This window comes from Haliotis rubra, unplaced genomic scaffold (genome assembly GCF_003918875.1).
Source record: "Haliotis rubra isolate DU_JTF1 unplaced genomic scaffold, ASM391887v1 Scf44, whole genome shotgun sequence".
In the NCBI taxonomy this organism is placed as follows: domain Eukaryota; kingdom Metazoa; phylum Mollusca; class Gastropoda; order Lepetellida; family Haliotidae; genus Haliotis; species Haliotis rubra.
Genome location: NW_025767124.1, coordinates 2,212,398 through 2,275,208, shown reverse-complemented (window position 1 = coordinate 2,275,208; position 62,811 = coordinate 2,212,398). Strand labels below are relative to the sequence as shown.

General features: G+C 40.0%; 3 protein-coding genes across 3 annotated transcripts; 1 reads left to right on the top strand and 2 right to left on the bottom strand.

The window, feature by feature from the left end:
* Positions 1-9,884: 9,884 nt before the first annotated feature.
* Positions 9,885-24,422, bottom strand: LOC124289400 (RNA exonuclease 5-like). Its single transcript, XM_046726022.1, has 13 exons — positions 24,258-24,422; positions 23,471-23,634; positions 20,807-20,933; positions 20,340-20,436; positions 18,446-18,636; positions 17,764-17,774; positions 17,408-17,527; positions 16,937-17,075; positions 16,253-16,353; positions 14,823-14,911; positions 14,231-14,419; positions 12,405-12,721; positions 9,885-10,330 (listed from the first exon to the last, which is right to left on the bottom strand). Exons 1-13 carry the CDS (start codon positions 24,420-24,422, stop codon positions 10,190-10,192), a joined length of 1,851 nt encoding a protein of 616 aa, XP_046581978.1. The 3' UTR covers positions 9,885-10,189.
* A 1,448-nt stretch (positions 24,423-25,870) lies between these two features.
* On the top strand, positions 25,871-42,768 carry LOC124289399 (ERI1 exoribonuclease 2-like). The gene is given in 10 exon segments (XM_046726020.1): positions 25,871-26,023; positions 26,752-26,837; positions 27,026-27,106; positions 28,502-28,629; positions 38,559-38,634; positions 38,935-39,035; positions 39,881-39,962; positions 41,051-41,139; positions 41,451-41,961; positions 41,964-42,768. Coding segments are annotated over 10 exon segments (1,686 nt in total). The 5' UTR covers positions 25,871-25,997; the 3' UTR covers positions 42,470-42,768.
* A 2,929-nt stretch (positions 42,769-45,697) lies between these two features.
* On the bottom strand, positions 45,698-54,553 carry LOC124289368 (prostasin-like). Its single transcript, XM_046725987.1, has 7 exons — positions 54,446-54,553; positions 50,773-51,180; positions 48,960-49,048; positions 48,093-48,385; positions 47,530-47,675; positions 46,868-46,922; positions 45,698-46,200 (listed from the first exon to the last, which is right to left on the bottom strand). Exons 2-7 carry the CDS (start codon positions 50,773-50,775, stop codon positions 46,055-46,057), a joined length of 732 nt encoding a protein of 243 aa, XP_046581943.1. The 5' UTR covers positions 50,776-51,180; positions 54,446-54,553; the 3' UTR covers positions 45,698-46,054.
* Positions 54,554-62,811: the final 8,258 nt, after the last annotated feature.

The window sequence follows — 62,811 nt, the reverse complement described above, 5'->3', positions numbered from 1 at the left end:
TGGAGTAAAAATTATATTCAGTTGGTTCATGGTTATCAACAGGATTTTCAGATTAAGTATAATTAAGATTAAAAATATATTAAGTCCAACTTTGTTCTAACCCATCATGATTTGAAAGTCTCTTGGAGTATTGCTGTAAAGTGTTGCACAGAGAAGTAGGTGAAGGTCATACAAGTACTAACTTTGGGAAGGAATGCAAGACAAATCCAAAGCTGTTTATGATCCAAAAATATTTATACAAGAGGGAAAATCCATCAGGAATGTTGTCTTGTTAGACAACAAATTATGTTGAGCTCTCTTGATAAATGATTTCACTTTATGGTAACCCTGTGTTAATGACTGGTCCCTCATTAGTTGTTACATTTTTGTAATGACTGGTCCCTTGTATAGTCAATAAATGACTGGTCCCTTGTATCATCGGTTCCCTGTGCTTCACAGGTCCCACATGTTGTTCCTTTACACGTTTAACACGATTAGAACACGAATAGCACCGTTATGATGGAAAAACAAAATAAACAGCGTACATGCACTCAATCACTGATCCTTGTCAGGCAGCATGAATGAACCCCACCTTGCTATTTACCTTGTACATTTTAACTTTGTATGGTCATATATTGGTGATTCTATTTATTGTTAATGCCTGTTTTATTCACAATATTTATCATCCTGTAAATAGTATTTAAAATCTATTGTACAGCGATTATTGTTTGAGAGATTATGTTTGATGATATTGAAGATTTTATCTTGAAACATTGGTTACAATAAGAGAACATACTGTCAAGACGATACGACATCTACTAAGGCAGCAATGGTTTACTGGTAAACCCATCAGGGTGAGGTTATGCACCAAAACTGGCTTCATTTTAAGAACTGGTTAACTGTGATATTCTCAGATTCCATAAGGTGTGATCCAGTAGCATTGTAGGTACAAATACAAAGGACCCTGCAAATAGCACTTGCTGCAGTCAGTATGCCCTTGGCCAATACATAGCTACATGGGTAAATGATAAAATATTTTGTTTCTTAAATAATTTAGTTTTCTTGATATGTGATGAATGTCTTAAATACTTCAGTACCATTGGTATGCTGGTTTTCTTGACATGTGATAAATGTCTTGAATACTATAGTGCCATTGGTTATCACTGGTTTTGTTACATATGGTTGTATGATATTTTAGGTTGAAAATTAGTTGATGTATTTATGTATTATTTTCAAAATTGAGCCTACCCAACTTCTTTGACAAGTTCTTTGTCAAGTGTCTTTGGTATTAATTGACAGTTGTAATGAACAAGAATATCAATAACAACAACTTACTGTAACCTTCAGCTTGCACGTGAAATTTTCAAAATGCTGGAATGTGAAACTGTCAGGTGAATCTGTTTTCATTTTACAGTTAACCGGTTCTGCTTTTTGAGAAAACCGTTGCAGCCTTAACCATGTTAACATCTAATCTTGCATGTCATTTATTCCACATGTGTTTGTCTAAAGTGGATGACATTTGCTGCTTATATGTATGAGCATTGTGATCCTTCGTCGTCATGTGATGTGTACAGTTCATGATTTGTTGCAAGTGCTTACGTTAGTATGTATTACTGCTACTAGATGTCATTTTTGTGTAAGGCTTGTAAACATTAATCGCTAGACTATCAGCCATCCTGTCCCGACAAACGCATTGAAAAGTGTTGTATCTCATTTTTATTATGATATATACCTTCAACCCTTTTCGAAATTTGATCAAAAGTTGTTTATACATTTGTAAACAAAGTTATAACATATGCCATCGTATCCCAATTATGTACATCGCAGCTCATGATGTCAGTCCCTGGATTGTTGTCCAGACTTGATTATTTACTAACCGCTGGAAATTTGATGAGGGATTGTTTAAACAACAAAGAAAGTTGTAAACAAGCTGTGAAATTCAAAGTTCTCACCTTATTAAAATTAAAAACATATTCATGAATAAAATGAAAGTAATGTTTTAGAGGGAGACAGATAGATGAAAACCGAAAGTTGAATAATACTGGCTTAGTATCTTCTGAGTATTATTGGGGCGATGGAGTAGCCTAGTGGTTAAAGCGTTCGCTTATCATGCCAAAGACCGGGTTTGATTCCCCACATGGGTACAATGTGTGAAGCCCATTTCTGGTGTCCCCCGCTGTGATATTGCTGGAATATTTCTAAAAAGCAGCGTAGAACCATACTCACTCACTCTGAGTATTATTCCATTGTACAACATTATTGTCAGTGTTGGCTGGAAGTTACACCAATGGGAAACTAATGCCTTTGTTTACCTAGATGTTGTAGAAACCGTACTCATAAAGAATCAACATAAAGGTTATAATCAAGTGACATCAATGGTTCAAGGGTTTTTCCCTTCGTACAGTGGTCAGCTGCTCAAAGTAGATACATGCATGGAAACAACAGGAAGTTGCATTTACTGGTCAGTGCTTGTTGTTATGACAACAATATCTCAAGAGATGTATTGTTTGCAGTTAGGATTAAACATATTTTATATTCTTTACCTAAAGTTTTGTGGACCTCGAGATGGGGAGATAGCTTGTTTTGTGAGGACGAGGAATTTATGAGAGTTGCAGGAGGTATCCTGTTATCTAGTCAAACCTGCTTCCTCTTCACCAGAAAAGACAGTTACCAGTGTTAAAACATTAAAAACACCAACACTTTCCTATGTCTTTAATATTTAATATCACTTTAAATACATGATTGATTAGACTGCAAGGTTACAACAAATTATTTGTATATTGGGGTTTTGACTGCAATTTTTCTGAATATTTACGGTTGTTGAGGCTTAAAAAAAACAGTGCTAAAAGATAATCTGCCAATTTTCTAAGAAACCAAAACATCCATCATGTACAACACCTTTATCTAATGAGGCAATATCAACTGTTTACGGGGATGTGGCCATTGTTTATATTCTTGTCTGTGAAATGTCAATATTCTAACATTTGCTTGTCATGTAATACTCTCCTTGATTTGTTTGTAACAAGCTCGTAAATGAGGAAATGTAGACTTTTTATCCTTATCGATATGTCATCTGGGTTTATATAACTACTGTGCAAGTATGTATCGAGATCACTTGACACAGGTTTCACAATAACCATCTGGTCCCTTAGCGTGCCTTTAGTCAAATGATACACACTCGAATATCAAATGCTTGGTCCCAAACTGACCTTATAATCTATCTAATGACCATGTAATCAGTTTTCTCTTGCCATAAATTCATTGTTCCAGTTTGCAGCCCAGGAAATATAGTGTGGTTTACTTCTGAGAGTAAACAGGAAGGGAAACCTGTGAACCAATCAGATTCACAGATAGGACTGCTGTTCTGTTGATGCTCGGGGAAGGCATTAGAAATAGGCTCTTCTGGACTGGCAAAGGAAACAGGAAAAAAAACTGAAATTGGGGCATTAAACCTATGTTCATTGATATCAACTGAATGGCATTATTGTTTGATTTGTTTCAAGAAGAGTGTATAAAACTTAACAATCATAAGCTCCTATAAACATTTTTACTTATTCTTTATCTTGAACTAAAATGTGAGGAAATCTAACAAATTGGTTTGGCCTTACAAATGCTTAAGTCAGGAATGATAAATATAACAAATGGATCTGAATGTATTTCCTAAGATTTAAGATTTTCTTCTTGCCAGAGTCAAAATGAGACGGAATCAGATCTTCTGGTAATTTTTTCTGTGAGCTTTGAAAGGTCATAATATTAAGGCATTCACTCTCCATGCCATTAGGCTGGGGTGTGATTCCCATCTGTGCATGTAACATAACCCAAGCCCTTATACATTTCTTACTATGGCTCTGATAGGTAAAGTAGAATGGATTTGAGGAACCATCTCTAATCCTGATCTGGACTTGATGGCCAAATGACAGCTGTCATTATCACACAATCGTTATGTCTAATCTGAGTGAAAATGCTTTCAGACATTGTACTGTATTATGTCTTTCTTTGTGTGCCACATACATATTAGAGAACTGAAGATGTGTTATCTCCCTTGGGTGGGTACTTGCATCCTTATGTGGACTAGTACATATAAGCCTCATCCATGCTCAAGTTCTCAAGTACCTATCAGAGCCTACGTCACAGCTGGTTTGTTTTACTGCTTTATTGTGGATACAATGAATTTTGTGTAGCTGTTTTATTGCTAATGCAATATGGTAATGCTGCAATATGCTTAATCAGCAATTCTCAGCGGCAAGTTTGCCAAGTGATGCTAATAATTAGCTGTTTGTAATCCCTCCATTTCCTCTCCAGCACTGTGTTAGTGTGTATGTGTAACATTTCATGTGTGTGTGTGTGTGCACTTTTGTCAGCCTGGGTAACTTTCCTAGCGAGACTTGTTTGCTTCACTGTTTTATTTACAAAGCTTCATGTGAGATGTATCATATCCAATATCCATTGCTAGTGCCTGAAAATAATCTGCAGAATTTCTAGTGGTGATATGAACTAAAGGAAAAGTCTATTAAAGCTGCATATTGTTTTATGACTACTGGTATGAATTCACAGTATTTAGGGGCAGTGGGGTAGTTTAATGATTAAGGCGTTTACTCGTCACATGCTGAAGACCGGGTTCAATTCCCACATGGGTACAATGGGTGAAGCCCATTTCTGGTGTCCCCCATGGTGATATTGCTGGAATATTGCTAAAAGCGGCTTAAAACTAAACTCACTCAAAGTATTTAACTTTAAGATTGGTATTTCTTAAAATCTCAATGATTTGTAAAAGATCTGTCAGAATGAAAGAGTAAGGAGTTACAGTCTATGTCAGCAGATGCTCGTCAATTAACTACCAAATTCACCTTTACCATAATCATCATGTAGAGGGCATATAACAAATACCTTACTTGGTGAAAACTCACACAAAGGTTACTTTATAGTAATTAACTTTTACATATTTTATCCACTTCTCAATTAAACGATCCTCTGTAGGATTTCAATATGCTTTTATGCTACATTTTGAGCAAATCAGTAAAAATGTGTCGGCTAATTTTGCTCAATTTCAAATGTGCAGCAACATTCCACAGAGAATTCAAGTCCAACAAAACCGACATCGCACAAGTTGCTATCCTGTATAAACATGAAGCTGTATCTCTGACAATATTCTTGGCTGCACTGCTTATGGGTAAACTGCATGTCTCGATCTATGGATAGCTCTGTATGGGTTAATACGGTATCAGTGTTTTTCATATCATTAATGGAATACATGCAATTATTTCAAGGCTTTTAAGACCTATAGATGTGCCACAAACTGCTTGACAGGTTGATGAATGAAGAAAAATGATAAAATGCTCATTGACAAATATTGTCACGAAAACCACCTGTTAATCCATATTGAAGATGTATTAAAAATAAGCATATGGTATGTATAGTAAAATTATGTTAATTATTTGATATTCTTCTGATTAACAATATTAGAAATAATAAAGGGAAATAAACATTTTTGCTGTAATAATGGCCCATGGGTGTTTAGAAAATTGACGAAAGTGGGTACTTTTTAAAACTCAACATAACAATACTTTCACCATGAAGTGAAATTGAGGTTACTATTTTTTTAAATGCCTGGTCACAAGTTTGACTGTGTTTATTCCATTTTTAAAAATGAAACTTTTATAAATCAAATTTCTAGCATCAAAGAATTTTTTTGTTCTTATAAACGATAGTGGACTTTTAAGAAAATAAACTCTTTGGGATAAAAAGGTTTGGTGGTGAAATTTATAAGTCATGTCCCTAGAATGTAAAAAAACCCAGATATATTATTTTCTATCCCTCAAATGTACATATATATCTTAATGATCTTAAAAGAAATGGAATTATGACATACATTTGCCAACATTCTCCATCTTTAACAAGATACAGCTCCCCTCATCGCAAAAGTGTTATTAACTACTATATTTTGCCCAAATAGGCGCCTGCTTCCTGACCAACTTCAAAATCAGTTTTACTCCAAATAACTGCCTCTTCCTTAGACCCAAAATGTAGTTGACCGCCGTTATTTTCCTATTTATGTAACAGATTTGTTTCAGCAGATAACAGAAGCATAGACGGGTTATATTATTGCCTTGTAACTGTAATGGAATTGTTTGTTCTTTTGACATTTATCTTCGAAAGAATTTAACTTATTGTTTATGTTTTGAACAAGTACCCCTTTTGTCAATTTTCGAATTTTCTTGCTCTTGGCATTATGGCAAATACGCTAATTCAACACATAGGATTTTTAACATTTATCTTTACGAATTCTTAAAAAGGTAAACAGAAATTTCATCTATTTCAAAATCCATTGTCCTGCTGTGATACATGGCAAGCAATAAGAAATATTTTACAGACTTTTGCTCGTTTATATAGCGTTTAGATACTATCATGTTTAATATGTTTCCAAGATCTTTATCATCCTAAGAATTCTATATCCAAGACAAAGATGTGTATTGACAACATTATATTGGATGTGTGTATATGTTGACTATGACGATTTGTGCATGCTTGTTTCTTTAAGACTTCCGTTATTAAATCAAACCAAAGGTTAGTTGTTTATTTCACAATTCAATCCTCTTGATTTAAAGAGATTGTTTCCGACATCCTAATATATGCATGTTCTTTCCTTCTATTGTTTGTTTTATAGTTTTATACTAAATTTGTTATGCTTGACGTTATCATTCATATGTTTACACTTTTGTTTTCTCGAAACATTCTTGTGTTATTATTTAACATTGCTGTCTCCTTGGCAATATATGGGGTACGACTACTCATGTATGCATGCATTACAGGTTGTCACTCTGGCATTATGTGTTTTGAATATACATCTCAACTTTTATAAATAATTTATTTAGATATACATTTGACATGAGAATCTTGAGAATCTGTTTTCTGTATCATGGAATGATAAAAATATTCCCCCAAAAAGTGGAATATTGTACTTTAATATCTGTTCCTTACATTCCATTACCTGTAGTTTAAATGGGTGTAATATTTCACCGGATGATCAGTGTAATACTATGGACATGGTACAAGATTGATCTCACAAAATTTTGCTTTTATACAAAATTGTGTAAATATAGAGGGTAACATGAAAATGGTATGAAAATGAATTATAAAATGATTTCTTTTAATGTGTTAAAGTATGTATTATTTTTAGACTTATATAAACTCAAACCATTTGACCTATTCTTTCCTAGCAGTACTGGAAAATGTCTCTTCAGTATTAGAGTTCATACTTCATGTGATAGTAGTTTGTATCACAGCCATACTATATACAGTCAACTCTCGTTAATCTGACACTTGTGGTTGCAGAGAAATATGTCGGATTAACGAAAATATGAAAATGTCGGATTAATGTATTTGTGTGAAAATATCAACGTTTACCATTAGATTAAATTTACCATTACATGCGCTATGCCAGGGTGGTATCCTGTAACCATGGGTGACTGGTCAGAGGCGTCAAGGGACAAGCAGTTTCACAACATGTTCAACCTCCAGCTCATTTCTACCTGTTTTTGTCAGTCTGTGATGTGAATGGATTGTCTTGTGTGTTAGCTGCACATGTTCAGTAGTGTTAAGTGAGAGGGGCACCTGCCATCACTCCTCCCCAGCCTGAAACAATGAGGCTAGTTGCACTCTGTAGCAGATAGCTTTAAGTTGACATTTGTTGATTTTCTCAAAAGCCATGTGGCTATCATGGGACAAGAGTACATATGTAGAATTAAAACCGAACTGTATTCAGTAAATACAATTTGTGATTTAAGTGTATAGTGAAAAGTATTCTGTCATACATATGTATGAATGTAATGGTGGCTGAATGCCCTGTGGTTGTCTAACTTGAAAAGTGTCCTTCGCTTTCAATACATGTAGGGTAATATGAGTCATGTGTATTGTTCTAGCAGTAAGATACGACTCAGTTATGGAAAGCAGGACATTGGCTGCTGTAGCACTGAAACCATAGACAAATTGAGCAGTTCTGAACTATAAGTCATATGCTGTATAACTGAACGTCTTCTATATGGTAATGAGGTTTACTTATATGGTTTTTTGAGAAAATCTGTAATACAGTGCTGACCCTGTTCGTTACACGAGCTGACAATTACAGCTGATTAGAGATGAGTAACTTCAACCATATCCATTTGTCTTCTTGGTAAGAAGTAGTGTTGGGAATTGGTTAAAATCGCATAATTGATGATTGTTTCATTACAGCCGATCAATCATCGAAAAAATTGGTTAGCATCATTTTTCAAGTGTTTCAAACATTAAACCAGTAGTTCCAAAATCATTTGTGTTCGATTTTGAGAAAATGTGATCGATTGCTTGGTCGTTTGGTCACTGTGACCAATCTTCGATTATTTCAATTAATCGGAACACCACTAGTAAGAAGGTAGTTATTTTATATCAGAATTTAACCTGCTTATGGCAACTGTCCTCAAAATGTGAATGTGCCTGTTACTGTAGTGTGAGGACAGAGGTGGACAGTAAAGAAATCCTTGGAATAGAACAGTTTATTCTCTGCTTCAAAGGTTTGGACTATTCCAGTCAGGTAGTGGTGTTACTTATGGCACTGGTTGGGGAGGAGTATGTAAGAGAGGGCATATGCTGCCTTTCATAACAAGAGCACCTGTTACCATGCTCACAGGGCACATGCAACCTTGCTCACTTTCACCTGTAGCTTATACACACAATAAAATGTTTCCACTCTCACGATTCTGCTGTTTTCTTTACTTGAAGTTCAAATGGTATTTGTCACTCATTAGGGGTTTAATTTATGCTGTTGTTGATAGTTTTCGATTATTTATTTGTTTACACACATTATCTTTCAGTGATCACATGATTCTTAAGAAACTGTGGAGTGGGGGCATTGAATGTCACAGATTGCCATGTTGTCCAAGGTACAGTAATTTGCTGTGCAGAGTTATGCCCCTTGGGCATGCAAATTTCCAATGGTTCTGGGTTTGAATCCTGAGACACCCTGACTGATTCTTGGTTTGTCAGGACTAAAAACAACCTCTCTACTTCCACTGAAGTCTAAGATATGCATCACCTCAGGGTTTCCTCCAATATGAGGCTGACATGCACCACTGAAAATCAGTTCACATTAAACCAAACTCACTCACAAAAGAAGAAAAAACCCCGTAGTTCTTTGGTGTTTTTGCAAATTTCACATCTTTAAAGGATGACTAGTAGGTTAGGAACATTAATTTCTTGGAGTCTTGAAAATAAATTCAACCATGACTTGGAACGAGCTTGTAGTGGACATGAAATGTAACAGACAAAACCAACCTTGTGAAAAATATTGTTAATGCAAACAAGTGTTCCAGAATTGTTTGTGTTCGATTATGAGAAGACATGATCCATTTCTTGGTAAAGTCGGCTAAGGATGACATAAGTTGTTGCTAACAATTAATCACTGTTTTCCTGAGTTCAGGATTGATTATATACAGATCGCTCAAATCACAATAACAACTTGTGACTAAAACATTGTTCATAGGCATTTTGAAAATATATGTGTAGAAATGAGAGTAACGGTTTCTACAAAATTCAAGGTAAGTGTCTGAATAAATCATGGCAGAACAACAAAATAGAAATTGAGAGACTGCATTCCATGTTTTAGATTCATTCTTCTATATATGCAACTGTGACATCATCTTGTGCATCATGTGGCGTAATATAACAGTGTTAATGGGGGCCCTCAGGTGCCCTATTGTATGTGCACATACAGAAGTATAAACATAGATAATGGTTTTCATCATGAAATAATTTTAACCTCATGCTGCATTTTCTGTGCAAAATCCGTTTAGGTTATATTTTAGCATGTCTATCTCCAAATAAGTTTCCTTTTAGATACATAAAGAGATAGAAATTACAAGAAAAACAAAATAAACAATGTATTTGCTTTATTTTCTGTACATGGAGCTGTGAAGATGTCATGATTGAAGACAGCAACATGAACCAGCACTGGTTGACCTGGGACCGGTTCCACAAAGTTCTAAGATAATGTTAGTTAAAGTATAGGAGTCATAGTCACCTTAGTGCTAAGATCCCTTTGTGGAATGGGCCCTGGTTATTGAATGGTCACCGCTGACCGATCACTCCTTGTGACATCCACTCGCTGGTCAACAATAATTTTCAAACAGAAGCAATAACATGATCCTGAGAGTAGTTTGAGGGATACGCTGCATAAGTGTCACATGATATTCAGAAGCACTCCTGCATTGTGAATCCCCTTCTTACTTGGTTGCCCTGACAACACCACACACACCAAGGACTTTGGTCGAACGTTCTTTGCAATCCTCTTCACTCTTTTGTCTATTCTCTTCATATATCTGAAAACATGAGTTTCAATCTGATGAAAACGAGCAACACTTAGTGTATTAGTAAATGGAGGTGACATGAGTAGCATCATTCAATTTGTATAAGGGGTGGTGGGGTAGCCTAGTGGTTAAGGCGTTTGCTCATCACGCTGATGACCCAGGTTCGATTCTTCACATGGGCACAATATGTGAAGCCCATTTCTGGTATCCCCTGCTGTGATATTGCTGTTGTATTGATTGCTGATTGGTGCTTGCCTGTACTAGTCTGGACTAGTGCCAGGCTTATAGTGCATGCCAGACAATGGAGATATGTACCATGCTGCAGCTTAACATAGACACCACACTCGGATAGCAGATAATCGCTCAGTCAATTCATCTAGTTAATGTCAGCAATTATCTTTGGGTTCAGGAGACTAATCGATATTCATTAAAAATGAAACATGAAATTGAACTTTAGAAAGTATGTTTCTTATTGAAATGTTTGTTAAATCAAGACATAGACAACTGATGCCGATTCCTGACTGGTAAAACTGCAGTGAAAACAACATACTCCTGTGTCTGATGTAAATATCCTCGATCCTCTTGATTATACTATTAGTCAGTGCCTGTTTCGTTTGCACAATATTATGACACTGAGGTTTATGTGGTGGCGCGTGGTCCTGTGCTCAAAGCTCAGGTCACAAATCAGTGAAGTTAAGCAGTGTCGAGCTCGGAGAGTCCTTGGATGGGTGGCCGTGTTTGGCAGCTTGACTCTGAGATTTTCTAGGACTTGAGTCCTGCCCCACAACGAAGCACATGTGACACATGTGGTCTCACCTTAGGCTAATGAGTTTGTTCAAAATTGTCTCTGTTCACCCAGCAGGAAAATGGGTACCCGGTGGAAAAAAGTCATATGACTATAACCTTCTAGCGCCTAACAAGCAGCTTGGGTTATCCGGGGTAATAATGTGCTGTGCCTTGATTGTTAGCGCGCTATGAGAGCATACCTAGTGTGGAGTTTGGCGCTATATAAATGGACACATTATTATTATTATTATTATTATTTATGGTAGGGTTTACGATAACTGATTATCGACCTCTGATCTACATATTGTGAGCGATAACCAGAAATACACCCACACAGATTAAGCTGATGAGGTGGATAGAAAAATGCCAGGCAGTGTAACAACAAATACCATTTTTAACATCTTTTAGGTTTGCGTGGTGGGCGATCTGGCTAAGGCGCCAGGCTAGTAATCCAGCAAGGTTGAGGTGTTGGGATCGAGCCCACCTGTGACTGGGTGTAAAAACCTTGGAGTCAACTTTGTGTGCAGACTCTTTCAGTGTTGTCACAACCCCTAGTGTACAGTACACAACCCTGTGTACTTAAAAAAAACCACGAATCCGTTGGTATATGACCAGATGGTGGCCGTATGAATACGTGCAAACACCTAGTTGAGGGTACAGCAACGTGCAGTAAACTGGGACAAAATACTGTGACTATGTGTCCCAGTCCACCCAGCTGTGAAAGGGCACCTCGTTAGGATGAGAAAGGCACAATAACTCGGTTCGCCTAGTGGCTGCAAGAGTTGTATACTCCCCAGGGAGTTGAGATTGATAATACGATGTGCCCTTGAGATTGACATCCAATGATCGAGGGAAAAAATACCAGTGCCTTGAGCATGCACTAGTTGCCTTGATATGCGCGCTATATAAATATCCTTATTATTATGACCAGGGGATTGAAGCATGGCCCTCGACTTGCCTAGCAGACGTAATATCCACCATACCACAGAGGCATTCAACGAAATGGACCAGAACATAGGGACAGTTACAAACTGAACGAGGTCATGTAATGGCTGAATCGTCTCCCATGTAACTCTGAGATACCTACAGTTAAATTTCTGACTGAGTGAGATGGGTGTGATGCCACTTTGAACAATATTTTCCACAGTCAGTTTAATCTGTGTCAAAGATCGTTGCCACTTAGAGGAAATACGAATAATGATAATAGTGTTACCCCTATCAAAACTTGAGCAGTATAAATAACCAGTTCTTAAATCATACTTAATGTTGGAACATTTTGACATATTCAGTTTTGCTTCTAACCTTAATCAAGTCCTCGCTTTTCTTTTCCCCTTCCTCCTCTTTCTCATTGGCAGAATCTCCAATTTCTGATTTCCCCACAGATGCTGCTGTTTCTTCCTCCTCCCCTGACTCTGCTATTGCCTTCTCCTCCCCCGTGTTTGCAGTTTCTATTTTCTTCCTATGATTCAGTGCATGCAGCTGCACCCACACAAAGTCCTGCTTCTGTACTGCCTGTGACGCTGCCACCGTTCTGGCTTTGTCCGATGTCTCGGCAGAACAACACACGGACACATCTGACAGGTGTGTTGACAGCGTATCCGACTTATCAATAACTGTAGCTGTAAATGCCAATAACTGATTACTGTAAATATTAAAACTGATGCAAGACTGAATAAAAAGCGAAAAATGGGAATGGTCCTTTAAATTTCTCAATTATGTTTAAAAAATTACTTCACATGATGACATCACTTTTGGATAGCGAAAATACCACATGAAATATATAAAACAACTTTCTTTTTCATGTCACGGTATATTGAGCAGCAGTTTTAAAAAGTATTTACCAGTAACAATATGTTTGAATATAAGAAACTGCATAATGTTGACAGCATGTCCGATTTGTCAATGACTGCAGCTGTAAATTACACGTGATCTAAATTTTCCAGGTTTTCAACATTGTTCCAAGTGTATCTATTGAATATGAATAAAATGGAATTATTGATGACGGTGAAAATATTAAACAATGGTTTGCCTCGTGATGACATTTGGCATGCATAACACTAAATCTTTCAATCACTTGATTGTCTGGTCCAGACTGGATTATTCACAGACCCGCCATATAGCTGGAATATTGCTGAGTGCGGCATTAAACAACAATTAAACTAAAACCTTCAAATGTTGTATATCCATTTTAAATTCAATGGCAGGAAATCTGAGATCCTGGTAACCATGGAAATAAGTCCTGATATTAGTGTAGGTTTACAAACGTGTGAACCCTGGAGATGTAGAGGATGGGAGTAAATGCCTTATCAGTCTAGTATCTTCAAGTAAAGGCAGCGTTTAAAATTCCCGCCTGCCCGACCGTCCGGAACGGTCTATTTCATTTCGGACAGTTAAATTTCAAAAGTAGCCTGTCCGGTGGCTTGGGCGATATTTTTACCCTAACAGTAAATATTTCATTATATCAAACAGGTTCTCTTGTCGCCAGTTTGAAGTCTTTACGGTATTATGATGATTATGTTAAACTCTTTACGATTGGACAGTTCATGTTACGATAACCAATCACAACACATGTACTTTCAGTTTACCTAAACTCGGTGCACTACCTGTTAGTGCTATGGTTTGTTTTTTATTGTTGAAAACCGGACAGGCAAGTTTGTATCCGGACTGTTAATTTTTTAAAGTTACCAGTCCGGCTTTCTAGCTTGTAATTTTGGGAGTTTTAAACACTGGTATAGTGCCTGTAAGTCTCGCGAGGTGCTACTTCCGGTACTAAGCTGGCCCCTGGCTCCCTTTGCGTGCACCAACTTGCGATATGCAAGACAGGGCCCAGCTTACTTCCGGTACCGGATTTCTGGTGACAAGCTTATATTCAAGAACAAGTTCTGGTTGTGTATTTACAAGTGTACAACCATGCTTGGATGTCACAGCTGTTGACAGTCGTAATAGTTGGCTAATTTGGGAATGGTTAGATCAGAAATGTTATTCCTGCAAGGATTATCGGTTCCTTACTGTCAATGGACCATGAGACCATTTGAAACGGTATGAAACGTTGTTTGTCACCGGAAGTAGTAAGGTCTCGCGAAGTGCCGTGACTTACCCTGCCATATTCATCACGAATGACAACCTACCTGTCTTCTTGTCATCCATAATCAAACTCAGGAAATTTTTGTAGCATGACTTATTTTGTTGGAAGAACAATCGTCTCTTGTCCATCACCTGGGTGGCTGTCTCCACCTCTCCAGTCACATCATTGGCCACTCCATCTGCTGAGGGAGCTGCGTCTATCACAGACCGTGTTGCATCCCCGAAATCTAAACCTGTCGTCAGTGTATACCAGCACATATATTAAAAGTGAAAGATTCTTTGTTGGTTTAGCATCATGCTTCATTAGGTAGCCAGTACATGACTGTGAGGAATTAATACAGAAAACATCTCTTCCTACACCAAGTTTGATTGTTTTCACACTTGTTGGCACTGAAATACACCTTGGCCAGAATAGTGTCCAGGTGAATGAATAGTGTTTTATGCCTCAGTCAATTTCAATGCAACCATTTACTCTGATGCAGTTCCTCTTTACATGAAAAGCCATGGACACCGCAAGAATTTATCTCCAGCAAACTTTCTAATCAGCTAATTGATGCTGATGTTCTCAAATTCTCAGTGTAATTAAGAAAAGTATTCTGGCAATCTTGTGAAAGCTCAACTTGAAACAGCCCTGACCTTTCTGCAGTTTAAGCCGGACGAGTTCCATGGCGGCACGGGCATCTTCCACCGAGCAGTGGCCTGATTCCCCCGCCTGTATGTCCTGCCTGAATGATACAAAATGATGTGATGTTGCGATGCAATATAATGAAATAAATGATACAATGAAGCAAAAGGTTCCAGATCTCTGAAATTCTGCCAACCACCTACTGATAATGTTTCATAATATGGCAGCCACAGTGGCCTGTTCACGATCAGATCGGAAGTATGGCATCTTTACAATGCAGACTTATTTAATAATACTCAAAGATTTTTCAAAGAAAGGAATTAAAAAATATAACAAACCATCCTGTTTGACTTTCAGTATCATTTGATTCGAATACCTGCTGATTTTGTCCTTTTGTTGTCAGTCCTCCCTGCATTTGGATACACCACGTTTCTCCATCACCCACGAATATATATAAGGCTATGTGTTACAGTTGTTAATTGTCTGTTTGCAGTAAGCTAATGAAATGATGCTGAGTACAACTCATTGATGTCCAAAGAGCCCTGTACAATGTGTAATCCCTTCCATGTGTAGAGAAGAAAGATACAAGGCTATGGTACATTGGACAAGTTGGTCAGAGCACCCATAGAACCAGGCAATGACTTCGATCAAAATTGAGGTGAGGTGAGGTGAGGTGAAATTGGATTTAACATCGTGCTTGAGAATATTTCGCTCATATGATGTTTAATGCATGCGTGTGTATGTGCAATATTCCAGCTTGTACTAGCCCAGACTTAAGCTGGTTTTATAGTGCTAGCTCACTGAGATACCATGCCGCAGTGAAGCATGAATACCCCACTCAGACACAGTATACTGACTCCGAGCCGACCAGTCCTTGTTGTACCCATTAATGCCGAGCGCCAGGCAAGGACCAACAAGTACCATATTTTAACGTCTTTTGGTATCACGCGGTCGGGGTCGATCAAAATTGAACCTTCACTGGAAAGTATTATTTGTTTGTTTGATGTTTAATGCTGCCTCTCAGCAATATTCCAGCTATATGGCAGTGGTCTGTAAATAAGCTTGCTGGGATCTGTCAATCCAATGATCAACATCATGAGCATCGAACGGGATATGATGACGTGTGAACCAAGTCAGCGAGCCTGACCAGCCAGTCCCACTAGTCGCCTCTTATGACAAGCGTGGGTTGCTGGAAACCAATTCTAACCCGGATCTTCACGGGTTCACTGGAAAGTAAGGCCATGGAACATTGTTCAAGTTAGTAGGAGCTTATGTGGAAAGTAACACTATGTATGCAAGGGTGATGGAGTGAGTGAGTCAGTTTAGTTTCATGCCGCTTATAGCAATATTCCAGCAATAACACACCAGAAATGGTGATGGATGGACATGTAGACAAGACTGTGAAATAGTGACGATGACAGTTTGAGGTTACTGAACATACTTGAGGAAGTGAGCTGCAAGGACCTTGAGACCAGTCTTCTTCCACTTGATGCCAGACATGTTGTATATGACACTTGTATCGATCACATAGGGGTGGAACATCTGAAACATGTAACCATGGAGATTCGTGTCAGCTTCAGTCAGCAACATGGCAGCTCATCTTCCATAGAAATAATTTCATGCACATATTAGGAAATTTGTTTTAAACTTTAAAGAAGGCATTTTATTTTTATAACTTGAATGTTCATGACAATTATGTACACAAACTGTTATAACGTCTTGCTGATTGTGGTCATGACTGGTGCATAATTTGGTAAAATTATAAATTATTTGTTTGTTTGTTGTTTAACACCACACTCAGCTATATGGTGATGTTCTGTAAATAATCAAGTCTGTACCAGACAATCCAGTAATCAACATCATAAGCATCAATCTATGCTGTTGGAATACGATCACATGCGTCAACCAAGTCTGTGAGCATTACCAACTAATCCTGTTAGTCACCTCTTACGACAGGCATGGGCTGCTGAAGACCAAATCTAACTCGGATCTTCATGGGTCAAGAAAAAATCTTCTGAGTTTGGGCTTTAGCAATATTCCAGAAGGTAAAATGGACGATTTGATAATGGGGCATAATAGCAAATTGTGGGGCTACAACTGGATACTTATCCAGGGTAAAGTGTACCTTGAGTGCAAGAAGATCCCCATTGAGTGACTGCCCCACCCAAATGGCATCCGAGGGCAGGAGTTTCTTCAGATGTTTCTGAACATCCTTCAGCCGAGTCTTCACCGGCACCAACATCTTCTTGGTGATGCCACTGTATCTAAACACAGCACAGCAACCAGTTACTATGGTTACCAGCAATATATATATGTGATTGTATTTTTGTTTGTGCCCATTTCTTTCACTTGTGTGACAGATAATCTCACAACTTTAAGACAAATTCTGGATTCCATTCATTAGCTTCAATATTAAAATCAATATAGTTTTTCAAGACAGATTAAAAAATATCTAAACCAACCCTTGGGGATCAAATTGGATAACATTTTAAAAAAGGTTCAAAACAAGATTCAGGTTAACCGCTTCTACCAATGTTCTTGTCAAATATAAATTGTTCAAAATGGCTATGAGGCTGTTTTCTTGACAGATGCTTACTGGGTGAGGTAGTTTGTGATCCTGTTGAATGGTTTGACCAAGGTGTCATACACAGTCTCTAACTTCTCATTGATCACTGATACTCTTGTCAACTCGTTCTCTCTGGGCGGTCGTGAGACACTGAAAGTCACAACACACTACTGGTACATCATCCCTGTACACAAATCTCCTTGAAAAAAGCTTGTAACAAAATACCCATGCAATTTTTTTCTTGAAACTGGACATTATTGTTATATGGCATCCGTTGACAATATAAAGCGGCAGCCAAATATAGATATCTAAGCTTCAGAAATATTTGCACATCGTACTTTAACCTGAGACAGAAAGCTAACAACTGTACATCTGTTTAGTCTTACCATTTCACAATCTATAGCAAATAGTGGGCTTTTATTTGTCACAGATTTGTAACTCGTACAGCTGAACTTGAAATCCTTGTATCGATCTGAAATATGTAAATATGTTCATGAACCTTGTGGGGTTGCTAAAATAACACCCCATGAAAAATATTTCAGTTATGCATAAACAATGAGATTCCAGTGCCAAAGTCATTTTACAATTGACATACTATCACAATGGTAAAAATACCTGCAAAGGTGACTATTTCTGATATACATGTACAACAGTCAAACTGCCTGCAAAGGTCACTCTGTCACTGAGATACTATTACAAAAGTCACAATGCATGGTAAAAGCACAATACTTTCTTAGGGACCATTCATAATGTGTGTGTGTGTGTGATATGATTATGATGATGATTCACCCATTCTGTTCTGTGGATGTAGGGGTGGAGGGGGGGTCTCATCAATTTTGTACATGAAAATATTAAAAATTAAGCTTAAAAAAATAAGGGGAAGGGGATGGGGGTCATTGATTTTGTACATGATATACAAGTGGGGTCAGTTACATGCTTCTGCATAAAAATCATCATCACCTCACCCCCACCCAGCCCCTTGCCATAAATTATGAACAGTCCCTTTAAGATAAAATTTTAGTAGTGTTCATAATGTAGGCTGCAGTGCCGACCTTTCAGTGTGTTCACAGGCATGGGGTAGCCATCCTGCATCATCTGCATGGGATTTAGGAGCAGGCTGGTCCTATCAAAGTCTGGCACCGGCGTCGGTGTAGGCGTGTCTGGTACTGTGATGCCCAGGGATTGCTGCAGCTGCAACTGGGACTTGTGCACCCCATCAATATGATTCTTCAACTTAATTCTTCCCTCCTCGTCATTCACTAAAAATCAAGTGAAAAAGGTTGTGGTATCACATACATACATATTCCTTACAAATAGTGATAACATATACGGCACACACCAACCAATTCTACTCTAGATGTAAACTGTGACAATATCATGGCACCCTGTAAATAACTGAGTGAGTCAGTGAGTATGGTTTTATGCCACTTTTAGCAATATTCCAGCAATATGGCTGGGGACACCAGAAATGGGCTTCAAACATCGTACCCATGTGGGGAATCGACCCCGGGTCTTCGGCATGACAAATGAACGCTTTAACCACTAGGCTACCCCACTGCACCATTTTAAAGTCTTACAAACCATTGCTGGACGCCTGGTTGTGCTGACCGCCATGCCGGTGTAGTGGAAGGTCGCCCGAGACCGGATCCCCACTGCACCACTTTAAAGTCATACCAAATTGCTGGAGCGTTAAAATATGGTACTTGTTGGTCCCCTGCCTGGCGATCCGGCATTAATGGGTACAACAAGGACTGGCTTCGCATTAATGGGTACAAGGACTGGTCAGCTCTGAGTCAGTATAATGTCTCTGAGTGGGGTATTCATGCTTCACTGCGGCATGGTATCTCAGTGGGCTAGCACTATAAAACCAGCTTAAGTCTGGGCTAGTACAAGCAGCCACACATACACATACACATACACACGCATGCACGTCATCATATGAGTGAAATATTCTCAAGCACGACGTTAAACCCCATATCACCTCACCTGACCTGGTTGTGCAATGGCCAGGCTACTCAAAGTGACACCCATTCCTAATTCTAGTGTTTGTTTGTTGTATATTCCAGCCATATTGACAATAGCCTGTAAATAACTAAGTCTGGACAAGGCGACAGATGAGTCATTGATGTTTTCGGAGTAATCAGTGAGTAAGTGAATTTAGTTCTATCCCGCTTTTAGCAATATTCCAGCACCAGAAGAGGGTTTCACATATTGAACCCATGTGGGGAATCAAACTGGGTCTCCAGATTGACAATCAAACAATTTAACCACTTGGCTACCTCATTGCCCCTCCCACGTAATCAGAGCTAGATGACAGGCAAGGCAATTAGCCATGTCACAAAATCTGACCATGTGATTCAGACACCTTGTTTTGTAAGTGAGTGAGTGAGTGAGTTTAGTTTTACGCTGTGCTCAGCAATATTCCAGTCTATATAATCGAGTCTGGACCAGACAATCCAGTGATCAACAGCATGAGCATCGATCTGCGCAATTGGGAACCGATGACATGTGTCAACCAAGTCAGCGAGCCTGACCACCTGATCCCGTTAGCAGCCTCTTACAAGCATGGGTTACTGAAGACCAATATTCTAACCTGGACCTTCACGGGTGATTGTAAGTACAGGTTACCAGGGACTTGTTTTAACCCAGAATCCTGACAGGGGCCAACTTTTGTATGCTCCCATGACAAGCACGAGGTACTGGTGGCCTACACTAACGAATATATATAATTTGATTGAAGGAGACCAGAGATTCTGAACCTGGGGAAATCTAGACTTCATTTAGGGCTTTAGCATTGAGGGAGGGCTAGGCTGTAGGGAAAATAATATGATTCAGGGACTGTGAGACAGACTACTGGTGACCAGCTGAGTCTCACAAATATCCAGCTCATTAAAGCACAAACAACATAACGGGATGGAGCAGGCTGTAAACATGACACAATAACACAGGACAACTAACTCACTGGCTTTAGACTTGATGGTGGCCCTGCTGACGGGGACATGGAAGACATCCTCCATTACTGAGCTGCCATATTGGTAGGGGGAGATCATCTCTGTAAACTGAGAAAACAAATTCACATCAATAAGTAACTAAGCAAATATTTTTATGCCCAGGTTACTATTCATGTAAGTATACAACTAATATTCCACTAAGATACTAACTTCTTCTTAAAGGACAAAAAGAGGTCAAAAGGAGTGATCACTGTGTAACTTGAGCTTGTGTGAATGTGAGGGACTGAGCTGAGGTCTTTAAACAGACATAAAGATGTTTGAGACAGTTACATTTAAACTAACTACACATCAAAATTTATTTGAGAATTACGTGTTGAAAGTATATACTATCAACCTAATAACAAAAAGAGGAAGCATGTTCAAGCTTGGTAGATCCATAAAATGTCAAAATCAAGTCTTCAGCCATAGTTTTTCTTACTATATCAAATGTTTTCTTCATAAAGGGAAAGCACTCTTGGTGTTCTTCTAGATCGTTAGAGCTGAGTTGGTCTATCACTATGACAACCACTGATGCCACCTTCCTTGGTCGTGCCAACTTACACCATCTGCAGAAACAAAGCAAGATAAACCAGGAAGTGGAAACAACATTTGCTGAACATGCTTTACCAACCTGATAATAATCAGAAGTAGTAAAGGTGAAAACCTGTTAAGATCCGGGTTAGAATTGATCTTCAGTATCCCATGCTTGTCGTAAGAGGCGACTAACGGGATTGGGTGGTGAGACTCGCTGACTTGGTTGACACATGTCATCGCATCCTAATTGTGTAGAACGATGCTCATGATGTTGATCACTAGATTGTCTGGTCCAGACTCGATTATTTACAGACCGCCGCCATATAGCTGGAATATTGCTGAGTGGGCGTTAAACAACAAACCAACCAACCAAAGAAAAGGTGAAAAGTGTCATTCTAAGAATGTGTTACTAGTAAAGCCATATTGATCTTATTGATCTTGTTCCTGGGAACATAGCCTCTAAATGTAACTATAATCTTCGTAACTCTGATGATGTCTCACTTCTTTTCTCATGATTAAAATTTTCGTATGATTTGTATTTTCCATCCACAATTAGAATGTGGAATGAACTTCCAGTTGAAGTGAGAAAAAAGGTGTCATTGAATTCTTTTAAATCTAATATTGTTATAAAACATAAAACTGCTCCTCAATACTTTGATTTTGGACCGAGAATCACTAATATTATCCTTACAAAACTATGTTACACGTGTAGTCAATTGAAGTATGATCTATTCTGTGCTGGTATAAGAGATAACCCAAGTTGTTCTTGTGGAAATGTTTGTGAAAATTCTTATCATTAACCTATTTGACTGTCAATTATATACGGTACAGAGAGAACTACCATGATGACTAATTTATGCAGTGTTACCAATGTGAATATAAACTATGAGTTACTATTACATGGCAATGCAGATCTGACTGTTCACATAAATCAAAACATATTTAAAATTGTTCAAACATATATTTGTCAATCAAAACGATTTTCTTAATTGTTGCAATTGTTCCACTCTTTCCCATCGTTCTGTTCTTCTCGGGGGCAGTGGGGTAGCCTAATGGTTAAAGCGTTGGTTCGTCACGCCGAAGACCCGGGTTCGAATCCCCACATGGGCACAATGTGTGAAGCCCATTTCTGGTATCCCCCGCCGTGATGTTGCTGGAATATTGCTAAAAGCGGCGTAAAACCAAACTCAGTCAGTCAGTCTGTTCTTCTCTGTCCATTTTGTAGAATGAATGTAAATAATACTATGTAAAAACTATGGAGAGGGTGTTCTAAGTTGTAAAACTTGTACCCAATCCTTTTCTCATGAATAAAATATGTTTAAAACAAACTTGTAAAGCCAAAGAAACTGATGGGGGTGTGAGATGAAAAGGGGGGTAACCTCGCATTCAAGGTTACATTGCTTATGTTGCGGCCCTCTTGCCTGTGTGTGTATGTGTGTGTGTACGTGCATGTATTTGCTTGTACTAGTCGTGACTTATGCTGGGCCAGTCAAGGTACCATGCTGCAGTTTAATATGGACATGCCACTTAGACACAGCACACCAACTCCAAGCCAAACAGTCGTTGTTTTGTCTCTTTTATCATGTTCCAGACACCAGACAAGGTAACAGAAATTATCATTGGTAACATATTTTGGTAACATTGGGCAGGGGATCGAACAAGTGAGTGTGAGTTCAGCTCTCTCGACAGATAGACCATGGTGGCCATCAAATTTGATGGTCACAAGGCAGTCAACAAAATACATAGATGGCGACTTATTAATGCATTAATTCTGACATCGCACAATCCATCATTTATGATTAAGACTGACTGACTGAGTATGGTTTTACGCCATTTTTAGCAATATTCCAGCAATATCACGGCAGGGGTCACCAGAAATGGGCTTCACAAATTGTACCCATGTGCAGAATCGAACCCGGGCCTTCGGCGTGACGAGCGAACGCTTTAACCACTAGGCTACCCCACCGCCCCTTATGATTAAGAATGTGTATGATGAAGATAAAAGTGTTGTTGTCACAAACAACAGATTAAGGGACTCCCTTGATTATGGTGGTGTGTGGTCCTGTGCATATGGCTCAGATCACAGATCAGTTGAAGTTAAGCAACGATGAGCGCAGAGAGTCCATGGAAGTTGGATGGGTGACTGTGTTTGGCAGCTTGACTCCTTAGAGCAGAGACCATATAATAGATCTATTATATGGTCTCTGCTGAGAGTTTCTAGGACTTGAGTCCTGCCCCCACACCTTAATTTTTTCAAAATTGCCTCTGTTCACCCAGCAGAAAATGTCATGTGACTATTAACCTTCTAGTGCCTCACACGCAGCTTGGGTTATCCGGGGTAATAATAATCAGAATGTGATTCAGCGCCATTGAGCACTGTATGTGGAAACTAGGCGTTATACAAATCCATTATTATTATTATAATACTAATAGCGTAATACCTCAATGGCCTCACTTTATTTCTAACAATGGCTACCACAGCAGATTTTGGCATCTTAATGAAGCAACAAAGCCAACCACAATTGGATACAAAGAGAGAATCCATGTGTTCTTGTATAAAGCTGCATACCTTGGGTAGTATTTATATGAGTCAGGCAACAAAGCAAAGGTCAACAAATGTTGCAAATCCAACATAAACAAGGGAGGTAACTCCTCGTCTGCTTTAATGGGCACGTGTTTGTTTCTTTGTTGTTCCAGCAACTCCTTGAGTGTCAGATACAGAGCTGGCCATTCCTGTAGGAGACAATAACTTTGTATGAGGCTTTCAGAAGATGTAATTTCTAAGGCAGTTCTAAAAGTAAGTATGTAAAACTAAGAAACACAACTTATGCAAACAATGGGGACAAGAACAAAATTCTTGTTTACCACAGAACTTATCAAAAGTGAGTGAGTTAAAATTTATAGTCACATCGGCAATATTTCAGCCATATTGTGACTTAAAAAGTTATAAATTAACAATAAACACAATTACATTATAAAACACCTGTTGACAAAGGACAGTAAAACAACTAGATTACCACAGGAATAAATTTAAGACTAGTAATTAAATCTAAAAAAAATATTTTACCTATAAAATGACAGTACAATATAAAAACCGGCCATAGATTGCCAACAACTGAAGGTAGATCACCACACTAGGGACCATGGGGACTTACAGTACATTTGCTTACTTATCAAAAGCTTCATTATTAGGCTTGAATATACTTCTTATGAAAGGGAATAAAAAAATGGATAAGCTCTGGACAGACAATTTTTTAAAGATAACATTTAAACCACTGGATGACCTAAATGGCTAACATCTAGTTGACTGGGAAATTGTCTGTACAACAGGGTTTATACAAAATGTCATAGTATACCGCTGTATCTTTCTTTTCTGGTTTGCTTAATCTTCTTTTTTCTTTCAATCTTTGTTTCTTCAGTTTGTGAAGTAGTTGCTTCCTCTTCCCCATTAAATCTGAAAGACTGCTACCTTCTGTGACTTTGTTAGGCGATGAACCATCTTGCATCTCACTTTCAGTCATCTTTATCTGGAAATACTTTCATGAATAAATCTGCGGAGGAGCTCACTAGGCTCAAACTGTCTTTGAGGAGTGAAAATGTATGCAGGAGCGAAATGTATGGTTGTAATAAAACATATTAGCAATATTTCGGTTTTATTCAGGCTAGTAATAGGCACTTACTAATATCCATAAACCATCCACTCTGTGCACTTTTAGCCATTAGCAGCAGTATCATTACTCTCAAGGCAATTTATTGTAAAGTGTATATCTACTATAATTTAGTCTAACAGTCAGGTCATAATTATCATGATTATAGTCAAAATATCATGATCAAACCCTACTGATATAATGCCTAAGGACACAGTTTCAAAACTTATGTTATTCCATAACCATTATTCTAACATGACAGAAATGATCCTTAAAATTAGATTCACACCACTGTTAGCCAAGTTTAGGGACCGTTCATAGTGTGTGTGTGTGTGTGAGTGAGAGAGAGAGAGTGTGTGTGTGTGTGTGTGTGTGTGTGTGTGTGTGTGTGTGTGAGAGAGTGAGAGAGTGTGTGAGACATCTACTCTGTACACATGTACAAGGAGGGTCACCAATTTTGTACATATGGATAATAAAAAGTTATGCATAAAATTATGGGAAGGGGGCAGGGGGCCATTGTTTTGTTTTTACATGACATGGGGGCACTTACTTTGTACATTAAATTTAGGGGTGTGTGTCATTCACATTGTACATGCATCTCCATTAAAACATTAAAACAATCAAATCCTCCCTCCCCCTACATTATGAACGGTGCCTTAGTGGTGATTACAATTTTCATTACAGTGGGCGATACCAGAAATAATTCTGTCTGTTTTTATATCGTCAGTATTACAATTAACAACTATATCTGGTAGTAATCACTGTAATGAACTTTAAGGTGAAATATAAACTATAGTGAAATGATGGTAAACAAGTATAAACAATGGTTAAACTTACTTTTTTGTGTCGTACACCATCGGTCCCCCGGAGTAAATCGATCAAAGCTTCGGCTTTACGTTTCTTGTTTGCCAGTCTTTTATCACGTTTACTCATCCTGACAAAGTCTGATATCACCTTTGAGTTTTCCATTTTTCATATAGGCATCTAGTTGCTTCGTAAAATTGTCTTTGAATATCTAAAATTAGGCACATGGCCTACATGAAGAACCATGTGTTTTTGTTGACATCACTGGGAGCTGACATATTGGATCTTACAAAATCGCACCGTGACGAAAAGTTCGATTCGCGTTTTCCTTTACTAGCTTTTTGCCTTGTAGAAGTTTCTGTTAACATACTAATGTAATAAAACACATTCTAATATATTTGAGAACTAAGCAAAGGAATATTGTGACACAAGCACAATGATTGAACAAAAGTAAAAAATGTCCATATTTCGTTTTATATTTCATGTTTTTATCAAACCCATTTCTCGCTGGGTGCGATACTTAGCAATGGCGGCTAATTTGAGTCTCAAACAGTACTGTGAAACCATAGACATTCCTATATCAGTGCATGTAGTTATCTAATTAACGGTCAATGGTGTGTTTGGGGTTTGCAGATGTGTACAGAGATGAAAACAACCAAAGAACTTGCACGGTAATGTCTCTGCGGTCATGACAATATGCTTATAACGAAATGGCTAACTCGTACCTAAAATTCTTGCAAGATTCGTACCTGTTTTTGAACATTTGCACCTTTTATTTTTTATCCGTGCTCATATATAGATGATTCAGCAACAATTCTAGATTGACCCGTATCCATTTCCTTTATGTCCGAAAGTAGATTCCATTAACCGCTACCGGTATAAACTGTATTTAGATCTGCACATTAGATTTCTTATAATCACATATTCCTGCAGTTTCATACCAATTTATTCTTAACACTATTACTTTTAGAACATTCATTATACATTTCAGTCTTTCAAATTAGAGATATTTTTGCTGGACATTATGGTGATCATTTCTAAAAGCGTCTGTTTGGAATTTTGACAGTGCACAAGACTTGGTATCTTTTAATAGTTTATTGTTCAGTATTGATGGAAATGAATTTTTTAATGCTGAAACTAACAAATATCCTTTCTATACAATTGAGTGGCCCCTGGACAACTGCCAGGCTAGTCTCTAATTGTTTAGGCAAATTCACATGATAGTTCATATTGTCACAAGGAAGAGTGGAACTGAAGGGGTATATAACTGTCAAGTGACTATTATGGAATGGATGGAATTTGTTCACTACCTTTTGACCTGTGAACACAAATCTAACTTGTGTGTAGTTTAAATATCAATATTATGATATATGTTACATAGTTTTTTCTTTATTTGCAGTGAGCTGGGACTCCTGAGAAAACGTTATATGCCAAGAGTACAAAATGGAAAACAAGATCAGACGAAAAAGCCAAAATTGTGCATAGGTGATATGATCGAAATTGTGATAAGCACCTTCACCATGTTCACAATTAACTGAATGGTTTCATTTAGTGCTCTCATTTTATGACTGAAACATCAATCACTTGTTTGTTCTTGTATTTAAAAGCAAGCTGAATATATAGTAGACATGAGGAATAGACAGGTGATATAATCAAACATTTTATTCTTTCAGGTCAGGTATTTTCATATCTTGTGGTATTGGATTTTGAATCAACATGTTGGCAAGATGGAAAGTTTCGCACCCAAGAAATCAGTAAGAATTTCAGATTCATACACATCAATACCAGGATGATCATACCATTCACATCAATGCACAGCGATGCTTTGCCTTGTAATTTACGACTTAAAGTTTCCAATTACCTTTCATCTTTTTTTAGTTGTACTGTTTGTGACAAAAGAAATGCAACAAACAAAATATATTCCAAGCCCTGCTAACAGTTGCAGATTCTTTGAATAACATGAGACAACCTGTTTGCCCGTTTCTAAATTTAGTGTTATCAGAATAACAGAGATGTTATTGAATGTCATTGAATGTCACATAATGGTATAATATAATCATCACATGTAAATAATTGCACACATTCGGTGTACAAAATAGTTTCCAAAATTTGTCGGGCTAGCTATGCCTGAAAGTTACTAGCCAACAAAATAATTCATTAGCCCAAAAATTGAATGTCGTAACTAAGCTGCTAATATGATGGACATTTTTATCAGGCCATAATCTTGCATGATATAAAAGTGTATTATAACTTGGCCTGACTGGATTTTTACTAACCGTGGGCCAGTGGCTATTTCGCACACTGCACATTGAATGTGACTGCTGAATAGCTTCACTAAAGTGCATGTTGTACATGTGTTGTCGCTGATGCAAGTGCATAGTTTGAAACATGCCACTTATAGCCCAGCAGTGAATGGGTACCTGGAAGGATGAGATGGCAATGTGAATGTGAACCTTCTACTTCTAGTGGCTTAGATTGTATACTCCCTATAGAGGTGAGAATGAAAATCAAGTGCTCGTCATGATCCACTAACTGGGGTCAAGTGTTCCACTTCATCATACCAGCTTCTAAATGCCACTTAAGGAAGTTAACTGGGGCCATACTGTAGAGCTCTGAGACCATCTCCATGGTGTAGTGGTTAGAGCATCCGCCCGGAGACCAGAACCTCACAGGTTCGATCCCCGGCCGCGTCATACCAAAAGACATTCAAATGTGGTACTTGTTGGTCCCTGCCTGGTACTCGGCATTAATGGGTACAAGGACTGGTCGTCTCGGAGTCAGTATAATGTGTCTGAGTGGGGTATTCATGCTTAACTGTGGAATTGTATCTCACTCAGCTACTCATTCTCAGTAAGCTAGCACAGAGACCGTATCAAAACCTACAGTTCTCTACACCATCACTTCACAGGACCCTCGTATTGCTAGCAAGGACCCTTAGAACTTATACTTTGGGGTTCCTGTAATATTCACATTAAATATGCAATTTTGTCAGTTGGTAATTGATTTGATTTCTCCATCATGATATTAAATTAATTAAATGTAAGTGGTGTTGGTTTTTTTCATAATATGTTTTGACCATTCATAAATGAGTTTAAGTTGAGAGTGTGAAATATATTGGACATATGTACATGCAATATATATTCTTCCAGTTGAGTTCCCAGCAGTGCTGTGTAACACGAGGACGGGGCAGATAGAGAGTGAGTTTCACCACTATGTCCAGCCACACGAACAGCCAGTGCTCAGTGACTTCTGTAAGCAGCTCACTGGAATTACACAGGTAGGATTGCCATTGATCCTTTCTTGTAGATTCTAAAGCAGAACTAGGTATTTTTCCTTATCCTGACTCATGCTCTTTTGCTTGTCTTCTTCTTCTTAAGCGAACATAGTGGAACACTTGTATCTCCTTATTTGAAGCCCCTTCAAAATAAAATCACTAATTGGTACTCACCACGAGTTGCTCCCTTTGTCTCCCCTGGGGAAAAGGTGTCGCCACCCTCTGGCCATGTGCTCCACTCTCCTTCTTCGCCCAGTGAGCAGGATGTGAGAGCCTTTGTGTCTCCTTACACACATATCCTTTGATAATCTCTTAGTTTTACCTCTCATAGGTTACTATAGAGGTATAGCTAGTATCCTTTACTATTTGTATTGATTAATTATCGTATTTCTACTGTTTATTCACGTGTATTCGCGGATTGTTCAGCTAGCTTTACGCTCATGAAAATCTGTACGATTTGTAGATTACGTTTTTCTGCCTCCGATCCACATGTAATATGCCCTAGTTGTTCTACTGTGCGCTTAATTCACGCTTGCAGTTACTGCATTAATTTATCTCATTCTGCATTTAATAAATATCATCTTTAAGCGCCTTTAAGACGCTGCAGATAGATCACGCAAACAAGGGCAAAACATGGCAGAGAGTCCAGATATTCCTTCCAGTCAGCTGCTAGCGATCGAACCTCTCTCCCGCCTGGTGTTCTGCTAGAGACCTGCGCGCAGAGGAACGGGACGCAGTCCGTTACTCAAGAAACGACCGCCTCCCCAGACATCCCGCCATTGCAGACTAAGTCTAAGAGGGCCTCATCGCCGCCTCAACGCAGATTGAGGACACTCCAGGGCAGCGCAGACTTCCAAAGGGAAATCTACGAAGACAGCAAGAACTTTCAGCCGAGATCGCTCCAGCAGCAGAGTTGGGCCTCTACGATGATCAGCCGATAATCATCCCCGACTTACGGCAGAAGAAGAAGCGACCGTGTCAGCGACTGTGACTTCTGCAGAGATCTCCATGCAGCCTGATGCCTCTACACCGACGCCAGACGCCATTGATGTGAACCCCATCGCAGAAAAGACGCCGACGACTTCGCCACAGATCATCCCAGAAGACATGATGCGCAGATTATGAACATCATGGAGGACCACTACAAACCGCGCAAGCAGGGTCCGAGTTTTCGCTGGCGCTGAAGGCTCCAACGACAGCACCCCAGAGGCACCCCCGCCAACGAGCAGCCAAGACGATGTCACCTTCGCTAAGGAAGTCCCGCACCACCTTGACGGCGACCTAGATGTACAGCCTTCAAGGAAGGCCTCGCTAAGGCGGAGAGATCATCACCATCTTCGATTTCATCTCTAGATATGGACTCAGACCATCAGACATCACGGAAGCCTTCGCTAAGGTCATATCATCGATCCCCGGACCGACGCTAAATGAAGCTTCGCTAAGGCATTCGCGAAAAGACATATGATTCCAGATCTTCATCGCCTAGAAGAACATCGAGGGATGCCAAGAGCTTCGCTAAGCTATCAACATTCACCTCACAAGTCTCCCGAAGATCATCCCATAGACGATCTCCACTCCGCTTCATCACCAGGTCGATCACCCATCAGATCTCCACATAGAGCGCGACAAGTCAACTAGATCGCCACAAACCTCATCAGATATTCAGACAGCTACACGCAGTCCCCAAGAGCATCTACAATTTATTAATGATGATGGTTTTGAGGATGATGGAGGAATCATATTTTCTGATGCAGAGATACGGTATTGATGGTCAATAACCTAGATCTCACATCACCATCTAAAAGTGGCAATACAGCTCAGACGATTTGATGAAGGAAGATGATCCAGATGCAATCACTCTACCCCGATCGACCCGATTGCATGCAGTGCCACAGAATCTAGATGCAGCTTTCCAGAAAGCTACGAAAGTTCAGATACCACATCTACCCAACTTTCAAGCCAAGAAGTTCTCCACGATAACATGGACTCCTTCTACAAGGCTCCAGGACATCGATGAGAACTATAAGATCATCAGCGATGTAAAGAACAAGATTTACAAGATGGATGATCGCAAGTTGGCTCATATAGAAACCATGACGAGACGATGTTCTTTGGGTTAAATAGATCTAGGACGCATCAATGAGACTCTTATTACTAGATTCCGGATTCCACGACGGAAGATGATAGAATGATTTATTCTGCCTTACTTATGCAAAAGAAAGATCAGCAGTTTTAACGGATCATCTTACATCTGTTTCAGCAGCATTCGACCTTAGCTCGTCGTCAAGGCCTCCTCGCCTCCTGTAATTGGGGGGAGAACTTTACAGCCCCACTTTATACAGCCCCGTGGTCGACAACATCCATCTTTGACGGAGAAATCGACAAGGTCGCCAAGGAAGTCTCTAAGGATTCCAGGGAAGTCCTTATGATTAGATCGATGGACACACTAGCCAGCGCCATTCGTCAGACTTCACAAAGATACTCAGGCAGATCTAAGTTCACGGGCCTACAAAGAGCAAGAGACAGGAAGATAGCCAGCTCTAGAGGTAAGATTCTTTCGTCGCCCATATGGCAACTATAGAGGAGGATCAGGAAGAGGCAGGACACCCAGAGGTTCCCGCAATTATAGACGCTGAAACACAGGTTCGGAACGACTGGAGTCTTCCACCCCCAGCCGTTCCAGTACAACCAGCTCAAGTGGGTGGACGCCTCCAACTACACTGGGAAAACTGGGGAATACTGCAAGATCCTTACGTCTCCAACATTATTCAACACGGATTTCGTATCCCTCTACAGGACAAGCCTCCGCTGACAATCAAACCCCCCAAGTTCGATTTACAAGCGCAACAACTACCAAAGATAAAAGAGGCTGTCTCATCACTCCTATCCAAACAGGCCATAGAAGTAATAGATCAAGCAAACGTCGAACCAGGTTTCTACTCCCCAGTTTTCCTAGTTCCCAAGAAAAACTCCACGGAGAAATACAGACTCATCTACAACATGAGCTTTTTCAACAAGAACTATCTACGCAAACCACCGAAGTTTCGCATGATACATTTACCTCAGTTACGCCAGATGATTCGTCCTATGGACTACATGGGCAGCATAGATCTACAGGATGCCTACTTGCACATCCCCATTCATCCCGATTCCAGGAAATACCTACGATTTACTCTAGAAGGGCTACATTACCAGTGGAAAGTACTCCCATTCGGAATATCATCAGCCCCCTGGCTATTCACGAGGATAACGAAACCGATTATCAAATTTCTACATCGTCAAGGGCTACGCAGTGCGTTTTACCTCGACGACGGGATACAAGTAGATCAAGATCCACTGCGTCTCAAACTACAGTTAAATTACATCATAAAGCTACTAACACAACTAGGTTGGTTAGTAAACTTACGCAAGTCGGACCTAGTACCATCGCAAGACCTACAGTTCCTAGGTATTCGATTCATCACAAATCGCAACCGTATTATGGTACCAGAAGACCGTTGGCTCAAGATACAACAGACCATTCCACCAGCTCTACTCTCTCCGTTACCACTGCGACAATGGCAGAGCCTACTAGGTCTTCTCACATCAGCCCAAGACATGACTGTCACAGGCAGATTACAGTTACGTCCCCTACAGGTCCTCATCAACGCACATCTCAACGATGTACAACCATTCAGTCTACCGAAACATCTCAGACCACATCTACTATGGTGGACCAAGAAATCGAATGTCTGCGAAGGGATTTGTTTAGCAGAGCAGGAATACAAAACCCATCTGTATGTAGACGCGTCACTCCAAGGTTGGGGAGCTCATCTCACCAACCACACGATATCAGGGTTATGGAATCAGCAAGAATGCAAACTCCATATAAACAGTCTAGAAATGAAAGCTGTAATCAACGCCATTCTACATTGGAGCACATTTCTACAAAATGCGCGCCTAATGATCCATACAGACAATTCGACAGTGGCGTTCTACATAAACAAGCAAGGCTCAACGAGATCGATGAACCTTTTGAACCTAAGCTTTCAACTGTTCGATTTAATACAAGATCTAAATCTACATGTCAAAGCAGTGCACATTCCCGGAGCCAGAAATATACTAGCAGACGCTCTCTCTCGGCCTCATCTACCATCACCGACAGAGTGGATGATCAACCGGGAAATTTTTGCACAGATAATCAAGCAATTAGGAGCGCCGCTAATAGACCTATTCGCCACGCGATTCAACAATCAGCTACCGACATTCGTGTCACCAGTCCCAGACCCCCAAGCTTGGGCAACGGACGCTCTAAGTCTATCATGGGAAGGCCTCAATGCGTACGCGTTTCCGCCGCCAGCAATAATACCTCAAGTATTACAGAAAATCAGACAAACACAGAGCCTACAACTCACTTTGGTCGCGCCCTACTGGCCGGCCAGAACGTGGTTTCCCATACTAATTCAAGAAATCGGTCAACCAACACTGGAGCTACCCAAGCGCGCAAACCTGTTAATTCATCCTCACACCAAACAAGTGCACGGAAACCCAGCAATGTTCCAACTACACGTATGGACTGTATACAAATGTGTTTAAACAAGAGAGGATATTCTGCCAGGGCGGCAAAAGCAGTCACGCTTGCTTTACGTTACTCAACTCGTAACTTGTACGACGACAAGTGGCACAGTTTCGAAAATTATGCAACAAAGAAAGGGTTTACAGCAAGAGAGGCTTCACAACCTCAAGTGGCAGACTATTTGTGTTACCTACGCCAAAACAAACATTTAAAAGGTTCAACGATATCAACATATCTTGCCGCGCTTAGCTCTGTAATCACCATGAGAACGGGTGTCAAATTGACAAGATCTCCAGAGTTACTGGCCTTACTACGAGCTTTCCGATTGGAGGACCAAAAGCGGAAGTTCCACGCCCCAGCTTGGGATCTGAATGTAGTGTTACAACACCTCACGAGTGAGGTCTATGAACCCTTGAATCGACAAACTTTGAATTTCTCTCACAGAAAACATTGTTTCTGCTATCGCTAGCCACAGCAGCAAGAATGTCTGAAATTCACGCTCTGGATTACGAGAGGATACAGTTTGATGACAATCATAACACAGCGCACCTCGGATTAAGATGGGATTTCATTGCAAAGAATCAACTGCCAGGTCAACCAGACAGATTATTCCACATCCCGGCGCTATCCTCTATTCTCGGATCACAAGATACACAAGACCTATCACTGTGTCCGGTAAGAGCGCTCAAAGTTTATTTACGACGATCCAAAACAAGGAGAAGATTTCTCAAACGTTTATTCATCCCATTATCGCCTACGAATCAAACAGAAGTGTCACGGACCACAATATCTATTTGGATAAGGACTGTCATTCTCCGTGCCTACAAGGCAGCAGGTTTGGACCCACCAACAGCATCAAATCCACATGAGATCAGGGCACTGGCCTCTACCCTCGCCCTACACGGTAACTGTTCCTTGAACACGATTATGGAAGGATGCTATTGGAAATCTAACATGGTATTTGCTAATCACTACCTAAGAGACATCACTACAGAAGATGTCTCTGGCATTCACCATTTCGGACCACTGGTCCTCGCTCAGCAACTGACAGTCCCTCGTAGGCGTTAAAATATTAGCCTCACAAGATTAATATGTATTTTATACATACTCATCTAGCTTATAACTCTAAGGAGTTTTAGGGCTATGTATATATGTTCAGCTTAAGTATTCTACCTTAAGCATATACTTGATATAGTCAATTTCAGTGCCTCTATCAGAGTCACCTATATATATATATATATAATTTATATGTATTGTTCAATATATTCATAATGTAATTCCCTTTAATGGCTTTATATAACCTATGGTTTTCTTTATACAGGATACATCCTAAATCTAAGACTTCATGAAGTTCCCGTAGGGGATATTACAGTATATCTATACAAAATCACTAATTATAAATCCAAAGTATTCTGTTACCCACCTCCGTTCCGTAGGATGCTACAAGCAAAAGAGCATGAGTCAGGATAAGGAAAAATATGTAATTTTTAGAGTAAAATTGATATTTTATACTTATCCTGACTCATGAGGTTAGCCCTCCCATCCTCCCCACATAACACTTTGGATTTCCCTGTAAATTCAAGTGTTGGGCTCGCTAAATCAGGAGAGAGTGGAGCACATGGCCAGAGGGTGGCGACACCTTTTCCCGCCAGGGGAGACAAAGGGGAGCAACTCGTGGTGAGTACCAATTAGTGATTTTATTTTGAAGGGAGCTTCAAATAAGGAGATACAAGTGTTCCACTATGTTCGCAAGAAGAAGAAGACAAGCAAAAGAGCATGAGTCAGGATAAGTATAAAATATCAATTTTACTCTAAAAATTACATATTTAGTTATTAGTAAAGACATTTTTCTTACTCAGATATCCACTTCTAAATAAAGTTAATACACGTCTATGCTCATGGGAACTAATGTTTAACAAATATTTTTCACAATTAAGCAAAGACTTATGAGAATTATAAAATGCGAGAGAGAATCACTCTGAAGAGAATAGTGCCAGTTCTGATAAGCACATTCTTTAACACGTTGACTAAAAATATAAATGAAATGATCTGGATCCCCAGCCTCTTGGCTTATCCAAACAAAACCATAGCCATAACGAAAAGTAAATATTTACTTTGATGGGCCCAACTTCGGCCTTTTCTCTCAAGAATGGACAACAGCATATTATAACATTGGAAAGCATATCTTTGGCGTTGCATTCTTAACAATGCGTAGCCAATACTTAATACATTCAATATGATAGGAAACATAAAGTGGATATCTTCCACACTCCCCGTATGATACAGCATTCGACAATTTATAACTAATATGGAGAACAAATTTACAAAACTTCCTATGAATAATTTCAATATTACTCCTTTCTTCCCAACCCCAAATTTCAGCCCCTTATGTAAGAATTGAGTAATCTTTTTATCAAATAAAAGAGCATCTTTTACTGTAAATTCAAAGCGTCTGATCAAAGATTTTATAGGCCATAATGCTTTACTTGCCTGCTCAGCTAATGTTTTACAGGCTCTAGTCCATATCAATTTTGGCGTTATCATTAACCCCAAATATTTATATGCATTTACTATTGCCATAGGATTCCCATTAAAGAAGAATGTTTCATATTTTGACAGAGGCCCACCCATTTTAAAGACAATTATTTTACTTTAGCTAAATTAATGTCCATACCCCATCTATAAGAATAATTATGTAGGGCATGCAATCGCCTTTGCAACTTAACAACGCTATCTGCAATTAGTATCAAATCATCAGCAAACAACAAGGCAATAAGGTTCAACATTTCATTGGATATAAAGATACCATCATCAAATTGGCTCTGCAAATCACACACAAGCTCATTTATGAATAGCGAAAACAACACTGGGCTTAGTGTACATCCTTGTCTGACACCGCAGGAACTGTAAAAATAGTTTGTTAATTGTTTACCATATTCAAAAGTAACTTGATTTAACATTAGTATACATACTTTTTATGACATTGAAAAATTTACCATGGATACCATTTTGTAATAAAATATATAACACAAGAAATGAGGCATACCCTTTGTTAGCTGGGGGTCCTGACTGCTGGACATTAAGTTGGGTCCTGTGGTCTTTACTGTTAGACGTGAAGGAGGATCCTGGGGCATTTACTGTTGGACATTACGAAGGATCCTTGGGGTCTTTACTGTTAGACATTACGAAGGATCCTGGGGTCTTTACTGTTAGATGTTATGAAGGATCCTGGGCTCTTTACTGTTAGACGTTATTGAGGATCCTGGGCTCTTTACTGTTAGACGTTACGAATGATCCAGGGCTCTTTACTGTTAGACGTTATTGAGGATCCGGGGCTCTTTACTGTTAGACGTTACGAATGATCCAGGGCTCTTTACTGTTAGACGTTATTGAGGATCCTGGGCTCTTTACTGTTAAGGCGTTATTGATCCTGGGCTCTTAACTGTTATTGAGCGTTATCCTGAGGATCCTGGGCTCTTTACTGTTAGGCGTTATTGAGGATCCTGGGCTCTTTACTGTTAGGCGCTATTGAAGGATCCCTGGGGTCTTTCTTTACTGTTAGGCGTTACGAGGATCCTTGGCTCTTTACTGTTAGGCGTTATTGAGGATCCAGGGCTCTTTACTGTTAGAGCGTTATTGAGGATCCAGGGCTCTTTACTGTTAGGCGTTATTGAGGATCCTGGGCTCTTTACTGTTAGACGTTATTGAGGATCCTTGGGGTCTTTACTGTTAGGCGTTATTGAGGATCCTGGGCTCTTTACTGTTAGGCGTTATTGAGGATCCTGGGCTCTTTACTGTAAGGCGTTTATTGAGGATCCTGGGCTCTTTACTGTTAGGCGTTATTGAGGATCCTGGGCTCTTGACTGTTAGACGTTATTGAGGATCCTGCTCTTTAGCCGTTTTACTGATCCTGGGCTCTTTACTGTTAGGCATTATTGAGGATCCTGGGCTCTTTACTGTTAGACGTTATTGAAGGATCCTGGGCTCTTTACTGAAAGTTATTGAGGATCCTGGGCTCTTTACTGTTAGTTATTGACGGGATCCTGGGCTCTTTACTGTTAGACGTTATTGAGGATCCTGGGCTCTTTACTGTTAGAGCGTTATTGAGGATCCTGGGCTCTTTACTGTTAGGCGTTTATTGAGAGGATCCTGGGCTCTTTACTGTTAGGCGTTATTGAAGGATCCTGGGCTCTTACTGTTAGACGTTATTGAGGATCCTGGGCTCTTGACTGTTAGACGTTATTGAGGGTCCTGTAGCCTTTACTGCTGAAAGTTACGAAGGATCCTTGGGGTCTTTACTGTTAGACATTACGAAGGATCCTGGGCTCTTTACTGTTAGACGTTATTGAGGATCCAGGGCTCTTTACTGTAAGACGCTATTGAGGATCCTGGGCTCTTTACTGTTAGACGTTATTGAGGGTCCTGTAGCTACTGCTATTGAGGATCCTGGGCTCTTTACTGTTAGACATTCATGAAGGATAAGAATCCTGGGCTCTTTACTGTTAGGCGTTATTGAGGATCCTGGGCTCTTTACTGTTAGACGTTATTGAGGATCCTGGGCTCTTGACTGTTAGACGTTATTGAGGATCCTGGGCTCTTTACTGTTAGACGTTACGAAGGATCCTGGGCTCTTTACTGTTAGACGTTATTGAGGATCCTGGGCTCTTTACTGTTAGACGTTATTGAGGATCCTGGGCTCTTTACTGTTAGACGCTGTTGAGGATCCTGGGCTCTTTACTGTTAGACGTTAGGCGTTAAGGATCCTGGGCTCTTTACTGTTAGACGTTATTGAGGATCCTGGGCTCTTTACTGTTAGACGTTGTTGAGGATCCTGGGCTCTTTACTGTTAGGCGTTATTGAGGATCCTGGGCTCTTTACTGTTAGGCGTTACAAAGGATCCTGGGCTCTTTACTGTTAGATCCTGGGCTCGCGTTATTGAGGATCCTGGGCTCTTTACTGTTAGGCGCTATTGAGGATCCTGGGCTCTTTACTGTTAGGCGTTGTTGAGGATCCTGGGCTCTTTACTGTTAGACGTTATTGAGGATCCTGGGCTCTTTACTGTTAGGACGCGTTGTTGAGGATCCAGGGCTCTTTACTGTTAGACGTTATTGAGGATCCTGGGCTCTTTACTGTTAGACGTTATTGAGGATCCTAGGGCTCTTTACTGTTAGACGTTGTTGAGGATCCTGGGCTCTTTACTGTTAGACGTTATTGAGGATCCTGGGCTCTTTACTGTTAGACGTTATTGAGGATCCTGGGCTCTTTACTGTTAGACGTTATTGAGGATCCTGGGCTCTTTACTGTTAGACGTTAACGAAGGATCCTTGGGCTCTTTACTGTTAGACGTTATTGAGGATCCTGGGCTCTTTACTGTTAGATGTTACGAAGGATCCTGGGCTCTTTACTGTTAGACGTTATTGAGGGTCCTGTAGCCTTTAACATTCACTTCTGCTGTATGTGAATTTAATTTAAGGACCCCATAACCTTGCACATTACTGATGTGACAAGTACCTTCTCACATTCATACAGTATTTCAGATTGTTTTCTCACATACACTGACTTTTTTTGTTACACTATTGAGTCGATTCATTTGACTTTGTGCCCTTGTAAAAATGATGATAGATAAAGAGAGACTGAATATTGTCCAAATTTCTGAAGTTAAGGTTTTATAAGTTTTCACTGAAATAAGCTTGAAAACATTTTCCACAGTGTAGAAGTTTCCAGGTGTGATATGTTTTGTCAATTACTTTCAGACTGGGATCTTGGTGTGTGTCTACTGTATGAGGCTCGTCGGAAACAACTCCCCCGACCTCCAGAGATGAACAGTTGGATTGATCTGAGGGCCACATACAGGGTAGGGGCTCATGTGACAACTTAATGTTATCATGGCATTAAAAAGAAACATGGTCTGTGTTCTTTCATGCCAAAATAAATTATTGTTGGGTTCGAATCACAAATTCACCCTTATTTCTGTCACAAAGAGGGCCTGCTCCCTAATCTTGTGTCCACTTCCAGTCTATGTCTAGATGTTTTGGTGTATGTCTGTTTTTAGATTGACATTTCTTGTGGGTAAATAACTAATCTGTAACTATTGGATGGATTTACATTGTAATGTATAATAATGGAACAGAATAGTGCAGCGGTAAGGCATCTGCCTATCAGGCTGAAGGCCCGGGTTCGATCCCCAGTGGAGGCACCTAGGTTCGGATCCTGAGGTGGGCACATTAGTGGAGGCACCTAGGTTCGGATCCCGAGGTGGGCACATTGGACAAGATACTTAGATCCACATTGTCTCAGTTCACCCAGCTGTAGAATGGGTACCCGTGAGGATATACTGGCAATGTGAGTGTTTAGTTCATTGCGCCTAACAGGCAGCATGGCTGTATGTTCCCCAGGGAGTTGAAAAAGTGTCGGAAAGTATGATAGTATCCTATGACCGGGGATAGTAATGTACATAGTGCCTTGAGCAGGCAATGTGCCTGGATATGAGCTCCATATAAGCAGACTATTATATTATTATTAATGTTTGCGATAACAGACAAATGATACACTATGTTGGCAGGAGATGCTGATCAGGAGGGGTTTGAAAGCTGTTGTACCATGTCTTGATTTATCTTGTAAATGTGTGTTTTCTTTAAAAATAAATTATGAAAGTCAATCATTAATACATGATAATTACAATGATTTTGTATATTTCAGAAATTCTATGGTCGAAAGCCACATGGTTTAAATGGAGCTCTGCAGGCTGTTGGTATTGAGTTTGAAGGACGTGAACACTCAGGTGAGCTATAGACACATACTAATGTATAACACCCTAGGATGTTGTTAAAGATGTCAGTATCCTTACTTATGTACCTCTTCATGTGTGGGAGGTGGTGGGGTAGCCCAGTGGTGAAAGCGTTCGCTCGTCACGCTGAAGGCCTGAGTTCGATTCCCACATGGGTGCAATGTGTAAAGCCCATTTCTGGTGTCCCCGCCATGATATTGCTAGAATATTGCTAAAAGCGGCGTAAAAACTAAACTCACTCACTCACTCTTCATGTGTGGAATATCTATCTGAATTCCATCAGATAACATGATTAATAATAGCCTCATTTCTGCCCACGGTGATTCAGGTCCCCAAGAATACTGGTCCTCAGTAATCCACACTTTCATGTGGGCAGCTAAATGGATTGGGAGGTCATTCTCTGTTACTTGGCTGATAGCATAGCCAGTCACTATTTCTAACCCATACTATATATAAGCCACTGTGATCTACCTAGACTATTATATAGTGTAGCGTTAAGCAACAGGCAAATGAACAAACAATCATTTCATTAGCTTTCTAGAACTAGAAGTGTGTCACTTTTACATCGCACAGCGACTTAATGACCTGTGAAGATCCGGGTTAGAATTGGTCTTCAGCAACCCATACTTGTCATAAGAGGTGACAAACAGGGTCAGGTGGTCACGCTCGCTGACTTGGTTGACACATTTTAGACATTTGTTCCAGATTACGGGACTCTGTTCCAAATATGTATATACGAATTCCGTTGTTTTGATTCCCTGTCGGTTTGGTGAAAGCTAAGTAAATCACTCACTCACTCACAGTTCATCGTATCCCAGTTGCATAAATTGATGCTCATGCTGTTGATCACTGGATTGTCTGGTCCATAGAGCTGGAATATTGCTGAGTGCAGTGTTTGACAACAACCAAACCAAAACCACAGCAACTTAATGCATTTACGGGCAACACTGAAGTGTAACAAACTTTTCAGGTATTGATAATGCATTGCTGATGAATGGCAAAGCAATATATACTCACTCACTAGTGATAACTGTATATTTGTGAAGTGTTACATTGTCAGATGCATGATGGATGTATTCCAGGTGTGGACGATGCTCGCAATACAGCTCGGTTGGCATGGAGGATGATGAGAGATGGCTGTATCATGAATGTCACCAAGAACATCGGAATGGTACGCAGATAGACACTGATTACAGTTCCGTCAATGCAAACAAGGGTCACTTGCAATATGTTTCGTACATCATTTGTGTACTTTTATAAAGGGTCACTTGCTTATATGTTGCAGACATCATATGTGTATTGTTAAATGAATGTCATTATGTAAAAGTTGTGTGAACTAATAGGCATCGAAATGAGACTAATCCATAACCAGTTTGTCCATATTTTATTGTGATATTTTTACATTTATTGTATTTTTATGAATTTTAAATTATATTAAAACTATTTGATCTGTAACTATAAGTGTTTGTTCTTTGTTATAAGGCAGCATCTGGCCAGGATGATCCACATACTGTTGGGGGTGATAGATCCCATAATGGAAGACACGGGACACACATCTCTCCAAGCATAACTGTGTCCACTGATCAAAGTTCTGAACCATTAAACTCTGTCCGTCTCAAGCACAGTGGAAAACTTCTTCAGACAAAACTTCAGCTGGTCAACCAGAGCCCTGATGGAAGGGAGAATGTGTTTGTGGTCCCACAGGGTTTAAATACTTGTCGAAGCTCTGTTGGACTGAGTGTTCGAGATACCAATATTGGATGTGATAATAAACAGGGGGATAAAAAATGTGTCCAAGATGTGAAGAATGGCTGGCCAACTTGTCAAGGAAAGAAACCAGAGTCTGGTCGTTGTGTAGATATTGGCACTAAGATGTCTAGTGTGGTCACAGCAGGCAGCAGTTGTTCTAAGACATCTTTAAGAAACAGTTGTGTGGAACTCCAAATCACTGTCCTGTTCGTGGAAGCTTTAAGCCCCCAAATCAAAGTGCTGTGACGCCTGGACAGTCAGGTCGAAGATCTGTCTCCACATCAGATGTTGTGTCAAGAAATGTTTTCAAAACTCCAAATCAGAGGATGAACCGCAGTGGTGAAAGCTTGAGTCGTGGCGTTACAACACCGAATGAAAATACTTTCAAAACACCAAGCCCTCTGCAAAACAGGTTATCAGTTCCTGGTTCCAACTGTTCGAGTATGAAGGCTACTCCTCCGATGTGTAAGTGTGGTCGGCGTTCAAAACGACGTTTGGTTCAGTCCCCAGGCCCGAACATTGGTCGGTTCTTCTTCACATGTGGTGTACGTACTTCTCAATATGATGTGAAGAGAGGTTGTGAATTCTTCAAATGGGAAAGTTTGTCTGCAGGGGGAGGTAACTCCAGACATGTCTCAAAGACAGGAAGTGGTAGTGGTGTGTCCAAACCATTTACCCCTGTCACACCAGTGGGTGTCATGCCAAAGTCTCAACAGGGAGTCAGATCAGCTGTTCCTAAATACATTCGATAGATCAGGCAGAGAGGCAGGTAGCCTTAGGTTGATTCATGTCTGAAGATCACAAGGTTATAATGCTACAGTTTGTGGATCATGTATTTCACACATTTATATCATGGTTACCCCAATTCCACCCAAAGGTTTCAAATCTTTCCAACATGTCCAAAATAGGGTACCATAGGTAGGTTAGTTTGTTTGCTTTCTTTCTGAACTAATACTTTGAAAAAATAAATATATTGACTGATTTATCAAGGGAACATTGAACAAACACTTTCAGGTGTGACATAATCCATTTCTTTGATTTTCATGGTTGCAAATGACATGAATCCATTTCTGATGAATTGATACAATGAAACGCTGATCATAATCAAAACATCATACCAACTCTGTCAGGTTTTGCAGAATTTTTGTCCTAAAAATAATAGAAAAGTTGTTTGACAAACTATCATTAAACACAGTTAGTAACTTTTGAGCCAAAGGGACTAGCCGGGTTTTCGTATTTAACACTAACCTGTGCTATCTGTAGCCACAAGCAATTGGAAACCTGAATGTTGTACTATATTATAGTAGTCGGTGGACCACTCTATTCTGTTCCATATACCCAGTGTATATAAGTTTGTTGTTAAGTATGAAATGTACGCATCATCTCCATGTGTACCAGTGTTAAGATAGTTTCATCATGTTAGAAAGATATGTGTATTGTTGCATGAAAATGCAAATATATATGCATTGATTGTGGTCCATTAGAACTTTGTTTTGTGTTTGATCTTTTGTTAAATATTATGGCATGTGGAATAAAAGATAATTTGATTATTGGCTATTACTTTTTAAATCATCTTCAACTGTTGACCTTCTTTTACCCTTGTTTCTCTTGGACCTGACTTGTTGGAAGTCAGATGAACTTGTAATTCAGTTATAATTCTTGATACCAGAAGGTTAAGCATTCAAATGAGGGTGTCAGAATTTCGTATCTCAAAAATGAATATGATCGAACTGCAAATTGAAAGAAAATTGTGCAGGGCATGCTGCTGTTTATATCTTAAACAACCTGTAGTTTGTTAGTGCTATCAGTTGCTATGGTATCTACTAGTGGTGTTCCGATTAATTGAAATAATCGAAGATTGATCGCAGTGACCAAACGACCAAGAAATTGATCACATTTTCTCATAATCAAACATAAACGATTTTGGAACTACTGTTTTAGTCTTTGAAATATTTTGACAATGGAACATATCGTTGAAGTTGTTGTGAAAACGTTTTAATTTTAGTAAAACTACAACTTCACTAACTTTCAAGCCATGACTGAATATTTCTTGAAGATTCCGGGAAGTTTATGTTCATGATATATTAGTCATCACTTTAAAGTAGCAAGTTGCATCATGTTATAAATATCTGCAATAACAACCAGGATAGGAAAATCTGAAAAATGACGCTAACCAATTTTTTTCGATGGTTGTTCGTTGGTAATGAAACAATCATCAATTGTGAGATTTCAACCAATTCCCAACTCTAATATCTACATACAGAAGGGACCCAAGAAGGTCCGGGTTAGAATTGATCCTCAGTAACCCAGGCTTGTCGAAAGAGGCGACTAACGGGATCAGGTGGTCAGGCTTCCTGACTTGGTTGACACACATCATTGTATCCCAATTGCGTAGATCGATGCTCATGCTGTTGATCACTGGAATGTCTGGTCCAGACTCATTTATTTACAGACCACCGCCATATAGCTGGATAATTGCTGAGTGAGGTGTGAAACTAAACTCATTCACTCACTCACATACAGAATGATTACTACAGAGGATATATTTGTGGTCTGCAACAGTTTTCTTGTGCAGAGATTCAAATTTATGAATTGAGGAGAAAAAGTAATGAAGCCAAATTGTTTTCCAGAAAGCAACCACTTAATTGATTCAAGAACCCACTCATCTTTCATTTTGATTGGGTGGTAAATGTTCACTCACTCTTCAGCAGACACATCCTTATATATAGAGGTGTTCTCAGATCAGAATGCAGACAGGTAGTACATCAGTGTAAAATATCTGATTTAAATGTGATTATATTTGTGATTCTGGTAAGGTTGTCCCCAAAACAAGAGTTATGACTGAACACAAAACAAGACTCATAAGAACAAAAATGCAATTCTTACCCAATGCCAGCGTTTAAAATTCCCGCCTGCCCGACCGTCCGGAACGGTCTATTTTCATCAAATTTCAAAAGTAGCCTGTCCAGTGGTCTGTTAGATATTTCTCTGAATTTGATTGTGAGGCAGAAAATGCAACAGATTTCTCGTTTGTAAACCAGGCCATGTACCTTAGCCTTAACGTTACAATCTATGCAGAAAAGATTTCAGAAACCTGATTTTATTTTGGTTGTTTATTGTTGAAAACCGGACAGGCAAGTTTGTATCCGGACTAGTAATTTTTTTAAGTTACCTGTATGGCTGTCTGGCTTGGAATTTTGGGAGTTTTAAACACTGCCAATGCCCCCTCATTTCTGACCAAATCTCCACAAAATTAGACACACAGTAATTATGTGGTATAGCTAATGACAATAGTTTTTCTGTGTATCAGAATGTATTACCTTAATGTAACTTTATGTAGTCCGTCTCACTGTCTGCGAACCTTCTTATGTTTCCTCCCGCTCAGCCCTTGGTGTAGTGCTATGGCACTAAATGAAGCAAGTCTATATTTTCCTTCAGAATCCCCCCCATCCCCTAGAGCTTCTTTAAGTTTAAGTGGTGTTATTTCCAGAAACTAACTGTTACCCCATAGACTATATTGGCCCCCTGCATAGCCAGTGATGGAAATGCCTTTCAATAGTGGGTGTCCTATATGTGAAGACTTTGATCATGTCTATTGTTTATCCTACTTTACCCTGTATGACCTTAGGGGCGGTGGGGAGCCTAGTGGTCAAAGCGTTCGCTCGTCACGCCGAAAACCCGGGTTCGATTCCCCACATGGGTACAATGTGTGAAGCCCATTTCACCCCACCGTGTTATTGCTGGAATGTTGCTAAAAGCGGTGTAAAACTAAACTCACTCACTCACTCACTGTATGACCTTACTAATCATATTCCAGAAGCATCGGGTGAGCTACAGAACCCTGTTCTGTTTTATTACATCTATTTGATGATGTTGATTTAAGCAGGCTGTTTAGGGGTGGTCAAATATTATTGTTTCCTGTTTCACGTCCTATATGCTTTGTATCAGATGTAACCGTACACAAAGACAACAGCCAATAATTTAAAATGCCACAAACAAGATGATATCCTTGCAGAAAAAACATGCTTTATTGTTTGCTATAAAAATACATTTCTAAAAAGTACATCAGGGTAATTTATTCAACCCATCGTCATTGTACATTTTCTCAAAAATTATACCAATTTTATACATATACATTCAAGGGTTTACCAAATCACAGATTTAAAGCAATCATCACGATCGTTGTAACCCCAAACTGTTCAGAATATTTAACATCAAAAGATAAAAAGGCTTGCTATGTAAGCATGAAGAGTAACTTGTGTCACCGGTGTGGATATGTCATTTCTCCCAATAGTCTCTGTCTGGAGGAGCTGCTTGTGAAGCTCCAGGATGTTCCTCTATTGCTGCTCCCTGAAGCTGACCCTGTAGTCCTGGTATAGTTTCCTGTGTATCCACTCCACATAGCTGGCTGTCAGTGTGTACACACCTGGTCTCATGGCCACTGCACAGCCTGAACCACCTGCATCACCAAAGGATGTTGTTCCTGGAAATGGATAAATTCAGTTATAAAGTTTCCTAAAGAAATTTTTGTTGCAACATTATGTCGACTGATGTAGTGACATATTAGCTCTGGAACTGCAGCTCGTGTGGCCATCAAGGTGGATGACTTATCAGCTCTGATTTGCATGAATCTGTTCTACATATTCAAGAGGTGTCAGAAAACATGTTGGAAATGCAGTACCAATTAGAGAGTGAGTGGGTGAGTATGGTGTTACACCGCTTTTAGCAATATTCCAGCAATATCACGTGTACACCGGAAATGGGCTTCACACATTGTACCCATGTGGGGGAATCGAACCAGGGTCTTCGGCATGATGAGCGAACGCTTTAACCACTAGGCTATCCCACGGTCCTAACAATTAGAGAAAAAAAGGATACTAGGTAACATTCTATAGGGGAATGACAAAACAATGCCACCCTAACACCCACCCCAAGAAATACCTGTATATTGTTCAGTTTCATAATTATGCATACAAAATAAGGTGTGAAATGTTATTTTCAATTTAAGTATAGCTTAAATACAGGGTGCTAAAAATACACATTCAATCAACCAGACAATGCCAACTCCATTATTGACAAACAGAAACTCCAACACCCTTGAAAATGAATGATGTGTAAATGGACAACGACCTATAAAATCTAAACCTCACCGGCCATCACCCATCTGTTGTTCATCTTGCACTGAAGGGGTCCTCCGCTGTCTCCCTGTAAATACATACATTATCAGTGACAGTGGTGTAACATTGGTAACAGATTTATATGCAGTCTCCATAATCCTCTGTTTTGCCATTGGATTCCCTTTCTTGAGTCTGTGGTTCGATATTAGATGCGTACAAATTAAATACTAGCAGTCTTCCTGCAATCCTGATATACAATGAAACGTTGTGTAACCCACTGTTATCATGCTGTATTCAGTAACGTTACACTACGCTCATTACTCAGTTTGGCATACGAACATCGCCCAGGACAAACGTGTAAACACACTGTCTGTCAGATCCTGGGGAAAACAAAATACAAAATGATTTTCTTTTCAGTATGGAGCTCCAACGGTCAAAACAAGACACTGTTTTAAGTTTGGAACTCAAAGATAGATAGACAAAGACATTGTTTTTAGTATAGAGCTTAAACGGTCAAGCCAATACACTGTTTGGATTGTGGAATGCCAACAGCCGAGCCATGTTCCTGTTTTACAAGATTGAGACAAGAGCCTGTTTACAGGAGAAAAAGACACACTTAAAAGCAGATCCTTCCAGCTTTACGTGTCTGAGGTCAAACTGCCGTTACTATTTCCAGTGTATGATTAACTGCTTACGTGGCACGAGTCGACCCCACCCTCCCTGTATCCCGCACAGATTGTGTCTTCCGTGACCAGATCAATGTATCCAGGTAGCCTCTTACAGTCAGAGTAACTGTACACCGGTACAACAGCCTCCTTCAGGGTGCCAGGAGGTCCATTCGCTGGAATAGTAACCATGGACCATGAACATCGTGAGATCATCATGTAATAATGGAACGTAGTGTTACCCGGAGCCCGGGCGTTCAGATGCTTGGCCCTTGAGTTTCTGATTCTGGGTCTGTTAGTAGGGGGAATTTGCTCTTAACACTGCCTAAAAGTATATCTGTAATATCTCTGTTTAAGGGTCAAATATTAAGCCGATGGTCGGCTATTACACGTTTTCAAAAAATACGATAGGGTTCGAGCCTCGCAGGCGACTTGTTCGCCCAGCAAATAAGGAATCTTGCAGCTGAGTGCCAAACTTCAAAAAAGTGTTTTTCCAGCAGTGAAATAATTTACAAATTCACAAACACGTCCATTCCTGAACATAATGAACCATTTAAACAATAGGATGTTTTAACTACGAACGCTACACCCACGTGTTATAGACCCCCAGCCAGTGATGACACACTTCTGTCCGGTGCTAGGAATGTCATCGTTGTTGGGCAGACACAGAGGCCTTGTCCACTTGTTGAAGGTCACGGGATGATCCAGCTTAAGCAGGACCAGATCTTTTCCCGGTAGCAGAGGATCACTGGCGTTGAAGCCAGGAGGGGTATAGACTTTAATGAGTTTCATGTTCTGTTGGGTCGGCTCTGGCTGTGCTCCAGGTGTTGGGTCGAATTTTCCAAGGCGTGCCTCCCATAGTGACAAGTTGCTGAATACAGGCCACCTGTAAGTGTGTTTTGAAATTAGCTGATTAATTTTCAGTTATTCAAATAAGATCACTTCTGGGGACGCCAAGGCTATGCATCACTGACTCGCCCCATCATTAAATATTTTTTAGAATAATATCTCTCCCAGAAGTTTATCAAATGATCGGATTCTTACTGTACCAGAGCCGGGGATTTCTCAGTGCGACAAACGAACCATAACAAGCCGTGCAGATGAGATAACTGATCCAACATCCTGGCACGATAGTATCTCTAGACTATAACTGAAATATTGATCAATCTATAAATGACTTTATAAATACATCTCTGGAATCAAGAAATGGATAACACGTTCCATATAAAGACACTGTGAAGTTACTTGAAGATTTAAAACAGTAACAGTTTCTATATAAGCAATGTTCATCCATACGGAAAACATACTCAGTGGCGGATCCAGAGGGGAGGGGGGTGTGTGTGTGTGGGGACCGGGTTCAGAGCGGGGACCCCCTGAACAACACCCCACCCCCCCTTTTGAAAATTTCTGGATCCGCCTATGATGCTGAGTAAGATTACTTACCCAACATGTTTACTTACCCAAAGAAACAGTGGCCTGCAGAGAGGACCCATTGCTTGTCCAGCAGAACCCCGCCACACCAGTGCTGGTTGGCAAACTTGAGAGAAACCTGAACAGAGGAGGGAGAGAGCTGGACGGGTCTATCTCGGAACAGTATTTACACTTATGGGGCGTAATACACGACGTATTTTTGTAGTGAATGAACTACACGGATGGGCTTCTGTAACTCACAGAGGAAGGTGTGAGGGTAATCTCAAGTCTGTGGCCAGGAGTTGTATCTGGTGCATTGTTTGAAACTGATATACTGTCTTCGTTAACTTCATTAACTGCCTGATACCAGCGAGTTAGCAGCAAGGCGAAGCAGTTTTAGTGCATGATGGAGAGCCGCGAGTCTCGTCTCCGTTTGAACATTCGTTTGATTTGAAATTGTCGGAAAGAAAAATGCCATCATCTGTCAAAAGGCATTATACACGACTTTAAACCATCATTCTTTAATAAATCATGTGATCGAATCAGTGATATGTGTGTACATAAACACATAATAGTATTCTTTCCAATGTTCACAATGGTCTTTTTCAACAGTTATACCACGATGACTTAGGTCAATGACGTCTACCACTGAAGCAGGGGTAGTTTTCAGACAATCCAAAAACTTTAATCATGCCAAATTTGGGTTTCGAACCCAAGACCAAACAATTCTTCCACGCCTAACAGACAGCTCTGAATATTGAATTAAGAGCACCTGACGACTTAATCACCTGTGCCCCGAGACAGTGCTGGGTTTCAGTACAAAGCAGAACCTACTCATTTCTTCTGCGAGTAGATGGACACGAAATTTTTGTTTGCTTATCCTCATATCCCAGCTAAATGGCGGCGGTCCGCAAATAATTAAATCTGGACCAGACAATCCAGTGATCAGCAGCATGGGCATCGATGTACGCAATGTGTCAACCAAGTCGCCTCTTACGACAAGCATGAGTTGCTGAAGATCAATTCTAACCCGGATCTGTACGGGTGATGTTGACGGACTCGATGAAGCAAATGTTACTCCCCCTCTAAGGAGAGGTTCCCATTTTAACGCCGCTGTGAACAGTAGCTCGGATATAAGGCTGTTTACTACAATGTCCGAAGCAGCATGTAATGCTTGACCCCCCTCTTTTGTGGAACCCATAACACGGGTAAATTTTAGACAATCTGAGAATAATATTCTGGGCGAATAACCAAACCATACTAGTGAGTGAGTGAGTTTAGTTTTACGCCTCACTCAGCAATATTCCAGCTATATGGCGGCGGTCTGTAAATAATCGAGTCTGGACCAGACAATCCAGTGATCAACATCATGAGCATCGATCTGCACAATTGGGAACCGATGACATGTGTCAACCAAGTCATCGAGCCTGACCACCAGATCCCGTTAGTCGCCTCTTACGACAAGCAGAGTCGCCTTTTGTGACAAGCATGGGTTGCTGAAGACCTATTCTACCCCGGATCTTCACGGGTCCCCAACCATACTATCATCCCAATCCTAAAGAACGCGGGGCGGTGGGGTAGCCTAGTGGTTAAAGCGTTGGCTCGTCACGCCGAAGACCCGGGTTCGATTCCCCACATGGGCACAATGTGTTAAGCCCATTTCTGGTGTCCCCCGCCGTGATATTGCTGGAATATTGCTAAAAGCGGCGTAAAACTAAACTCAGTCAGTCAGTCAGTCCTAAAGAACGCAACTCTCCACATATAGTTGTGGCGCCTAAGAAGATACTGTAACGGTATCCGCAATGTTACTAGAAGTCAGCATTAACCACTGCCTAAACATTTTCTTTAACGGTTTTAACTCACCATCCAAGGCCAGCTGCCCGGTATAGCATCATTTCCCCCCAACAACTCTCAGCATCTTCAGCCTTGGTTCAATGTCAGGAAGGCCACACTCCCCAACATCGTCTTGCATCCATCCTTTGTACCACGTTCTGAAATCGACCGGGCTCACTATCTCCTTTGCTGGAGTCGGGTGCTGGCCGTTGCTTGGCCTATTGTGCCACCTAGATATGAGCGAGTAGAGGGCGCTGTGAGGCAGGACATGCCAATGAGGATGAACACGTCGCAGCCATGCAGCAATCTGCTGGATGCGGAAAGGAGAAAGTCTGGAAGGGGACACCCATCTCGTTAGCGGGTGGCCACTGGGGAGATTCCATAGAGCTTTTCTCAGAATGGCAGCATCTTCGTCACTGCTGTCTCGCGATGGGATATCTGGAATGAGAAGAGCGAGTGAGTGAGTCGGGTTTTACGCCGCTTTTAGCAGTATTCCAGGAATATCAAGCCGGGGGACACCAGAAATGGGCTTCACACATTGTACCCATGAATGGAATGGAGGCCTTGGGCGAACGCTTTAACCACAAGGCTACCCCACCACCCCTTGAATTGAAAAGAGACATCATTGGCAGACTAAACTGTTATATTTAGCATTTTGAAGACAGGGATCTGTCCGTCCTTTACAGTTTATACTTAAATGTATTTTGTTTAAGTGAATGAGTGAGGAGTGAGTTGGGTTTTTGGCCGCGTTTAGCAATATTCCAGCCGTATCACGGCGGGGGAAACCAGAAATGGGCTTCACACATTGTACCCATGTGTGGAATCGAACCCGGATCTTCGGCGTAACGAGCAAATGCTTCAACCACTAGAGTACCCCATCGTCCCTATTGTAGATAGGTGTAAACACACGCTGGTCGTGTTTTGCTCTATGCGTGACGAGTGAGTGAGTGAGTATGGCATTTACTCCGTTTGTAGCTCTATTCCGGTAGTATCCAGGATTCACACAAGGATCACACATACTTATATTCAGTATCGAATCCGAATCTTAAGTGGGACGAGCAAGCTACGCACCAGACTACTCCATAATGATTGTGTAAAGACATCGACAGGGATGTTTGGAATCATTTGGGTTTTTTATCTGCAAAATGTCAGTACATACACTGTCGAATTTGTCTGTTTTTCAAGAATACACAAGTGTTATTTCTGTGTGACTGAGGTCCACATGTGAATTTAGCCAACATCGCTCCCTAATTCCAACACACAACTCGACTCGGTCCATTTTGACCAAGCAAGGAATCCATGTTGGACTAGTTTCATTCACGCTGACTATGGTCTGGCAAAACAAAAACAGATGGCCATGAATCTATTTAAATATGTTTTCAACCCGTTTCTTCAAATCAAGGTGCATATTTAACGTCGCCGTGTTATACGGACTATATACAGTGTAATATGTCAAATCCGGACTCTGTCAAATCCGGTTTTCTCCAAAATCCGGACTACTCTCTGAGTCCCGGCAAAACTGTTCTTATATTATCACGAAAGCTTGCTTTATAATCCGGACTCACCCAATTACGGATTACGGACTAAAATAACAGTCCCGACAATCAAATTGCTATTAGAATTTTGCTTTGAAATCCGGACGTAGTTGACTAGAAAAACAGTCCGTTGAATAAACATCTCTGTTACTTCTGTAATAGTGGTTCCGCTATCCTCCCCCATGTTCTCAATTTGGAAGCCATGACTGAAAACATTGTATTACGTGGAAATTTACAGAGGCAGAGGCAAACCATGTTAACAGACTTTTTCCAGTGAAAGTATAAATATATTGAGTATAAATATATATTGTATAAATAAAACCCAAAAGAGAACTATTCAAGTTGTTGGGTGTCCTTAACAAAGGGAGGTAACTCATTGTGGCAGCATCTACAGTAACGGACAAAGTTGTCCAGTATTATACTGCAGGATCCGTAGTTGCGTGATTTACATATGGTTTCATCTACTCAAAATATGGTGCACCCATGTGCATCACGGCCCACAAAACTGGCGTCATCAATATTGAACAGGATAATCACGGAATGAAAAGTATGTTTTCTTTCAAAATTCGGACACAGCGTAGGTGATTGCAGAGAGCACTAGAAGATAAATCACGACGAATTTAGTTAAATAGCTACTGTATAATATTCCTGAGAGATACTTATGAGAGATACAAAAAACTGGAGAAGAGGGAAAGATAGAGTGGGCTCGTCCATGTGTGTTTAAATAACTAATGTGAAATTTAAAGGTTAAATGTCAGCCTCTGTTATCCAGTTATATGTTCATTCTAGTTGTTGCCAAGGGTTACCCCTCTCTCTGTATCACGTGGGGCGGTGGGATAGCCTAGTGGTGAAAGCGTTCGCTCGTCAGACCGTAGACCCGGGTTCGATTCCCCACATGGGTACCAAGTCAAAACATTGATTACACAACAGTCTCGTTTACTGCTGACTGGGTTCCGTCCTATAGGGCAACTTAGTACAATAACCAGTCCAGAATTTTGAGACCAATTCATTCAACTGGATACATAAATATTAATCAGTATTATTTGATACATCTAAGCACTTGTATATTGCAACACTACGCTCCTTCTAATCCTGGCAAACACGTTGTGCAGCATGCTCTGTCGCACTGCGTGCTCTGACAAACGGAAATCTGGAAATCGTGGAAATCTCAAAACGAGGCTCTGCCGCTAGAAAAGTTTGAAGATCTGGTACGGACTTGATATCATATCAATCACACAGTGCGTTACAAAACTACACTGAATAAGCGCAAAGAACACATAACAGGTGTAACCAGAGCCAGATGAATTTTACGACCTCATCAAACAGGGACAGTCTGTGACGTCTTAGTTAAAGTCATGCTGCCTACACCTCGCCATAAAATATAGAAATACGATGTTATTAAAGTTTAAAATTCAAATTAACTTGTAAATACCATTTTCTTATGATACAAGAAATTGGAATTCAGTGTAACCATAGTTGTTTGTGGTGTCTCTTTTCACTTTTACACGAGAAAACTCGGATCGGCTGAAAAGTAGGTCATTGTCTGAATAGGTTAATGAAACTCATGTTTCGGTTTGATGTGTGAAGCCCACTTCTGGTGTCCCCCGTCGTGATGTTGCTGAAATATTGCTAAAAGCGGCGTAAAACCTCACTCACTCTGTATCACGTAATTATGAGCTTCGTACAATTAAATTGGGGTTGGAAACGAAACTACGTTGGCGAGCTAGTCCAGGGTATGTATCATACTACGACGCAGACATGATGCAAGGGTGTAGTCTATCATGGACAATTGGATCCGTGTATCAAGGAGGATGTTCTCAGGTTGGATTCGAACAGGTGTAATGTAAGCAGACATTGTAAACATTATGTTTTCCATTTAGGCATAATATATTTTATAACAGGATTCAAACCTGAGCCTCTTTGTCTGCCTGTGTAAAGGGAGCGTTGTTTACTTTAATTGGATTTTTCTTTTTATATTGGTAATCTCTCTCTCTCTCACACACACACACACACACACACACACACACACACACACACAAAACAAAACACACAGACGTACCCAGCACATGCACACGATGTCTCGTGAAATATCAGAATAGGTGAAATTAAATTACAGTTGCAATAACCCAAACGATTAATACAATAATATTATTATATAAAAGTCCTACCTGCTGCACACAGTGTAAAAAGTAGAACCATCCATACAAACGATGGCATATTCCTTATACAAGATGACTGCGGTGTGTGATAGTATCCCAGCATTAAACCGGAGACAATATTCATTCGCCAACAGAAACCCACCTCTTATAGAAGTTCCTGAAAGTGGGCGGGTCACTTACCTCAGCCTTTTGAATGGGTGAACGCCTCTGACGACCGAAGTATGGTTGCGTTTTGGCGAATCCGACCACAAACGTTTAATTAAACCGAAAATAATTTAAAAACTTGCACATACGTGCACATACGTGCACATACGTGCACATACGTTAATTAACTGTTACACGAAGGGGTGAACGCCTCTGACGACCGAAATATGGCTGCGTTTTGGCGAACCCCATCACAAAAGTTTCTTTGATATAAAAGTATCTGAAAACTTGGTAAATATTTAAACAATGTTACATGCGTACTGTGACACAAGAGTGTGAACGCCTCTGACGACAGAAACATGGATGTGTTTTGGCGAACCCCATCACCAACGTCTCTTTGATATGAAAGTAACTGAAAAACCTAGAAAATATATATACATGTGAATGGTGAATTGTCTGTGACACGAAGGGGCGTTTAAAAATAGTTTGAAAGATTGTGTTTTCTTACCTTCATTGACGTGCGTTATCGTAAGTTCTGAATTGTGCTACATCTTAGAATATCTTAATGGGAAATCATTAGAAAAGAAAAATTGTTAAAATTACGGAAAATGTATAATAGTATAAAATTTATCAGATATATCTAAAAGTTTACAAATATTTATAGACTGTAAATTTGGATTTTATTTACTTCTTGCGTGTTCCAGTACACAGAAATGGTAACTAGAGCAAAACCAGGCCGATATTTCCAACTTCAAGAAAGGAACCTTTCCCAGACCGAAAGTAAATGTTTTACCGTATATTTGCACTGTTATTATCTACATATCCGAAGAATATCGCCTCTGCCAAAGATTTGTTCACGCTGCAATATTTAAACACTGCCTATAAAAACCTCTAAAATAGGCTCTATTTCACAGTTTAGCATATTCACTTAGTGTTACTGTGAGCCCAAAACACACACGTGCTAAAATAACGATTTTAAAAATTCTCTTTAATTAATTATGGAGATCATGATGCAGATCTTATCCCTGTCCTTTGTTCCATTCAAATAGACATACTTGGTGTGTTCGTTGCATAACCTCACTGACGTCTCTCAAGTCCCGTTATACGCCGACGGATAAGACCGTCGTATGATTAAAATGTGTAGTCTTCCTACGTGCACTGTTCATGTATTCCACTACTGGTACACCTGAACAATACTCGTGGTACTTCTCGGCTGAAAGAGATACCCAATGCCCCATGCTTCTTGAAAGAGTCGTCTAAAAGAGGATCGTGTGGCTACAACGTACACCATGCTTGACTGTCACACCGTACCTCGCCGCCGGCCTTAATAGTTTGTTTACTGTCAACCACAGGTTTGAACTGACAGGATCAGATTATTTTTAAATCGAAAACTACATATATATATATATATAATTTTAATCAGAAATACAGTTGTTCTAAATGTGCTGTGAAACAACATTCACCCTCTCACTCTAGTCAAGCCGCCCTAATAAAAACTATCCAACAAAATGAAAATGAAAAATGGATTTGATCTTCTATAAATAAATCTTTAATATATGTTACAGGCTGAAAAAGTCGCCGAAAGACAGCAAGTGTGAGGTTGTATACCCGTGTAGAATTGATCATTATCGAATAACCGTTCCTCGTTTGTTTCATTTTAAGCCTCCATCCTAAATGGCGTGTACATGTACTTTCACTTGCCCGGCAACTTACATTAAAGCGTTCGATCGTTTCGCCTAAAGCCTGGGTTCGATTCCCGTTCAACATTTAAACTCAATTTCTGGTGGTCTCCACCTGGATATTTGTGTAATATCGGTAATAGCGGCGCCAAAACATATTCAATCACCCATTCGCAGGACAGATGACCAAATGCTTAAACCTTGGTCCCAGTACGCATGGACCTTAACACAAGACATTTATCAACCGTTTACCACGTGTGAATTATATCCTGGGATATCGTATCAGGACCACCTACTTAGCTTGTACATAGCTGTTTTAATTCACATATGGATCAGATATATCAAGGTGGACTTTGCCCTTCACACATGAACATGGGACAAGCCAGTCAGTGATAGCGGAGATTCTTGGGCGCTGGGCGTGCGTACGGTGAAAGGTGTAGAAGTTATTAAAACGTGGTTTACGACTGAGCGGTTAATAAAACATTATATTTTTTAATGCAATTAATATTGCATATGTACGAAGATCCTGAAGGGACATTTTCGTAACCAAAAAGAAAAAAAAAAAATTACCTCGTAATAACGACTTCAAATCTCGTAATAACGACTTATAATCTCGTAATAACGATTTTTTATCTCGTTATAACGACTTTAAGATCTCGTTATAATGACTTTAAAAAAACTCGTTATAACGACTTTTAAATCTCGTTATAACGACTTTTGGTGGCCTTCATCTACTTCTGAATTGGGTCTTCTGCATGGACTGCTTGAACATAGAGTTCATGGTTTGGAACGACTTGATGAGCATCTTGTCTTTGGAGTCCTGCGTAGCATCCCTGCTTGCCTTCCTGGGCCCCGTTCCTCAAAGCGATCGTAGCCCTACAACAGTCGTAAGTCTATGTTACAGTATGAAGTTACGATCAACTTTGCGCTACGATCGCTTTGAGGAACGGGGCCCTGATACCTCCACGGTAGTCGCATCCCAAGGTTTGCACAGCAGAGGCTTGGTGTATAAATCTGACCATTGGCAGGAAGAGAGGAGACCCTGATGTCGCATAAATGTGACTATGAGACCATGATTCTCTCACCTGATGGGAACTGTGAGACCATGATTCTCTCACCTGATGGGAACTGTGAGACCATGATTCTCTCACCTGATGGGAACTGTGAGACCATGATTCTCTCACCTGATGGGAACTGTGAGACCATGATTCTCTCACCTGATGGGAACTGTGAGACCATGATTCTCTCACCTGATGGGAACTGTGAGAGATTCTCTCACCTGATGGGAACTGTCCATGATTCTCTCACCTGATGGGAACTGTGAGACCATGATTCTCTCACCTGATGGGAACTGTGAGACCATGATTCTCTCACCTGATGGGAACTGTGAGACCATGATTCTCTCACCTGATGGGAACTGTGAGACCACTGATTCTCTCACCTGATGGGAACTGTGAGACTATGATTCTCACCTGATAAACACCTGATTCTAAAAATATGGGAACTGTGAGACCATGATTCTCTCACCTGATTAATGTGAAAGTTTTTATACCATGATTCTCTCACCTGATGGAACTGTGAGTTAATGATTCTCTCACCTGATGGGAGCCTGTGAGACCATGATTGTCTCACCTGATGGGAACCGTGAGATTGATGGAATACTGCTAAAAACGACGTAACACCATACTCAGTCAGTCAGTCAGTCAGTAATAAATTCCTAATCAGTCTGAACAGGAATATACGTCTTCAAAAGAGATTTGACAGGCAGCCCCAAGTTGCCCAAACAACAAATACAAGGTTAAAAAACATTAGTCGTATCTACATTAGGAAGTATTCCACATCTCATGTCGGAAACATGTTTCAAAAGCAAACCCTCACATAAATCTGATTTATTCAACAAAATCTCGTTACATGCAGTTTGGTGAATTATTAAGCTCTGGTTTGTTCTGACGGACTGTGATGAAGGAAGGAATCAGATATTGCTGATTTCCAACTTCATAATTAATTATTACTCACGTACAATATATTTAATTCAACATTTTAAGCGCCTCTCTTGGCATGTCAAATCGTTCTTCGCCTCCATTACCCCTGCCAGCTTCCGGTTCAATGGAGTGAAGGAACACGAATAAGCAGAAATTAAACACAAATATCATATTGCATAATTTTACCGTTAAAATGTTGGGGATTATGCTTCTTATATGCCGTCGTTATTGTTAGAATTTTCGTAACATTTCTTCTACAAAAAACGCTTCTGGCGTAGCGGGTAAATGAAAGCATTTTTAAATTTAACTCCCCTGTTCCTTCACTCCGTTGAACCGGAAGCTGGCAGGGGTAATGGAGGCGAAGAACGATAAATCGCCAGGTCACGAGTGGCGCTTAAAATGTTGAATTAAATATATTATACGTGAGTAAATATTAAATATGAAGTTGGAAATCTGAGAGCACAACTCTATGAGGAAATGTGTGTCTACCTTTTGATGATGGCGATATTTTATTTTGATATTACAAATATTTTTCGAACCGAAGCGAGGGAAGCACGTTGCCAACCTTTGCTCGCTTCGCTCGCATATGGGAAGACTTGTCATTTTCTCTTTGTTGCGCAACCTTATTTGCGCTACAATTTGCCTGTGATTCAAACTTGGTTGAATACGACATGAAGCCGATATACATTTCATTCATTCAATATTATCATTTTTATTTATTTACAATCGTTGGGTACAATTTACAATTGAGCAATTCCAGGCTGGTGTATTCACCAACATACGAATGAAAAGTTACAAACCACATTCCAATACATGTCATCAGAATGGTTCGAATACAACTTAAAGCATTTTCTATCTGATATTAAAACTTCTAAAAGGTTATATAGTTATTTGAACAACAAATGACATAAATTTCATAAAGGACCTATCAAAAATAGCAGTTTGAATATCATTTTCAATTTTTATTGTGATGTTTTCTAGTCGGACTGTGATGATCGTGATTATTATAATAGCCTACTAATAGGTCATTTCTGTTTTCTCCTCAGTTTTCGAAATATTTTATTAATCTTACCAAGTTCAAATTGAGTGGAGGTTTTGTTTTGAATCCATGAGTTGACTTGTTTCTACTCTTTCTTTACCTGGAGAGTATATGTAATATACAAAATGTGCATACATTTCTAAAGTATATAATATTTGGTTGCCTTAATTGCGTATTATAAGGTATTGCCAGAAAAAAGGTATACATGGCATATTCCTTACATTTTTCTATATCAACATAAGTTAAATTACAATGTCGTATAGATATTATCATGTCCGCATATTCTAAGATGTACGTTTTGCAATCAAATATATTTCCAAAGTTTCAAGGCAAGCAACTAACCAACTTTCGAATAAAGCAGGTAATAATAATACTAAGTAATAATAAGTGCATTTATAACGGGTAACCCAAGCTGCCTGTGAGAAGCTAGAAGGTTAATAGTCACATGACTTATTCCTGCTGGGTGAACAGAGGTAATTTTGAACTTTTAATATTTAGGTTTATTTCAGATGTGAATATTTTCACTGTGTTAGATTGGTTGGATTAGTAACACTTTATCATTGTCTGCTTGTCACAACATGGCTGAAATATTGCCGATGTGACTAAAATCTGAACTCATTCATCATTACCTATGAACTGACTCGTACGTTTGATGAATTTACCCCATGAAACATATACGTGTCCCAAAATTGGTTGGTTCCTTTTGTTAAGAAGCGTTCTCCGATAAGGCCTTCATGTGTTCTCAATATATATTTTTCTAAAATAGAATAATGAATTTAGATTTGCTCTTTAGTAGTCTTTTAATCCAAGACATTTGTTGGTATAACTTTTGATATATTAATGAGTCCTTAATCCATCCTCCTCGATGGACCCGTGAAGGTCCGGTTCAGTAACCGATGCTTGTCGTAAGAGGCGACTAACGGGATCGGGTGGTCAGGCTCGTTGGCTTGGTTGACACATGTCATCGTATCCCAATTGCCCAGGTTGATGCTCATGCTGTTGATCACTGGAATGTCTGGTCCAGACTCGATTATTTACAGACCGCCGCAATATAGCTGGAATATTGCTGAGAGCGGCGTAAAACTCAACTCACTCACTCACTCCTCCGCGATGGGTTTAGTTTCGGCTTACTCTATAATTATGCCATATTGTTTCTTAAATTAATTTTCATTCTTTCTGGTACTGTCAGACTATGATAATTTCATCACTACGTCCTTCGGTAAAATGTATAAAATTACATTGGGCTTAGTATTTTATTTATTTATATATGTTATTTTCGAACATACTTGTTTATATTAGCTAAAATTAAATGGAAAAAATATTAGGGTGTGTTTTCTTATTCATCAGCTTCCTTCCAGAGCAACGGTTACATCCTGTAGACAGGATAACGTGACTTGCCCATCACTTAATCTCTCCATCAACAATCCAAGACGACCTTCCCAGTTTTCGTAAATCTTTGTCACTCTTCCTTCTCGGGGTAGAAGCTTCGTAGCTGTCACCAAAGGAAGGGCTAGCTCTGGCGCGTGCCAGTTCAAGTATTCCGTTACCTCATCAAAGGGAAAGGTCACAAGTGATGGACGTGTTGACACAACGAGAAGATAACTCTGTAGTTACCTTGTCGGGTCAGATGGGTTAATTACACGGGGTGTGATGAAACATTACAAAAGCAGTGAGTGAATATAGCATTACGCCGCTTTCAATGGTATTACTCCAAATCCTGTCGGTGGACACATGGAACTGGATTCACACAGTATATACATGTGGGGGAATCGAACCCGGGGCTTCGGTGTGACGAGCGGGCACTTTAACCACTAAGCTATTCCCTCCCCCCTATACGTCACATAATCAATCGGGCGATTTGTCCAAGTAAGAAATACACTTCGTTCTACCTCCATGCATAGCGCAATAAAGTACACTTTTGCCTGAACTATTATAGTTTAAGTACGGTGATCAAAATTTACAATACTCATTCAGGGCTCTAACTGACGTGCTGTTCTATGGACGTGTCAGCCAAAAGATAGCAAGTTATAGGTATGGTTGATGCCAGGCAATTAGGTCACCATCCCTCAACAATCAGTCGATTAGTGAAGAAATATCACCAAACAAACGATGTAAAGGATCTGCATCGTCCAGGCAGACCACGTAAGACATCAGCTAGACAAGACGCAGCCCTACATACACATGTTCGGTGATTTCCCTTGGCACCAAGTCCAATGTTAAAACGACAATGGCTTCCACATCAGCAACTCTGTCGTAAAACTGTTAGAAATCGACTGAAAAGGCAGGGTATAAGGCCAGGAGACCTATTCGACGACCTTTGTTGACACGTGTCCACATGGATGCAAGATTACGGTCGAACTTGGCTTCTTGGAGGAAGATCTATTTTTCAGACGAGAGTCGGGTTTGCCGTTTGTTACTGACGAAAGGACGCGTGCATGAAAACAGAGGAACATGGCATATGCTCAAAGGAACATCCTAGAAGTTCCCTTCGGCGGAGGGTCCTGGATAGTATGGGACTGTGTGTCGTATAACTGCAAACTTCAGCTTGTCACGGTGAGAGGAAATCTGAATGGACAAAGTAGTCAAGAGGAAATCTTTGATAGCCATTCCCTATTAACAAGGCCAATCTTTATGGATGACAACGCCAGGCCACATCATTGCCATTGATTTCCTGCATCAAGAAGCCATTACCACCCTTCCATGGCCAGCCAAAAGCTCTGATTTGAACCCTATCGAGCATGTTTGGGACATTCAGGGATTCTGGGGCGTTCGGTTCGTCAGAGAGATCCCCAGACCAGAATATTAATGAAGTAGAGCAAACATTGCACCAAGATTGGAACAGGTTGTCCCAACATCGGATTCAGCGTCTTGTGCACTCAATGAGGACAAGGGTTCAAAACGTCATCCAGGTGGGCGGAGGTTACACAAGATACTGACTGGGTCTTCTGTTTCTGAAACTAGAGACATTATTTGTGGATTGGGTGTATGAATTAGGACTATGTACAGTGTAACCCGTTTGGGATGACCATCCTTATTGACACATTATGTTATCTTAATTTCAGTTTTATTACAGGACCCATGTTTAATCAAACTATACCATTCAGTAGGGCTGAGCAATATAACCGGTTTACCGGTTCATACATGAACACGATACGTATTGCGATATGCTGATCGAAAACCGGTATTTTGACATGCATTCGGAAAACTTCGTAACACTCGGAAATCTTCGGATATTTCTGTTTTTTAAATCGTTCCTTTCCTTGTTTCATTTGTGCCAAACATTATTTACATTTTTATTTTGTCATCATTAATGGTTTTTATCAAAGCCTAGTCAAGCATAGTGATTTTGTTGTGTTTTTGCTTTATAAATCAAGCATTAACTCGATTATAAGTAGTTTTTGTTAAAACAAACAATACCCCTACCATTCAGATTCTTTATTGTTGGCTTTTGTGTTAATGAAAAGTCTTTTTAGCACTTTGCCTACAAGATAACTTCCTGTGAAGACGCACATGAGATATAAACTGTGATTA

Coding starts and splice junctions, on each gene's coding strand:
- LOC124289400 (XM_046726022.1), bottom strand. CDS start 24,422: ATGACTGAAAGTGAGATGCAAGATGGTTCATCGCCTAACAAAGTCACA. Junction 14,912..16,252: donor CTTGCAGCTCACTTCCTCAA/GTATGTTCAGTA, acceptor TGTATCATTCAG/GCAGGACATACAGGCGGGGG. Junction 14,420..14,822: donor CCGGCTTAAACTGCAGAAAG/GTCAGGGCTGTT, acceptor CACTGACGACAG/GTTTAGATTTCGGGGATGCA.
- LOC124289368 (XM_046725987.1), bottom strand. Junction 48,386..48,959: donor GCAGGCCACTGTTTCTTTGG/GTAAGTAAACAT, acceptor ACACACTTACAG/GTGGCCTGTATTCAGCAACT. Junction 46,201..46,867: donor CAACAGATGGGTGATGGCCG/GTGAGGTTTAGA, acceptor ATCCATTTCCAG/GAACAACATCCTTTGGTGAT.